Raw genomic sequence first — 72089 nt, forward strand, 5'->3', positions numbered from 1 at the left:
GTTCACGGTAAATGATGACAGCCAAAACAGTTGCAGGATAAGATTTATTAAAATTCTTGACCACGGTTGCGGTTTGTATAAATATACAGTCATCAGAAGTAAAATACCTAAAATTACATCCAGCAATGGAGATTAATAAAACAATTGTGCCAAAGGCGTCGTCAGTAGTTAAAACATCATCTCCATTTATAAACATGATTATGGACAGAGGGTCGATGCGAACACAGCTTAGCATTTGGCACAATTGTTTTATTAATCTCCATTGCAGGATGTTATTTTAGTTATTTTAGTTATTTTACTTCTGATGAAGGTATATTTATACTTACCGAAACCGTGGTCAAGAATTTTAATAAATCTTTATCGTGCAACTGTTTTGGATGTCATCATTTACCGTGAAGAATTTCAAAAGTTGCTGTTTCAGCCATGTTTAAAATCTTGATCCATCTTTTGTCTTCATCTCCTTGTTCTTCTAGGCATAGCATTCTAATTACAAAACATAAATATGTACAACATTTACAAAGGTATAAAATCTGCACATTTCCAAAACAGATAACATTGTTGTTGTTGTTGTGGTCTTCCGGCCTGAGACTGGTTTGATGCAGCTCTCCATGCTACTCTATCCTGTGCAAGCTTCTTCATCTCCCAGTACTTACTGCAACCTATGTCCTTCTGAATTTGCTTAGTGTATTCATCTCTTGGTCTCCCTCTATTATTTTTACCCTCCACACTGACCTCCAATGCTAAATTTGTGATCCCTTGATGCCTCCAATGCTAAATTTGTGATCCCTTGATGCCTCAGAACATGTCCTACCAACCGATCCCTTCTTCTGGTTAAGTTGTGCCACAAACTCCTCTTCTCCCCAATTCTATTCAATACCTTCTCATCAGTTATGTGATCTACCCATCTAATCATCAGCATTCTTCTGTAGCACCACATTTCGAAAACTTCTATTCTCTTCTTGCCCAAACTATTTATTGTCCATGTTTCACTTCCATACATGGCTGCACTCCATACAAATACTTTCAGAAACGACTTCCTGACACTTAAATCTATACTCGATGTTAACAAATTTTTCTTCTTCAGAAACGCATTCCTTGCCATAGCCAGTCTACATTTTATATCCTCTCTACTTCGACCATCATCAGTTATTTTGCTCCCCAAATAGCAAAACTCATTTACTATTTTAGGCGACTCATTTCCTAATCTAATTCCCTCAGCATCACCCGACTTAATTCGACTACATTCCATTATCCTCGTTTTGCTTTTGTTGATGTTCATCTTATATCCTCCTTTCAAAACACTGTCCATTCCGTTCAACTGCTCTTCCAAGTCCTTTGCTGTCTCTGACAGAATTACAATGTCATCTGCAAACCTCAAAGTTTTTATTTCTTCTCCATGGATTTTATACCTACTACGAACTTTTCTTCTCTTTCCTTTGCTGCTTGCTTAATATAGAGATTTATTAGCATCGGGCAGAGGCTACAACCCTGTCCGTGATCTATAGGGTGTTTCAAAAATGACTGGTATATTTGAAACGGCAATAAAAACTAAACGAGTAGCGATAGAAATACACAGTTTGTTGCAATATGCTTGGGACAACAATACATTTTCAGGCGGACAAACTTTCGAAAGTACAGTAGTTACAATTTTCAACAACAGATGGCGCGGCAAGTGATGTGAAAAATATAGAAGACAACGCAGTCTGTGGGTGCGCCATTCTGTACGTCGTCTTTCTGCTGTAAGCGTGTGCTGTTCACAACGTACAACTGTGCTGTGGACAACATGGTTTATTCCTTAGAACAGAGGATTTTTCTGGTGTTGGAATTCCACCGCCTAGAACACAGTGTTGTTGCAACAAGACGAAGTTTTCGACGGAGGTTTAATGTAACCAAAGGACCGAAAAGCGATACAATAAAGGATCTGTTTGAAAAATTTCAACGGACTGGGAACGTGACGGATGAACGTGCTGGAAAGGTAGGGCGACCGCGTACGGCAACCACAGAGGGCAACGCGCAGCTAGTGCAGCAGGTGATCCAACAGCGGCCTCGGGTTTCCGTTGCAGCTGCGGTCCAAATGACGCCAAAGTCCACGTATCGTCTCATGCGCCAGAGTTTACACCTCTATCCATACAAAATTCAAACGCGGCAACCCCTCAGCGCCGCTACCATTGCTGCACGAGAGACATTCGTTAACGATATAGTGTACAGGATTGATGACGGCGATATGCATGTGGGCAGCATTTGGTTTACTGACGAAGCTTATTTTTACCTGGACGGCTTCGTCAATAAACAGAACTGGCGCATATGGGGAACCGAAAAACCCCATGTTGCAGTCCCATCGTTCCTGCATCCTCAAAAAGTACTGGTCTGGGCCGCCATTTCTTCCAAAGGAATCATTGGCCCATTTTTCAGATCGGAAACGATTACTTCATCACGCTATCTGGACATTCTTCGTGAATTTGTGGCGGTACAAACTGCCTTAGGCGACACTGCGAACACCTCGTGGTTTATGCAAGATGGTGCCCGGCCACATCGCACGGCCGACGTCTTTAATTTCCTGAATGGATATTTCGATGATCGTGTGATTGCTTTGGGCTATCCGAAACATACCGGAGGCGGCGTGGATTGGCCTCCCTATTCGCCAGACATGAACCCCTGTGACTTCTTTCTGTGGGGACACTTGAAAGACCTGGTGTACCGCCAGAATCCAGAAACAATTGAACTGCTGAACGTTGTCAAAAGTTTCGGGTAATTTCATTCAGAGACTACGCCATATTATTGCTACGCATAGTGGATATGTGGAAAATATCCTACTATAGAGTGTCCCAGACCGCAGCGCCATCTGTTGTTGACAATTGTAACTACTGTAATTTCGAATGTTTGTCTGCCTGAAAATGTACTGTTGTCCCAAGCATATTGCAACAAACGGTGTATTACTATCGCTGCTCGTTTAGTTTGTATTGCCGTTTCAAATATATCGGTCATTTTTGAAACACCCTGTATCTTCTAAGATACGTCGTAAGGTCAGTATTGCCTCACGTGTTCCAACATTACTACGGAATCCAAACTGATAACATTAATTAAAGAAAAAAAAATTAACCGGGAAAAATTTCCTCTCGAGATCCTCCAGACGCATTGCGAACGTGAACCAGAACTTCAGGAACAATGGCATCGATACTCTGTTATTTCCTTTCCCTCTAAAGAACGATTGATATTACTCCACTCCAGGGTAGATTTCCGTAAATTACGCCAGGCGGACGCCGTGTTGACTCACTCAATGCAGTCATATCTGATTATCTCCAAGCTCTATAGCTGAATTAGTGCTCCGTCTCGAATGATTTCGATTCCGACGGAAAATTTAATTCCTACCTATCTATCTCGCTTGCTTCTGCAGGGGCGTCATGCGCATCCACAGAGGTGTTCCGTGCCTGCGAGGTCTTTTAGAGGAAGGAAATAAAAAATTGTCCCAATCGTTTGTGAGTCCCCGGTGCTGCCTCCTGTTTCATTTTATCGCCCACGGCGGCTTTAAGGCTGGCCGTTGCAAACTCGTTCTTCATTAGCGAGTACGCCTTCTTCTTTTTCCCCCTCCTCGACGCTGCATAATGAAGCGCTATCGTGAGAAATGAAATCTGCTGCAAACGCTGATGAAACCGAGGCTAATGTATGCATTACTTAAATTAAACAGGGATTTTTTAATTGTGCTAACAGCGCAACTCTTGGAGATATCTGAGAATGCAGAATACTCTAATGTTTTCATTTTCGTTGTCGGGGAAGGCGCTGATTAAATAGACTTTTTTTTGTGGAAATATGCAGCAGCTGTGTTTCCACCGAGTGCAGTGGCTAATCTCCTAGAAAATGAGACGAGTAGAAGAGTGCGAGCTAGATGCGTATCTTCAACAATTTATTGTTCTTAACTGTCGTATCCATCTCACTAAGAGAAATAGCACTTCGATTGGTTCGCAGTTGACGGTACAACAGTGCTAAACCTGACTTTGTAGCACATTGAAAAATTTTAATAATAATCTCCCAATCGACAAGTGTAGATGACCTGAAAATTGCTCTCAAAACCAATCACCATCGCACATCTGCTACTATTGCTACTAACTCACAATCCCGGCATTGCCCGGATATTGTTTCTGTCAGTTTTCTATTAACAACGACAACAACAATAAATGAACTGTGTTTGTAGTGAGGTAGGCATTGCCCGGGTATTCTTTCTGGCAGTTTCCTATTAACAACGACAACAACAATAAATGAACTGTGTTTGCAGTGAAGTAGGCGAGCCGAAAGAAAATCATTTTCATGTAAACGTAGTTGAAATTATGAAACAATTGTACAACGAAATATGTATGCATGTACAAGTACGATATCGAAATTAAAAAAATACATGATCCTGAACATTCTTTACGGTGTGTGCAGCTGCGGTGCGTCTCTACAATGCGATTTTGTAAGCGTCTCTATGACAACGCCTCTTCATAGCTCTATAGAAGGCTATCATTTCCGCCGACTGTCATTTGCGCTTGGCGGTTGAAAGCTGTTAAAAGCGCTTCCAGTTGTCTGGAATTTCCTTAACTTGACTCGCCTCTAGGAGTGTCTTAAATGTATTGAAATTTCATCCATGACGAGGCATTTTTTTTCACTTACCTAGGTGTTTACGGCGTCCCATCTCTTGAGTTATGAGTCGTCCAGCTTTGTATTTGCGTAGGTACATTCAGGGACATTCGCGGATACTGTCAGCGTAATATGTTGCGAATATAGTTCGCAGGAAAGAAGCAATAAATTTAAAAGTCATAAACAACGCAGTTGTTTTTCACGCATCTCATTGTCTAAGACGTCTCATCTCTTGAACTACTATGATAGGCATGTGGCTCTTAGCCCCACATCGATTGTTGCCTGACAGTACGTGATATGTGCACCAAGTTTGGTTGGAATTGGTGCAGTGATGTAGAAGGAGATGTGGAACTCTCTCTCTCTCTCTCTCTCTCTCTCTCTCTCTCTCTCTCTCTCTGTCACACACACACACACACACACACACACACACCCCAAACATACATACATTTTTGTAATGTACATAGACTGCTGTCGGCCATTCAGTGTTCTCTGTCGAAAAGTTCTTCCCACATTTTGCCGGAAATAGTAAATATAAATTTTCATGTGTTCTGCCTACAGATGAAGAATTTAAATCAGACTAAAACCATTTTACTCTATATCCTGCTGTATGAAACAGATGTTAGAAGAAGTCTTTCAGGACTTGTTTTTAACTCACAAATTGAACAGCTGTTCTTGGTAACTACTTCGCATAAAGTTAACTACTCACTGAATATAAAGTTTATGTCTTAAAATTATTCATTCCTCTTAAAATATCGACGAAAATCATTCATTTAGTATTGTATTATTTGGCCAGAAGAATATTTCACTTGCTACGCTGATTCCTGTGGGTGGCACATGAATACGACGCAGGTGTTTATAGTCTGTAGGCCACATTAAACCTACAAAAAGTCGAAGTTCTGAACACCACATTTGCTGTAAAAATTCACTATCCGATTGTTCCTTCATTTAACGAAATGTCAGGACCGCACTTCGTGGGTTCACGCAGAAGAAATTAAGCGCAACAAAGACACAGTAGAAAAGTCTCACGTTACTAAATAGACCACTGATCTGAGACATCGAGAGATAAATGTTCTGACTGCAGCTCACATCTCTAGCTCTATGAGTGCGACGACTGCTTGATGAAAAAGTTTCAGTGCAGAAGCATAACCAACGTCCGAACTCTTACGAGAACCATAAATCTGTTGAGTAGGGGGGTTAGTGGGTGAGGACGGGGCGGTGCGGCTAGCGGGAAGTTGGGATGTTTGGTCTGATGGAAAGCGTGTCCGGATGGCCGAGGCGGTGCCGCCTTGGTTGCTTACCAAACTGTTCCAATGGCTCTGAGCATTATGGGACTTAACAGCTGAGGTCAACAGTCCCCTAGAACTTAGAACTACTTAAACCTAACTAACCTAAGGACATCACACACATCCATGCCCGAGCCAGGATTCGAACCTGCGACCGCAGCGGTCACGCGGTTCGAGACTTCGCGCCTGGAACCGCTCGGCCACAACGGCCGGCGTCGCTTAGCGTGTTCGGTCATAGAGCTGACTGCTCGCTGTAAAAAAAAAAAGAACTGAACCAAAGGATTAACGATGAACTTCAATGGCTGTCATGTGACGTCCAGCACGACAAAAAAAAGAGGAAAAGGAAGTCGGGACAATCCTTCTAGAGAAGTGGATCATCTGGATTCCAATCTCAGTCTGGCACAAATTTTCAACTTTCGCTCTTGCGTTCCTGCACTTCCTTGTGCGTCTGAGAGTCATTATTTACTTCCTATCTCTTTCGAATTCCGTTTCCTTTCCATTCCTTTAACTCCAAGTATTCGTGTACATGTGGCAGCTACTTCACCGCGAGTAGTGTCTGTCGGATAACACACGACTCATACCTTAGCTTTACACGGTAATCTATCCTTAGTAAGCTTCTTCATCTCTGAGTACCTATTGTATACTCCATCCATTTGTACCCGCTTGCTGTTGTCAAGACTTAACCCCTCTCAACAATTTTTATTGTTCACACTATCGTCCTTTCCCAAACTGATATTAGCATGATGCCATTTTTTAGTTAAGTTGTGGCAAAATTTTTTTGTATCAGTTCGATTCAGTTCCCGTTTCTTAGTTATCCAAACAAGCCATATAGCCTTCCGCATTCTCCTATAGCACCACATTTTAAAACTTTTTATTCGCTGCTTGTCTGAACTGTTTATCGCTCACGTTCCACTTCTGTGCAAGACAGACAAAACTCCTCAGAAAAAGACTTTCTAACGCTTAAATTTAAATTAAACGATAAGAAATATCTCTTTTACTACTTTTAGTGTTTCATTGCCTAATCTAATTCCGTCACCATCGCCTGTCTTAATTCGACTTAATTCAATTACCCTTGTTTTTCTTTTATTGATAATCAGCTTATAATCTATTTTTCAGGATGCTGCCCATTTCTTGCAACTGATCTTTCAAGTCCTTTACTGACTCTGAAGGAATTACAGTGGCATCGGCAAATTTCAAAGCATATTGTCCATGAACTTACTCTTATTCGTAACAATTAAAGCAAATGGAAAAGTTGTGACGGATAATTCACAATTTGCAAATACTTTAAACAACCACATTCCAAACGTAACACTACATATAGGAGTAAATAGTTCAGATCAAGAAGCAATAGAATGTATTGAAAACGTCATTCCATAAAACTTTAAGCAACTAGACGTTTCACCAACATCTTGCACGGAAATTAATACAACTATATAAAAATTCTAAAAAGCAGGAGTTCGTGTGACGTTCATGGCATTTCAGACAGAATACAGGAAAGATGTTCCAACTTAATAACTAATGTCCTTAACAATGTAGCAATATATCACTGGCACTGGGACTTATTCCAGACTGGTCAAAATAAAAAATTGTTAAACCAGTTCGTAAGCAAGATGGCAGGACAGAATAAATAATTATCGTTCAGTTTCGTTACTTTCTACAAAATATTAGAGAAAGTAATGTACTCGTGAATAGTCACACACTCAAGTGGAAACAATTCACTTATCAATCACATTTTGGATTTCAGATGGGTTACTCGACTTGGAATGCTATTGATGCATTCACTTATCAAATAGTACAAGGCTTAGATAATAACAAAGTTTATCGCCAACTGGTAACTTTTGTGATCTCCCCAAGGCGTTTGATTGGCCAGATGATGTTACTCTCTTAGAAAAACTAAACTTTTATGGAAGTGATGGCTTTACACAATGGAGACCTGAATCGTACTTAACAAACAATACAAAAGATTGTGCTGAGTACAGCAGACAATGTCGGAAAGGCAGAAAATTTTAGTGAGTGGAAAAAAAATCCCAAAGGGTGTCCCAAATGGTTCAATGGATGTAGCACATGAACAGGAATTAGTAAATAGGACAGAATGTACCAACTTTTTGGGTTATATACTGATGAAAACTTGAAGTAGAAAAAGCATATTACTGAGCTTCCCAAACAGTTAAGTTCCGGTACTTTTGCTATTCGTATAATTGCTAATCCTGAAAACTAACTTATCAACCTCCTGACATATTTTATATAGTTCCACATAATTATGTCTTACGGAACAGTTTTCCCGGGTAACTCATAATTTAGACAGGAACTGTTGATTGTACAAAAGCGAACAGTAAGAAAGTATTTGGCGTTTACTCGTGGGCGTCATGTATGTACCTCTTCAAGGAGCTAGGCATTTTACCTGCGCCGTCGCAGCACATATATTTGCTAATGAAATTCATCATCAGGATTTGAGAAGAACAGTTGCCCATATCTACAACACTTCAGGGAATAGCAACACTTATTACCCATTTTGAAGCTGTCAGTGGCCTGAAAGGAGTTCAACATACAGCAACAAAATTTTTTTTATTATTTGCCCAATAACGTGGACCACTCATTCTATTCTACTGACTAATTTATAAAAATATGACTAAAAATAATAATGTGTTCATTAATGTTAACACATATCATGTACATATATTCTCTAAACTGACTTGTTCCACATCATCGTTCAAATGATTAATGAAACACGTAACTAACTAAGTAACGAAAAGGAACCACCCTAATAATACTTTTACTACAAATGACGTTATTCATATAAAAAGGTATTTATAAAAAGAATTCGTCTCTTAAAGTGAAGTAGAATATGACAAAAAAGGATATTCGAAGTTGTCGAAGTCTGATGTGTTTCTAATGAAATGAGTGTAAGTCATCCAGATTGTAAACTTAGAAGAATTAAAAACATAAAATTTAGACTGTTCCCAGAATTCATTGGGTAATGCACTCAACAGGACGGAATCAATTGCTTTTATTTCCAAAAGGAGGTATTTTGGTGCTACAGTGACTCTGGAATATTATAGTATGACGAGTTCTGAAACGCAAACAATGGCTAGTCGACATACACCTGAAACGTTTAAAGTTTTCAAGCGGTCTAAACGCTTCTCCCATGAAACTTCACATCTTCTTTACTGATTAGTCGTTGCCAACTTGGCCTAAGGCGGACACGACACGACGTGCGTATTTTGTTAGCAAATTGCATACAACAATTCTTTATTCGACAAGCAGTTTTGATAAATGTGTCAAGAAAGGAGTAACACTCACAAGCACCACATAGACACATTTATAAATAGTAAAAGATGAAGGAAAGGTAAATTGATAAATACTGCACCGGTGCACATGAATGTATAGCACAAGCTAATACTACAAGAATGAAAACAACGTAAAAAGGGTATTCGCAAGTACATATTTTGCTATTGAGAAGTATTTAACAAAGGAATTAATTTTAGTTTACCATTTTTAAGTTACTGAAAGTATGACTTAAAGTGCCTAGGTTTCATATTACGTCAGACAGGTAGCAATAACCGTTTTTATAGTGATGAAGTAGAAAGTGCTTGATTTACAGTCTCTTCGTTGAGCGGGGTGCTATGTAGATCAAATATCAAGGATGTTTCTCCAAAACAAAACAAAAGAAAAAAAGCTGTTCGAACATTGTAGTTTTTATATTTCTTTCTCAGATATCTATCCAGTCCGTTGATGTTCAAAACAGCTATTAACGTAACAAAATTTCGCAATTTTTTCTACATCTTTTTGGGGTGCTGAATCGGAATTTAAATTTTCCTGCCTTGCAGAAGGTCAGCTTCACAACAGAGAACGCAAAAAGCCTACAAATTTCCGCACTTCTTTCAGTTTCTTGTTTATACCTCGAAAACTATGCTTTTTATAAGGTAACGATTCGATACAAAATAAAAGTAGACAAAATTTCCCACGAAAATTACTAGCCAGGTTTGATTTTCTGACGAGCGGTTCCAGAGATAGAGCGCGCGGCAAAGCGGTGACTTTTTGGCCCTTCTGCGAAAACATCAAAAACGTCCATTACCACACCTGCCAACTCGAAAAATATACATGTTATCTACAAAAAGCCTATACCATGTGAAAGGACATTAAATTTCCTACAAGGGACATCTGTAAAATTGAATTTTCGCTTAAGGAAAAGATAGCAAAACGGAAATGACGAAAACTACCTTCTGCGCCGTAGAACCAAACGACCCCTCCCATTTGTCTGTCTCTCATTGGCGCTATACGTTCGCTATGTTACGCTCAGAAGAGGGTGTTTTGAGTGAACTGATGGGAAAACATGTTTGATAAAAACATTACCAGTTTATATTTACAGTATATTTGGTAAATAATACTGAATGGGACGATGAATTTGATGTCAATTAATAGCAATGTAAATTAGCCATGAAAAGAGTGAATGACTGGCCCATCGCTTTGAGGATTTTCTCCATCTGGTAAAGAAAGTATTTAGTCATAGAATACGGATGCAAATGACGGATAACTTGTATAGAAACCCACCAATGTACGAAGATATTCCTGTAGTAGTATCGTGCGCACATTTTTTACTCGTTTCCGTTGGGCTGTTGGTGCCATAGCGTAGGTGCACGCTCGTAGGTAACTGTCTAGTTACCAACCGTGCACAGGCACGGTGACGACTCCAGTGAGCGAACCAAATGGTTTAATTTGCCCTGAAGATGACCCCATCGCGGTTTGAAACCGGATGGCGGCGAAATAAATAATGCGATAGTGACTGTCATTTTGAATAACTGATTATAAGTAAACCAATCGCTGTTAGCTCCACACAACTCTGTTGTCTAAACATTTATGCTTCTCTTTTAGCTCAGTTGGGTTATGTTGGAAAAGTGGACCGTTTGCCCCCGCAGTACAAAACTTTACTCCCTCATCAGCATCGAAATTTGTCCGTCGGCGAGTAGTAGTTCTGGGAGCGGTGCCGAGTAGTCGAGTGGAGTTGGGAGCTTTTGTGCGAGTCGTTAGGGGCGGGAACAACCGAAAACAAACGCGTGAGGCAGTCGTAACGTGGCCACTCGTCGCGTCCGGGCGGACGCCGAGCTGATGGCATTCGTAGGGCGCAATAATGAGCCGGAAACATCCGACGCGCGAGCCCATAATTCGGCGCGAAATTATCCTTTGTAGGCGTTAATCACCCGCCGGCCGGCCCACAGCTGACTAATTGTAGGCAGTCGCAGCCCGTGGATCACCTCACCTCACCTCGCGCGTCGCGTCCAGCCAGTAATTCCCGCCCAACCAAACCACGCGCCGTGCGTACCTTTGCTGCCGGCATCACCTTAACGTTAACCACCGCCCTGCGTTCGAGAAGCTCGCTCTGACTCTTCAGCATTGCACTCACGCACGCAAGCACACGCACACGCACACACACACACACACACACACACACACACACACACACACACACACACATACGTGTCATCACCTGCATGCGGCAGGAGTTAGTTGCGACAGAAGTTACACTGTACATACGTATCACGTCTCTCTTCGTGAAGTGTGACAGACACCCAGGACAAAGAAAAAGAGAGGTATCATTACGGTGCTGACATTTCAATACAAATACAATTCGTCGCAACTCATCATTAAAGCACCCAGCGAAGTGACACAGTGGTTAGCAAAGTGGACTCGCATTCCCGAGTATGGCGGCTCAGACCCGCTCCTGACCACTCGGATTTACACTACTGGCCATTAAAATTGCTACACCAAGAACATGACGTGCTACAGACGCGAAATTCAACCGACAGAAAGAAGATGCTGTGATATGAAAATGATCAGCTTTTCAGAGCATTCACACAAGGTTGGCGCCGGTGGCCACACCCACAACGTGCTGACATGAGGAAAGTTTCCAACCGATTTCTCATACACAAACACCAGTTGACCGGCGTTGCCTGGTGAAACGTTGTTGTGATGCCTCGTGTAAGGAGGAGAAAAGCGTACCATCACGTTTCCGACTTTCATAGTGGTCGGTTTGTAGCCTATCGCGATTGCGGTTTATCGAATCGCGACATTTCTGCTCGCGTTGGTCGAGATCCAATGACAGAATATGGAATCGGTGGGTTCAGGAGAGTAATACGGAACGCAGTGTAGGATCTCAACGGCCTCGTATCACTAGCAGTCGAGATGACAGGCATCTTATCCGCATGGCTGTAACGGATCGTGCAGCCACGTCTCGATCCCTAAGTCAATAGAAGGGGACGTTTGCAAGACAACAACCATCTGCACGAACAGTTCGACGACTTTTGCAGCAGAATGGACTGACGCTGCATTACAGACAGGACCTCCTGCGATGGTGTACTCAACGACGAACCTGGGTGCACGAATGCAAAACGTCACGTTTTCGGATGAATCCAGGTTTTGTTTACAGCATCATGATGGTCGCATCCGTGTTTGGCGACATGGCGGTGAACGCACATAGGAAGCGTGTATTCGTCATCACCCAGCGTGATGGTATGGGGTGCTATTGGTTACGCGTCTCGGTCGCCTCTTGTTTTCATTGACGGCACTTTGAACAGTGGACGTTACATTTCAGATGTGTTATGACCCGTGGCTGTACCCTTCATTCGATCCTTGCGAAACCCTACATTTCATCAGGATAATGCACGACCGCAAGTTGCAGGTCCTGTACGGGCCTTTCTGGATGCAGAAAATGTTCTACTGTTGCCATGGCCAACACATTCTCCAGCTCTCTCACCAATTAAAAACGTCTGGTTAATGGTGGCAGAGCAACTGGCTCGTCACAATACGCCATGCACTACTCTTGATGAACTGTGGTATCGTTTTGAAGCTGCTTGGGCAGCTGTACCTGCAGACGCCATCCAAGCTCTGTTTGACTCAATGCCCAGGCGTATCAAAGCCTTTATTACGCCAGAGGTGGTTGTTCTTGGTACTGATTTCTCAGGATCTATCCACCCAAATTATGTGAAAATATAATCACATGTCAGTTTTAGTATAATATGTTTGTCCAATGAATACCCGTTTATCATCTGCATTTGTTCTTGGTGTAGCAATTTTAGTGGCCAGTAGTGTAGGTTTTCCATGATTTCCCTAAACCGCTTAAAGGAAGTGCAGGAAAGATTCTTTCGGGCTTGTACTCTGCCCGTAACGACCCCGTTGTCGACAACACGTTAAACTCCAATACTCGTTTTGTATTAAAGTAGTTGCACTGGTATTGTGCACCGTTACTAGTGACTCAGTTATACAAGTCATTCTGCAGTAACACATATACTAATATGTTTTCACACTGTTCTCTTATATGAGGAGAGAAAGAATCAAATTTTTTACTACAGATGTTTCCAGTACCATTTGTACTGTGTTGTGATTATCGGTTTCGGCTTTAGGCATCTTAACACACGTTAGATCAGATATAAACTCTCAGATACATCTCGCGAAAAGACCAGACAGAAAAATCTGGGGAATTTGAGCTTATACAGAGGTTTATTGAAAGTCACTGTTCCCATCCAATTTTCCCAAATGAAAGGGGGTTGCAAGAAAATTGACAATAATACTGGAAGTTCCCTCGATTACATCTCGTAAACTAGCTTACAGAGTTTAAATGTGGACATACTGGTTGATCTAAAAGTCTGAACATTTGAAAGCACACTAATTGACCGGATAATGTAGGCAGTGAGCTAAAAAGTGACGGAATGCCTGAAATGACACGGGTTTTCATTGAAACCAAAAACGAGTGCTCAAATTGGCCAACAGATGGGGCTGGAGACAAACATGTCAGTGACGTTGCGTGAGAATATTGCACAAAATGAGCTGTAATTGGAGAGGGAGTGTCATCTTACCTGGACCCCCACATCTCCACTCTGTCCAATCCAAAGCCTAGAACTGCCTCCATTTCCTTAAACTCGTCTCTGGCCAGACATGGGGGTCTAACAAAACCCTCCACACTTACAAATCCTTGACCTGTACCCTCCTGCCGGCCGGTGTGGCCGTGCGGTTCTACGCGCTTCAGTCTGGAACCGTGTGACCGCTACAGTCGCAGGTTCGAATCCTGCCTCGGGCATGGATGTGTGTGATGTCCTTAGGTTGGTTAGGTTCTAAGTTCTAGGGAACTGATGACCACAGATGTTAAGTCCCATACTGCTCAGAGCCATTTTTTGTCCCCTCCTCTCCTATGCCCCTCCCACCTGGATCTCCACCCCCCTCCCCCAAATTCTATAAGTCCCTCCAAATCCTCGAGTGCCATGCACTCCGCATCACCTTCTGAATACGCCTCCTGCCCCCCATTTTAACTTCCACAACTTTCCACCATCTGGTAGTTTAAAAAGTCACAGTCTTTATCGCGTGTTTATATTCCTTATTTTCTTCTTATTCTGTTTTTACGTATTCTGTAGGCTAAAGAGTGGCATACTAAGCTGCTGTTATTTCGTCCCCCTCTTGGGGGATTCTAAACTCAGAACCCAGTAAAGGGGAAAAAAAGAGAGGGAATCAGGTCATGTCTAGCTGGGGTGATTAACACCTGATGAAAGGCACGATGTTTCTGCAGGATGGCGCTCCACGCCTTATTGCTACACGTGTGAAAGATTTCTTGCACACGTAGTTTCTTGAGTCTCGCGTGCTGAACAGATTCCGTCAATGCTTGACCTCCCAGGTCCCCAGACCTCAATCCCTGTGATTGGTGTCTGGTTGACTACGTGAAGTGGCAAGTCTACCGCGATCGTCAGAACTCGTTAGGGATTCTGAAGTCAACATCCGAGCATATATACTGCTATGCTGTACAGTGTTGTTCACGAGGCCATCTGTCGACTACTGGTATTGTTGATGAATGTCGGCCGACATACTGAAAATTTGTTATAAAATCACTGTCTTTGTTAAAAAATCAATTCTTATGCTAAGTGTTGCTTTTGTATCACATGAAGTACCATACTTTGGTCGTTTTGTGTATTTTCTTTGGTTTCAGTGAAAGCCAATGTTATTTTAAATATGTGTGTCGTGTTTTACCTCTCCACCTACCTTTTTTCTCGTGAAGTACGGAATTTTCAAATGTTAACCTCTTTTGGGTCACTGTAGATTTACGAGATTGTTTCCTTCTGTGCGCGAAACCTGACTGAAAGATAGTTAACACAGGGGTGGTAAGAGGTAGGCACTGAAGAACTTACAGGTCTCCGTACTAACATCTTTGTCCTCATAGTCTCAACCTCCCACGTCATATGTACTCCCTTGGATTTTACACATAAAATAATCACGTGAGCGCTAGCGCAGGTTAATAGTAACAAACTAATACAGTTAAAGATTAGTTGCAACTTAACCTGTGAATCACCAACTATTTTCTTACACCAGATAATACCCTGCTCACCTCCCTGTACTGTTGCTGCTTTCTTGTATATGGATGGCTAATAGCTTTCACAAGATTAATAATGCAAGACATAAACACCCTCCTCCCCTTATCGTCTTCCACCTCGTTTGCAAGAGGTAGCAAGCACTGTTCTGCGTGTTTATAAAAGTTTATATTAGCATCACGTTTAGTCTGTCTGTGAAACTCAGGCTAAGTGAGATGAATACAGTCTCATAGCTGTGAAAGCCACATTAGTTGCAGAGGAAACTTCATTAAGCTGGAAGAGCCTTACCTGCTTTACACTAATTGTATAAAAGCGTTGCTCTCGCGTAACCTCAGAGGAGAACGCAAGTGCCAAAAACTTTCGCCACGCGCAACGCAACGCTTCCACGTCTAGGTTTATTCGTTGGTTCTTCACTTCTGAAACGTTGTCTGCAGTCGGACCAGGTCACGAGTAATCGTTTTTTTACGAACCTAAGCTATGCTACATGTGTTATTACATACCATTTCACTTTTATGACGATAGATATTCCTGAATTCCAATCAAGAACAACTGCCAAGATGAGAAACATAGAAGTAGATATTTTCGGAGTATCGAAGCAGCTTAAATCACGTAATAAAGGCAAGGCCTCCGGTCCAGATTGTATACCAGTCAGGTTCCTCTCAGAGAATGCTGATAAAATAGCACCATGTTTAGCAGTTATATACAACCACTTGCTCACAGAAAGATCCGTAACTAAAGACTGGAAAATTGCTCAAGTCACACCAATACCCAAAAAGGGAAGTAGGAGTAATTCGCTGAATTAAGGCATATATTACTAACGTCGATTTGCAGTAGGGATCTGAAATATACACTGTATTCGAACATTATGAAGTACCTCGAAGAAAACAATTTACTGACACGTAGTCAGCACAGTTTCAGAAAATATCGTTCTTGTGAAACACAACTAGCTCTTTATACTCATGAAGTAATAAGTGCTATCGACAGGGGATGTCAAATTGATTCCATATTTTTAGATTTCCAGAAGGCTTTCGACATCGTTCCTCATAAGCGTCTTTTAACCAAACTGCGTGCCTACGGAATATCGCCTGAGTTGTGCGACTGGATTCGTGATTTCCTGTCAGAAAGGTCACAGTTCGTAGTAATAGATGGAAAGTCATCTCCAAGGATGTGTTATAGGCCCTCTATTGTTCCTGATCTATATTAACGGCATAGGAGACAATCTGAGTAGCCGTCTTTGAGTGTTTGCAGATGATGCTGTCATTTACCGTCTTGTAAAGTCATCAGATGATCAAAACGACTTGCAAAATGATTTAGATGAGATATCTTTATGGTGTGAAAAGTGCACTTGACCCTGAATAAGGAAAAGTCTGTTCACCTGAATACTAAAAGACATCAGCTAAATTTCGATTGCGCGATAAGTCACACAAATCTGAAAGCTCTAATGTCAACTAAATACTTAGAGATTACAATTACAAATAACCTAAATTGGAACGATCACATAGGTAACATTGTGAGTAGAGCAAATCAAAGACTGCGATTCATTCGCAGAACACTTAGAAGGTGCAACAGGTCTACCAAAGAGACTGCTTACAACACACTTGTCCGACCTATTCTGGAGTACTTCTGTGAGGTGTGGAATCCGTATCGGGTGGGACTCAGGGATGAGATCGAAAAATTACAAAGAAGTGCGGCTCGTTTTGTATTATCGCGATAGTGTCACAGACATGATACATGAATTTGAGTAGCAATCATTAAAACAAAGGCGTTTTTCGTTGCGACGGGATCTTCTCATGAAATTTTCTCCCTCCATTGAGAAAACATTCTGTTGGCACCCACCTACATAGGGAGAAATGATCATCACAATAAAATAAGAGAAATCAGGGCTCGCACAGAAAAATTTTAAATGCTTATTTTTCCCGCTTGCCGTTAGAGAGTGGAGCGGTAGAGAGACAGCTTAAGGTGGTTCAATGAACCCTCTGCCAGGCACTTTATTTTGAATTGCAGAGTAATGACATAGATCTAGACTAGATGCAGATGTTGCAAAACGGTAGAAAGATTAGATTTTAATTTGCCGTCGACATCGAGGTCATTACAGACGGGGCACATGCTCGGAATATTTCATAGGTGGGGAATGGAATCGGTCGTATCTCCTCAGAGGAGGCATCCCGGCATCTGCCTGGAGCGGTTTAGGGAAGTCACGGAAAAGCTAAGCCAGAATAGTCAGGCGCGGATCTGAAAAGCCGTTCTCTCGAATGCGAGACGTCACTTCGGGATACCACAGTGTACTTTTACGGCTCTGGCGGAAACCAAAGCGGTGTGGACGTGTCTTGTTGTAAAACACTTCAACGATTCGACCACAGTTGCAGCAGTTCGTTACAACGACGCCTTGATGTATGGTATCTACAATTTCGTTCAACTTTTGTTGTTTGCTACAGAGCACACAACTTTAACACTACTACAGACTGTTTCCCAACGAAAACAGTAATGTCTGTTAATAACCAACGATGCACTACATAGTCTTTCAAATACATGGGCTGTGTTTTCCCCAAATCAGTTTACGTAAATGCCAGGACGGTTCCGTAAATACAAAATGCGTCGTTCCTTCCGAAACCTATTCGACGTTTTGCCCCTTCTTTCTGGTCATGGCCGCTAATGGGATCTTAAAATCTCGGTTCCCATTCCCTATTTCTGTTGATGTAGCGGTAGAGCGAGCCCCTGGAAACCAAACGGCGCGGCCTGCAGTCCCGGTCGTATTTTCAGTCTGCGTTTTAACCTCTCCTTCTCCTCTCAATTAAGTGACGAGTTACCAGACGACACGCAATTCGAACTCCACACAACACTTAATTTAACATCGCTATACGCCTTACGATGTTTCCTACATCTACGTGACTACTCTGCAATTCACACTGAAGAGGATTCATCGAAACACCTTCGCACTAGTTCTTTATCGTTCTGCTCTGTAACAGCTCACCGGAAAAACGAACTGTTAAATCTTTTAGTGCAATCTCTGACTTCTCTTATTTATATTATAATGATCATTTCCCGTATGTAGAGGGGCTACAACAAAATATTTTCGTTTTTTAAAAATGCACAGTTACAACCTCGAGAAACTGCTTTTCTTTTCAATAGGCGGTTACCGGTTTCGGTCTGTTTAAGGCCATCTTCAGACCTACCACAATTATGGTAGACTGTGGCTGTTCTCCAATACAAATGAAATGTTCTCAAAAATTACTAAAATATTTTCACACTCTCACGTTGGAGACTGAAATTTCGTGAATAGTTCTCGTCACTGTGAAAAAGCATTTGTTTTAATGATTGTCTCCCCGACGCGCTCATCACATATTACGTCCGCGACACTCTTCTCCCTTTTAGCGATAATACAAAACGAGCTGCACTCCTCTGAACTTTTGCGATGTCCTCCGTCAGTCCTAAGTTACTTTATTCTATAAAGATCTTCTTCCTATATCGTCAGAGAAAATGAAGATTTCCTGGATGTGTGTAAACTGATGTACAATACAGAAAATATTCGTCAACTTACCTTCTGAGCGAGCACTTCAATTTATTTTTCCTTTTTCTAATTTAATGTTTGTTCATGCTTTTTTCTGTACAGAACTAGACGTTTTTAGTTCCGAACTTAATTAAATAAATACGTTGTATTATTTCAGTATGTCAGATAATATAATCTGTTGATAATTTCCATTATTTTTGCCACTGAAAGAGAAAATTATATATTTTTGATATCCAACGATATTCCACAGTGTACTTTTACAGGCTATGCAACATTCTTACACGGAAAGATACAGAAAAATTGAGTATCTTTCTAAATGCTGTAAAATTTGGTAAATAAATTTTCCTGTTCTGTAATACATACTGTATCAGTTAATTGTACATTATAAAAAGTATAAATACGTGGCACCAAAGGAAAACAGTTATTTTTACTTCTTGAAAAATTATGGAATTGTGATATACAATCTTCAGGAGGTCTTCAAATGTCCAGTTAAAATAAGGATTATATTTCGGGACAGAAACTTGTAGCTCTGTTTTCGCTGTTACTTTCGGACGGAAAAGCCTCTGTAATAAGAAGAGTGTTGAGGACACCTAGACACGTTGAGGAAGGGGGGAAGGAAGGAAGGAAGGTAGATGTGTTTAACATCTCGTCGACTTAGAGACGAGGCACAAGCTGAGATTGTGTCAAGGTTGGTGCAGTGAATCAGCCTTGCCCTTTCAAAAGAACCATCCTCCACTTTTAAAACTTCAAGGGTGGAAAAGGTTTCTATCATCGTTCCCCAAAACCGATATTTTAACAAACTTTGGCTGCAGCTATTTATGGAAGTCACGGAAAACCTAAACCTGGATTTCCGGATGCGGGTTTAAACCGCCGTCCTCCGGAATGCGAGCCCAGTGTGTAACCACTGCGCCCCCTGGCTCAATGACAGGCTGAGGTTACTTCAAAATTTCACGTTCGTTTTTATTTGAGTAGTGTTTTTTTCAATTTTTATTTCTCTTGCTTTATCCGTAGCAGCCAATCTAATGACTTTCTAATTTAAGGACATTGTTAAATATGAGTCCGTTTCTTGTGCGTACATTGCATCACCATCAACAGCAGCTGCTGCAGCATCAGTAACGATTTCACGTCCACCGTTTTTGTGTGTCATATAACCACCCTCCGTTTGGTTATTGTATGGGTTCCTTATTTTGAAATCCAACAAAAGTATTTCCTTCGTCCATCGGCCATTCGCTTTCCTGGCTTTTATCTACAGTCATAATTGCATCTTCCGCTCTTGTCCCCTGAGTCGCTTTTTCATTTTTTTTTGCTTCACGTTGCGATTGCTATCATGCATGATTCCATTGATCGCTGAGCAGGACTCAGTTTTTTAATGGTTTTATCTTAAGTACTCCACACACCTCACCGATGTGGTAAGGTTTAAAATGTGCCTTGTTGTCTTCTCCAGTTACCTGAGTTGCACAATCGAGCGTGGTCTCACTGTGCTTCCCCCCCCTCAGGTGAAAGAGGCAGGCGCCTACAGATCTCATTACGGATAATTACTGGCAGACGCGGCCGCAACGGGGTATCGAGTTAAGTTAGACAGTCGCGCCCTTGGCCGGGGCAGGTTTCTCTCTCTCTCCGCTCCTAGCGAGCTCCGTGTCAGCACTGGGATCTGTTAAACGGCGACCCGTCACAGCTGGAGCAGCCAAGTGCTGTTTCCGGCTCGAACCCCTCTGCTTCTGCCCCTCAAAGGTACTGGGCTGAAACTTAGTTGGTATCTCCAGGCTTCCCGAAACACTGTTGATACAACGGCGTCGAATTTGTACATAGGCTTGGCTCTCAACTCTCTACGGTTTAAATCTCTCTTTTTTTAAATTTGATCTTCAGAAAGATAGTAGTTTGACTGTACACAGGGTAAATTCAGATGTTCCTACCGATCCGTTTTATGCAATAAGTGCTACGTTTGATTTAGGAACGGTATCGAGACAGGCGTAACTTTTATGAGTTCCCTCTCAAAACATTAAAAAATGCAAGTCAGGACAGGTTATCAGCAACATTGTTACGTTTGGACTGAGGTATACCTTACTTCTGCCCTATTTGTCCAAGTGCCTCTACTCGTTTTTCATTTTATTACTGCTGTAGTCATACAGGCTTTGGTTGCCTCAGTAAGCTTATTCCATTTACATCACTTAAATTTTTCGTAAAATGGGTCAAAAATATTGCCTTATAATAATGTGTGTCACCAGCGGAAACAATGAAATTAACAGGCGACATCAAAATGGAAAGCGTGCAAGTAACAACGTTCCGGTATATAACCTTAAGGAAAAATTATTCTATGACTCGCACCGTTAATGTGATGAAGTGGTTTCATAAGCAAGATTTGTACAATAGATCTAAGATGTCTTTCTACTCTTTACCAGTTATTCTACTACATTTTGACAATGTGCTTCATCTTTTCAGAGCGAATTGGTCAACAAAATAGTGTCATGTGACGTTGCATCAGAGGACATTGTTAGTGGCAGCTGTATCACCCAGTATACTAAATTTTTCATTGGATTATATGCCAGCAACTTGATACTTCAACGCTTCCTATGGTAATATCTCCTGTTAATTTCGTTGTTTCCAATGGTGAAACACATTTTAAAAGGCAATAGTTTTGAATTATTTACGAAAGGTTTATTACTATAAAAGGATAAAACAGACATCCAAAACCAGTAAAACTACAGCGAAAATTACACAAAGAAAGACAGCAGACAGGAGGATAAGTGTTGCAGAAGTAAAGTATATCTTACTCCAAAAAATAATCTGTGACTCATGGTCAGTCACTCATGGCCGCCCGCATCTCGTGGTCGTGCGGTAGCGTTCTCGCTTCCCACGCCCGGGTTCCCGGGTTCGATTCCCGGCGGGGTCAGTGATTTTCTCTGCCTCGTCATGGCTGGGTGTTGTGTGATGTCCTTAGATTAGTTACGTTTAAGTAGTTCTAAGTTCTAGGCGACTAATGACCGTAAATGTTAAATCCCATAGTGCTCAGAGCCATTTGAACCACTCATGGCCAATCCTCACTTGTATTTTTTACAATACTATTCCGTTTGCTTACAGTCACCTCAAGCTCTGAGAGAGAACTTACATCGATGACGTGACTGTCGCATGTCTGGATACCGATCCTAATCAGACGTAGTGCGGGTTGCATACAATGGATGAGTAGGAGCAGTGAAGTCACAATGTCTAAAATATGCATCATAAGCAAGGCCTTGCTTCCACACTATCAAGAGGGATTCTTGTCTTACTTTTACAGCATTCCTACTTACTGGAATAACATTACGGAGACGTTGGTTATGGCAAAATTAGCAGGGAAAAGTGATAGATATTAAAATCTGCACACGCAATTGAGTTAATCCGAATGCATTATGAGAAATAATACCACTATACATTATAAGGGCAATCAAAAGCTTATATCATGAAACAAAAACGGTAATAGTTACTAGAGAGTAAAAGAGAGATGTGACAGGAGACAATCAAGGAATAAGACAGGTGTGCCATGTTTCACCCAGTCATTACTGCTGCATGGAAGCAAGTGTTTGATGAATAAAAAGAAAGATGACACTAAAATCTGAACACGAGAGATGGGATTCTTGAGGAGGATTAAAATCTGTAAGAAGATATTTAATAAAAATTGAAAAAATTTGGAATGAGTTGGAAGAACACTCCAATTATGAGGAAATAGCTGAATGTAGAGGTATGGGAAAAAAAAACATGGGAATAGAACGAGATGAGAGAATATCCCAGAAAAGCCTGAACTGCAACCTGAAAAAATCCCCCAATAGAGCGCGATTCAGCTGCCACTACCAATGGGTTTTATGCAATGTGCAGTGCCTTCGAATACCCCATGCAGGATTTTCATTCTCTCCCACTTGTTACATATAAGCTACTAAGCCTAAAGAAAAAATTAATATAGTTAAATTTCCCACGAAAAAAGTTAATTTTTTCTGTAGGACTAATAGTTCGGGCATAGCGAGCGAGGAAATATGAAAATCTCAAGTGTGGTTTTTGAAGGTCTTGTGGGTTGCATATAACGCACTGGTAGGGGCAGCAAATCAATTTGTAGAAGAACACGACGATGACGACCCAGCATTTCGAATTCGCAGTGTGTTCAGTGTCAATTATAGCCACAGTTCAGAGTCTCTTCGGTGACTTGCGCGTCCCAAGCCTACCCCAGTAATCCTACCATGGGGGGGGGGGGGGGGGGGGGGAGCGCAACACTTGCCGTTCCTGGGGAATTTTCCCGTCGTCGGGATATAGGACTAGATTAAAGAGAGATGGAAATATTTCGTGGTCCGAAGAGGATTCGATATCGCTACCTTTCGGTTTCCAGGCAAGCGCTGCACCGCTAGACCACTGGTCCCGACTTCAGTTTCAGTATTTGCAAAGATCTGCAATGTGTGTATTATATAAGTGGGTCATTTGTACATTGAAAGACTGAGTTACAGTTTTCCATTTGTTTGTGTTACAAAACTGAGAAGTAACATTAGAGTCCACTACAGATCGCACATTTAATTTGTTGCCGTGAGAACACAATTATCAAATAAAATGCAACTTCCTGGCAGATTAAAACTGTGTGCCGGACCGAGACTCGAACAAAAAATACATACAACAAAGAATTCCTTTCATGGGGGTCCAAAATTACACATTACAAGAAAATGAGTAAGCCAGAAGCACGGTATGCAGCAAAAGCACTAAACAAGAATTTCAAAGGCCAAATGGAGAAACTTGAGTTAAAGGAAAGAAAAATTTTAAGAAAATTCATAGGACCAAAATTTCAAGACAGTAAGATTATATACATAAAAAAGGAAACACACTACAAGAAAATTGACAACTTTCAGATACCATTCGAAAAAGGAGGATACATTTTTATGGTCACCTTCTCAGAATTAATTCAAATAGATTAACCAAACAAATCTTTGACTTTTTCCGTTCAAAAAGAAACCCAACTGGTTTAATGAAACTGAAGAAGACCAAGTACAATTAAAGATATCAGAAAATTTACTTATCGATCGAACAGCTAAATTAATTACTAAAGATACAAACATAAGGTTCCAAGAGAAATCTACACAAAAGTCCAAACCCTTCATCTCGGAAGAAGAGAGGAAAAGATCAGAAAGAATGAAGAAATAATGGGCCCTAAGAAAAGAACAACGCACCAAAACGCACAAAGAAATGATTGATCCAGCGTACCCCAAAGAGAATGAAACGAAAGAAGGCACTGCAGAAGCAGCACAACGTCTCAAGGTGACCAGTCTTTATGTGTTTCTAGCTCCACTCGTTAGTCACACTCACTTAATCACAACTCTAGAATCCACTCCACGGTAAGTCATTCGATATTAGAAATTCTAGTTCTGGGAAGTCGGTATTAAACATTACTATACTCTCCGGAACAATTACAGCTCATTACTTCCGGAAGCGTATATTTTCTCCTAAAGTTAGTCCGAAAGCTTTGGTGACTATCGCGATAATGTTTCTGCAACAACTAAATCAGCAATGCTACATAGTGAAAATTCGTCGAATTTTCGCCCCTATTACCTATTTCTTTCCGACTAACTTACGCCGCTTCAGTCCACCGGACGGCAACTCTCGATCTACACGACAAAACAGTAAACTCCCCGCCTCAGAGTTCACTAAGTCATATCGAAAACGCACTTATACAGAACGGACTAAGTTTCCGCTAGCAGTGTGGTGCATTTAAACAGTGTTGAGCTACTTTTAAAAATCTTAGTTGTGTGTGTGTGTGTGTGTGTGTGTGTGTGTGTGTGTGTGAAGTACTTCTGTGCCATTGCGAGCTATTCGTTTTCGGGATAACAGGACATGCTTTCTACAAGTGATAAACTACAGAAGAGTAAAGCGTCAAGAACAGTTTCCAATTACAGACAGAGGCTCTGTTCATTTCGCTGAATGTCGTATAGAAAATTGCTCAGCATCTTCTAGAAGTATTCGTCCCTGTATTCACCTGAAGAGATCCAAACCAAGCGGAAAAATAATCAGATTGGATTGGCGGACATTTAAACAAGGTATTCGTGTCTCTGCACCATATTTCTCGATGGCACAGTGTGCAATGTGTTTCACGTATTAATTCGATGTAGTGTATCAGAATATCATTAGACGAGGCTTAGTGATTTGTTATCCATGTTTCATGCACAGGGATCACTCATTTGAAGATATTAGTAAATGAGTCTAAAATTAAACCAACCATCTATGGTTACCTATATTTTTTCGGTGTTACTGTCATACGAACAGTGAAAATAAATTGCGACGTATCAAGTTCAAATTTAAGGAACATTCTAAAGCTTACAGTTCCTTGGTGCTATCAAAAAATGAACCTTCTAAGTCGATGCAGTCACAGATGCAGCCGTTTATGTCACATATTTTGATATCCCCCCCCATGAACCATGGACCTTGCCGTTGGTGGAGAGGCTTGCGTGCCTCAGCGATACAGATAGCCGTACCGTAGGTACAACCACAACGGAGGGGTATCTGTTGAGAGGCCAGACAAGCGTGTGGTTCCTGAAGAGGGGCAGCAGCCTTTTCAGTAGATGCAAGGGCAACAGTCTGGATGATTGACTGATCTGGCCTTGTAACATTAACCAAAACGGCCTTGCTTGTGCTGGGGACACTACGGCCGTAATTTTTCCCGAGGGCATGCATCTTTACTGTATGATTAAATGATGATGGCGTCCTATTGGGTAAAACATTCCGGAGGTAAAATAGTCCTCCATTCGAATCTCCGGGCGGGGACTGCTCGAAAGGATGTCGTTATCAGGAGAAAGAAAACTGGCGTTCTACGGAACGGAGCGTGGAATGTCAGATCCCTTAATCGGGCAGGTAGGTTAGAAAATTTAAAATTTAAAAAGATAAATGGACAGGTTAAAGTTAGATATAGTGGGAATTAGTGAAGTTCGGAGGCAGGAGGAACAAGACCTCTGGTCAAGTGACTACAGGGTTATAAACACAAAATCAAATAGGGGTACTGCAGGAGTAGGTTTAATAATGAATAGGAAAATAGGAATGCGGGTAAGCTACTACAAGCAGCATAGTGAACGCATTATTGTGGCCAAGATAGATACGAAGCCCACACCTACTACAGTAGAACAAGTTTATATGCCAACTAGCTCTGCAGATGACGAAGAAATTGAAGAAATGTATGATCAAATAAAAGAAATTATTCAGATAGTGAAGGGAGATGAAAATGTAATAGTCATGGGTGACTGGAATTCGAGGGTAGGAAAAGGGAGAGAAGGAAACATAGTAGGTGGATATGGATTGGGGCTAAGAAATGGATGAGGAAGCCGCCTGGTAGAATTTTGCACAGAGCACAACTTAGTCATAGGTAACACTTGGTTTAAAAACCATGAAAGAAAGTTGTATACATGGAAGAACCCTGGAGATACTAAAAGGTATAAGATAGATTATATAATGGTAAGACAGAGATTTAGGAACCAGGTTTTAAATTGTAAGACATTTCCAGGGGCAAATGTGGACTCTGACCACAATCTATTGGTTATGACCTGTAGATTAAAACTGAAGAAACTGCAAAAAGGTGGGAATTTAAGGAGATGGAACTTGGATGAACTGAAAGAACCAGACATTGTACAGAGTTTCAGGGAGAGCATAAGGGAACAATTTTCAGGAATGGGGGAAAGAAATACAGTACAAGAAGAATGGGTAGCTTTGAGGGATCAAGTAGTTAAGGCAGCAGAGGATCAAGTAGGCAAAAAGACGAGAGCTAGTAAAAATCCTTGGGTAACAGAAGAAATATTGAATTTAATTGATGAAAGGAGAAAATATAAAAATGCAATAAATGAAACAGGCAAAAAGGAATACAAACGTCTCAAAAATGAGATCTACAGGAAGTGCAAAATGGCTAAGCAGGGATGGCTAGAGGACAAATGTAAGGATGTAGAGGATTATCTCACTAGGGGTAATATAGATACTGCCTACAGGAAAATTAAAGAGACATTTGGAAATAAGAGAACCACTTGTATGAACATCAAGAGCTCAGATGGAAACCCAGTTCTAAACAAAGAACGGAAAGCAGAAAGGTGGAAGGAGTATATAGAGGGTCTACACAAGGGCGATGTACTTGAGGACAATATTATGGAAATGGAAGAGGATGTAGATGAAGATGAAATGGGAGATACGATACTGCGTGAAGAGTTTGACAGAGCACTGAAAAACCTGAGTCGAAACAAGGCCCCGGAGTTGACAACATTCCATTGGAATTACTGACGGCCTTGGGAGAGCCAGTCCTGACAAAAACTCTACCATCTGGTGAGCAAGATGTATGAAACAGGCGAAATACCCTCAGACTTCAAGAAGAATATAATTATTCCAATCCCAAAGAAAGCAGGTGTTGACAGATGTGAAAATTACCGAACATTCAGTTTAATAAGCCATAGCTGCAAAATACTAACACGAATGCTTTACAGACGAATGGAAAAACTAGTAGAAGCCGACCTCGGGGAAGATCAGTTGGGATTCCGTAGAAATACTGGAACACGTGGGGCACACATTAAGGAAAGACAAACCTACGTTTCTAGCATTTGTAGACTTAGAGAAAGCTTTTGACAATGTTGACTGGAATACTCTCTTTCAAATTCTAAAGGTGGCAGGGGTAAAATACACGGAGCGAAAGGCTATTTACAATTTGTACAGAAAGCAGATGGCAGTTATAAGAGTCGAGGGGCATGAAAGGGAAGCAGTGGTTGGGAAGGGAGTGAGACAGGGTTGTAGCCTCTCCCCGATGTTATTCAATATGTGTATTGAGTAAGCAGTAAAGGAAAAATTCGGAGTAGGTATTAAAATCTATGGAGAAGAAATAAAAACTTTGTGGTTCGCCGATGACATTGTAATTCTGTCACAGACAGCAAGGGACTTGGAAGAGCAGTTGAATGGAATGGACAGTGTCTTGAAAGGAGGATATAAGATGAACATCAACAAAAGCAAAACGAGGATAATGGAATGTAGTCGAATTAAGTCGGGTGATGCTGAGGGAATTAGATTAGGAAATGAGACACTTAACATAGTACAGGAGTTTTGCTATTTGGGGAGCAAAATAACTGATGATGGTCGAAGTAGAGAGGATATAAAATGTAGACAGGCAATGGCAAGGAAAGCGTTTCTGAAGAGGAAAAATTTGTTAACATCAAGTATAGATTTAAGTGTCAGGAAGTCTTTTCTGAAAGTATTTGTATGGAGTGTAGCCATGTATGGAAGTTAAACATGGACGATAAATAGTTTACACAAGAAGAGAATAGAAGCTTTCGAAATGTGGTACTACAGAAGAATGCTGAAGGTTAGATGGGTAGATCACATGGCTAATGAGGAAATATTTAATAGGATTGGGGAGAAGAGAAGTTTGTGGCACAACTTGACCAGAAGAAGGGATCGGTTGGTAGGACATGTTCTGAGGCATCAAGGGATCACCAATTTAGTATTGGAGGGCAGCTTGGAGGGTAAAAATCGTAGAGGGAGACCAAGGGATGAATACACCAAGCAGATTCAGAAGGATGTAGGCTGCAGTAGGTACTGGGAGATGAAGAAGCTTGCACAGGATAGAGTAGCATGGAGAGCTGCAACAAACCAGTCTCGGGACTGAAGACAACAACAACAGCAACAACATTTTAATATTCGCAAACTCACGTACCAAAACCTGTAGGGTACTTCCTGATGACCTAGAATCCTGAAATTTGGCAAGAAGCAAGGTTTCATAGTACAAGCTAAGGAAAAAATTCGAAATTGTTAATTTATAATTATATCACGCGAAAAAATATTTTTTTTTGTTATTTGACTTTCGGTTGTGTATCCTGTTAGACTCCTATCTATGAGAAACTGGTAGACGTATATCATTCCTGTAGCCATATCGGTAACAGGCAAAATGGTCGAGATTCTCTATTCCTGTGATCGATGAAAGATCTGTGTACGTAATTAGATGTGTACGGACCCCTCGGTGGGGGATCATACTCGCACATATTAGGTATTTTTGGTCTACATACCCACGTCATTTCTCAGCTAGTACTTTAGTTAATACAAATTGTTCAGAGACATCTAAGCCTCTGAGCATGGAATCGCTGGCAGAAACACTCGGTGTAAACGGTATTACCAAAAACTGTACATTTTCATACGTGTCGTATTTGAAGAGTAAGTGCGTCTTCTCTCGATCAGAGAGAAATAATCAGCAGTCGCCGAACTTAGTTCATTTAGTGCGTTTAGATTATCTGCTTTGTTACGTACGTATACAGGAAATAGAATATTGAGAGTTCCTTCTTTTTGTTGTGTACAGTGGTTGCACGTCTTATCGTGGTAATGGACAGTATGTCATCCCCTTTAGCTCCAGTTACTGTATATGACACAGCCTTAGATCTATATAATTATTCCACGACTTAGTTTTACAGTGAGGTGACAAAAGTTATGGACCGCGATACGCAGATTTAGTGATGGTGATAGTACAGTGCACGCAAGGTTAAAAGGGCAGTGCACCGGCGAAGCTGTCAGTTCTACTCAGGGATTTATTCCAAAAAGGTCCCAACGTGATCATGGCAGCACTATGGGAATTAACGAACTTAGAACGCGGGATGTTAGTTGTAGCTAGATGCAAGGGGCATTTCATTCCGGAAATCATTAGGGAATTCAATATTCCGATATGCAGAGTGTGCCATTAATACCAATTTTCAGGCATTACCTGTCGCCAAGGACAACGCAGCGACCGACTGTCATCTCTTAACGACCGAGGCCAGCGAGTTTTGCATAGAGTTGTCAGTGCTGACAGACAGGCAACAGTGTTTGAAATAACTGCAGAAGCCTATGTAAGACGTACGACTAACATATCTATTAGGACAATGAGGCGAAATTTCGAGTTAATAGCCTACTTCAGCACACGAACGACGCGAGTACCTTTGCACAGCACAACATCACCTTGCAGCACCTCTTCTGGAGGCGTGACCATATTGGTAGGAAAACTGGAAAACTGTGGCCTATTCAGATGAGTCCCAATTTCAGTTGGTTTGAGCTGATGGTAGGGATAGTGTGTGGTGCACACTGCACGCGACTATGGACACAAGTTATCAACAAACAGCCTGAAAGTTGGTGGTGGCTTCGTTATTTACATGGACTGGACTGGATCCTCTGGTCCAACTGAACCGATCATTGACTGGGAATGGTTATATTCGTCTACTTGGAGACCATTTGCAGCCATTCAACGATGTAATTTTTATGGATGACAATGGGCCTTGTCAGTGGCCCACAGCTGTTGGGCGAGTGGTTGAATATTTTGGACAACTGGAGGGAATAATTTGGTCATCCAGATCGCCAGATGTGAATCCCATCCAACATTTGCGGTACATCGTCATGAGGTCAGTTCGTGCACAAAATCCTGCATAGTCATTACTTTCGCACTTATGGACGGCTACAAAGGAAGCACGGCACAATTTTTGCAGGTGACGTCAAACGATTTGTCGAATTGCTGCACTTCGCCAAGCAAAAGAGGGTCCGACACGATCTTACGAAGTATTGCCTGCCCTTTGTCTCTCAGAGGAAATATTGAAGAAGATAACTATTAAATATAGTATTCTTGAGAGTCACTCAAACTCTTTCGTGTGTGTCTGAATCGTCCGCGTTTGCAATTTCTCTGCTTCCTGGGACTAACAGTTCTACAGCGCAGCCTTTATGAAGGTGGCAGGGGTAAAATACAGGGAGCGAAAGGCTATTTACAGTTTGTACAGAAACCAGTGGCAGTTATAAGAGTCGAGGGACATGAAAGGGAAGCAGTGGTTGGGAAGGGAGTGAGACAGGGTTGTAGCCTCTCCCCGATGTAATTCAATCTGTATATTGAGCAAGCAGTAAAGGAAACAAAAGAAAAATTCGGAGTAGGTACTAAAATCCATGAAGAAGAAATAAAAAACTTTGAGGTTTGTCGATGACATTGTAGTTCTGTGAGAGACAGCAGAGAACTTGGAACAGCAGTTGAACGGAGGATATAACACGAACATAAACAAAATCAAAACGAGGATAATGGAATGTAGTCGAATTAAGTCGGGTGATGTTGAGGGAATTAGATTAGGGAATGAGACGCTTAAAGTAGTAAAGGAGTTTTGCTATTTGGGGAGCAAAATGACTGATGATGGTTTAAGTAGAGAGGATATAAAATGTAGACTGGCAATGGCAAGGAAAGCGTTTGTGAAGAAGAGAAATTTGTTAACATCGAGTATAAATTTAAGTGTCAGAAATTCGTTTCTGAAAGTATTTGAATGGAGTGTAGCCACGTATGGAAGTGAAGCGTGGACAAGAAGAGAACAGAAGCTTTCGAAATGTGGTGCTACAGAAGAATGCTGAAGATTAAATGGGTAGATCATATAACTAATGAGGAGGTATTAAATAGGATGGGGGAGAAGAGGAGTTTGTGGCACATCTTGACTAGAAGAAGGGATCGGTTGGTAGGACATGCTCTGAGGCCTCAAGGGATCACGAATTTGGCATTGGAGGGCAGTGTGGAGGGTAAAAATCGTAGAGGGAGACCAAGAGATGAATACACTAAACAGATTCAGAAGGATGTAGGTTGCAGTAGGTACTGGGAGATGAAGCAGCTTGCACAGGATAGAGCAGCACGGAGAGCTGCATCAAACCAGTCTCAGGACTGAAGACCACAACAACAGCAACGTTTAAATATTGTATTGTTGAGAGTCAAGCTAACTCTTTCGTGTGTCTCTGAATCGTTTGTGTTCGCAATTTCTCTGCTCCCTGGGACTAACGGTTCTACAGTGCAACCTTTCTTCGCCGTGCGCATGTGCCGTAAGACGCAACACTTCTCGCCGTGCGATGATTAGGAGGAGCGCCTCGCAGGAGGGTGGCGTGTTTGCAGAACGCGGCTCCAGAACGTCTCTATAGGTTGTGGCGGGCTCAGCCAAATGACGCATTCGTAGGCAATCGGCCGGCGGCCCGCACGCTTTACGCGCGGCTTCGGCGGCGGCGGCGGCGGCAGCAGCGAACGGTATAGCGGAAGGTGCGCAGCCCAATCCGGCAGAGTGCCTCGATTTCAGCACCCTGAGACGCGGAGGCGAATTATGTTTCACTGCCGGGCGCGCTCGGTAATTTCTGTGCCGGCTTCCTTTCTCCCCCACGTAGGCTTTGGTGCAGAGTGGAAAAGGGGCTGCAGCTTTAGATACCGCTTAGCCTGCAGAATAGCCTTTCTCTTCAGGGCCCTATTTCGTCAGTACTAACGTGGGAAAGGAACAAAATATACTTGACTACATAAGACAAACATTATGCCGTAGCAATGTTGATGGAAGCCGTTCGCGCCTTGGTCTGTACGAAGTTAAGTATACGATCTTCGTTGAGGTTGTTCTCTGCTGCTGCAGAGCACAACACCAGCCATCTGGGGTCTACAGCGTCAGTTGAGAGAGTGGCAAGCAGTGCGTCGTCTAGACGCAGAACCGTTCAGAACATGTGAGAAGCCAAGCGGACGATTCTGCAGTAGCAGAGCTCTGCCTCGATTACGGTCATGTGTTTGACTTTGGATAGAGCAATGTGCTGTGCAGGGCGAACAGGTTTTGGGACTCGATCATCAAAGAGGCAGTGGAGATGTGGTTCCATGATCATCTTGGCGGATGGGATAGCAGTTTCCAGTTAAGTTCTGGAAGGCATGTGGTGGTTGCGGGAATATGCCAAGAGCGTTGTGATGTCAAGGCGACGAAGGCAGCAGACGGAACAGACAGGCAGCCTCACAGTGCGACGTCTGGAACCTCCAGCACGCCCCCCCTCCGCCCTCCTCTCCCCCGACCCGGCCACGTCACGTCTTCTGGAGAGCGGTTGCAGACGAAACAGAAGATTTTTGGGCAACATGGTTGGGGAGATGAAGCAGCGATTACTATGATTAATCAATTACTCAAAAACAGTCTTAATCGCATTTATTGTTTTATACCGCCAACCGGTTTCAACTAGTTTCTTGCCGTTATGTAGACAGGACTGACACCACCAGCTGTAAACGCCCAGAAGATGATCCCTACGTCGGGTTGAAACCGGTTGGCCGTATAATAATAATAAATGCGATTAAGACTGTTTTTGAATAATCGAGACCGAAGATCCTGTGGTCCAGCGGCTATAAAGACATGTATCCGACACTTCACCTGAAGATGGTGGGTAGGAAAACTGTCTAAACGTTATCTCAGAACAACTCTTGGATTCGACTGATAACTGTAGAAGACTTCATTAATTAAGAGGCAGATGGCAGAGTAAGTGGAGTAGTAGCGTTTGCTGCGGCCTGCTAGTGGAGGTATCTGTGAACTCCAGACCACAATTCGAGAATGAGACCACGCAGTTTCTCATGTGTGTGAGTGTCTGGTGCAAAAAGAACAAACTCACGATTGCAGTAAATAAAACTGTGTACTTATTACTAAAATGTGTACTCAACAGGAGTCCCATCATCAAACATGGCCACGCGGAGAGGCCGCGCGGTTAGAGGCGCCATGTCACGAATTGTGCGGCCCCTCTCGCCGGAGGTTCGAGTCCTCCCTCGGGCATGGGTGTGTGTGATGTCCTTAGGGTCGACATCTACATCTAAATCTACATGGCTACTCTGTAATTCATACTTAAGTGTCTGCCAGAGGGTTCATCGAACCATTTTCATACTACTTCTCTACCATTCCACTCTCGAATGGCGCGTGGGAAAAAGGAACACCTACATCTTTCCGTTCGAGCTCTGATTTCTCTTATTTTATTATGACCATTTCTCCCTACATTGGTGGGTGTCAACAAAATATTTTTTCATTCGGAAGAGAAAATTGGTGATTGAAATTTCGTAAATAGATCTCGCCGCGAAGAAAAACTTTGTTTCAGCGACTGCCACCCCAACTCGCGTATAATATCACTGACACTCTCACCCATATTGCGCGATAACATGAAACGAGTTGCCCTTCTTTGAACTTTTCCGATGTCCTCCGTCAATCCTACCTGGTAAGAACCCCATACCGCGCAAGAATATTCCAGCAGAGGACGGACAAGTGTAATGAAGGCTGTCTCTCTAGAGGGTTTGTCGCATCTTCTAAGTGTTCCGCCAAAGCGAAGTCTTTGTTTCGCCTTCCCCACAATAATATCTATGTGGTCTTCTCACTTTACGTTGTTCATAATTGTAATTCTAGATATGGATGACCTCGCACTTTTCTTTGTTTAGTGCCAATTGCCACTTTTCGCACCATGCAGAAATTCTCTCTAGATCATTTTGTAATTGGAATTGAACGTCTGATGATTTTACTGGATGGTAAATTACAGCTTCATCTACAAACAATCTAAGGGGGCTGCTCAGATTTTCACCTAGATCATTTACGTAAATCAAGAACAGCAGAGGGCCTATGACACTACCTTGCGGAAAGCCATATATCGCTTCTGTTCTATTCGATGATTTACCGGCTGTCACTACGAACTGAGAGGAAATCACTAATCCAGTCACACAACTGAGACAATACTTCATATGCATGCAATTTGATTAATAGCCGCTTGTGAGGAACGGTATCAAAACCCATCTCTAAATCTAGGAATATGGAATCGATTTGAGATCCCTTGTCGACAGCACTCATTATTTCATGGGAATAAAGAGCTTGCAGTGTTTCACAAGAACGATATTTTCTGAATCCGTGTTGGTTATGTATCAATAAGTCATTTTCTTCAAGGTGATGAGTACAGTAAAGGCTTCAAAATACTACTGCAAATTGATGTCAGTGATATGGGTCTGTGATGCAATGGGATACTCCTGTTTCCTTTCTTAAATGTTAGTGTGACCTGTGCTACTTTCCAGTCTTTAGGAACGGACCTTTCGTCAAGTGAGCGATTGTAAATGATTGCTAAGAAAGGCGCTATTGTGTCTGCATACTGGGAAAGGAACCTGATTGGTATACCATCTGGACCTGAAGAAGTGATTTGAGCTGTTTCACCAATGACCTCAGCAGTTTGGTCCCTTAGGAATTCACACACATGTGAACTTGTCATTAAACATGACATCGACATACGATGAAAAGTATTGGACAAGATGCCTGGGTATAGACGTTGACGAATAATTGATATTTAACGAGGACACAGGAATTACGATTGACAGGACAACGAAATTAATGCATAAATTGGCAAGAGTCAATTCTATGCAACACACACTACCTCTGAAGACTATACTCACACATTACAGTGCCCTAAGTTAATTGTATGTATCACGGTGAGCGCGTGGTCGCATCTACAGTTCCTTGTGACCTGTAGTGGGGAATGGATAAAGAAGCATGCTGCCCTAGGATGTCGGGGTCTTTGGCACCATGTCGGTGGAGGTGCTGGGTGTGTTCCCCACCGACATCACTGTCAAGGAGTGCCAGCGTACTGGCTCAGGAGAGACTGACGCAGTAAGGTACTGGAAATAACAGGAGAAGGGATCACAGAAAAGCACCAATTACGCAGTTGGCGGATTGGCACACTGCCAAAAGAATGGGATACAATTGATAATGGATGTTGCGCGTCCACTGCTTATTCCCAAGTAGCTGGGAAGGAATGGTTCAAATGGCTCTGAGCACTATGGGACTTAACTTCTGAGGTCATCAGTCTCCTAGAACTTAGAACTACTTAAACCTAATTAACCTAAGGACGTCACACACATCCATGCCCGAGGCAGGATTCGAACCTGCGACCGTGGCGGTAGCGCGGTTCCGGACTGTAGCGCCTAGAACCACTCGGCCATCCCGGCCGGCAGGGAAGGAATGAAGATAAATCATGTCGATCCATCGCGCGGCATGGTTCTTTTCCTCATGGGCCATGGCTCGTACCCAGCACACCTATACCGTGTTAGTCTAAGCAAACAGACACATGCACATGTGGAGAACACTGATTCCCTGAAGGCATGTGGCATTATGTCGCAACGTATCTACACACAGAAGACGAAGGACAGAGTAGGACTTCAGTGGACAAATAACATTACAACAGGACACTTGGAGTGTACTGACCAATATGTCTGACGAAGAGACATGAACTTTATACGAGGTGTACAGGCAGGACCGACCATACACAAGAATCAGAGTGGACACACAAGAAACAGGACAATATAACTCATGGAATGACACAGGCACAAACACGGACACAGATGCATATGCCAAATCAGACGCAGACAGTGATATACCCATTAAGATCTAGACGTATGACAATATTAAGAGTTATAGATTTATAATAATCATTGTTGTATCTGTGTAGCAACCACTTGTATAACACTTGTATAGTGTACAACAAAAAAGCTACAATCAGTTTTGTTAAACATACAACACAAACAACACACACAATATATAGGGTTAAGTGTAGTTGTAGCACCACTAACAGTACTATGGCTGCATGCTACATAAAGCACTCAAAACTTATAACAGGTAGTAATAATAATAAAAATAGAAATATAGAAATAGTAGAATACACACCTAAGCATACATTATTTGACGATAGTAAACATAAAAGAAACCTAATTTAGATGTAGATTCACGCCATCTGAGGGCGAGAGGTTCGAAGCATTGCTGAGGTCTAGTTTTCTTGTTACAACTATTAACACTGCTTCGTTGCAGTTTATCATCTTTTGTGCCACTTTCATTACCTATGCATATTTCCTGCACCTGGTATCTTCTACAGTACGCTAATCTTCGTCATCCCCCACAATGTTTCCCATCTATTGGTCGCTCCACCTGCCGGTTAGATAATTACAGAATCCTCGGCATTGGTGTACCAACTTGTCTCTTCTTCTGGAAAAGATTTCTCACAGATTTCGTATGTCATCTATTACACTGGCACCCTTTTTCCGCTTAATTTTTGAGATAGTTCTGAAGATCACTCTTCAAAGGTACCTAATATCTATTTTCCAATACTTCTATTGTCAACATTTTACATCTATCTTCTTCCTAAAACCTTGGATGAAACGCAGGCTAACAAGAAGTAAACAACTCACACGACGTCTTGTTGTTCTTCCATTTATGTGACGTTGTTTGACAGTGCCAGACATATTCCCATTTAAGGGAAATTCTCAAGACAGCAACGGCAGTAATGTGTAGCTTTTGAATGCGTGCACTCAGACGGAGAAACACTGATAACTTAACCAGTTTGTTATTACAGTGTCTGAGAAATTTCTTTTGATGGTGGCATGGGATGAGGAACAGGAGGAAATTGCCGTGTTCTGTCGTGTCTCAGGTTCTGCAAAAATAAGAGAAGGAGAAATGAGAGGACGTGAGGAAACTCATCTGAAACTGCAAAGCAAGTTTAAACGTTTGCAGAGTCCATATCTGCAATAATTAAACAGCAGTAGCTTTAAAGATATATGTCCTCATTGCTCGTACAAAGGTGAAAGCTGAGAGAGGAAAGGAAGCGAAAAGTGGAAGGATGTAATTTCTTTTGTGCGTCGTGAAAGGTATTCTCAGGCCTCGGTCTCCTTTCACGATAGTAGCAAGCTAGCCAGTCTACCGAGAAGTAAACATACACACAGTAAACTTTATACACTTCACGACCAGAAAAAATTATCGTAACTTGCAGCAGGCTTTTCCTCCAAAGCGGTGCCTCCGAAAATAATAAACAAGTATCGTAAATTTCTAAATGCGAAAATTGTGAGATGACAATTCCTAATTTTCGAAGGTTCATTAGTCATCATAATCCACCCAACACACTGTTAGAGATAGTAGCATCCTCTGGATTTTTCCGAACATCTCCATATGCGCTGCCTATCAGAAAAGTGAAGCACCCATAAAGGAGGACGAAACGAAACTTTACGAGTTTAGAGAGTCTGGGATGTTCTTTCGATGATTATAGTACTGAGTTGAATTTGTGAAGGACTTGGCGGTACGGAGCCATTTATCATTACGACGTTACACTCCCCCCCCCCCCCCCCCTCCCCCGGCCTGGATGCATGCAGTGGTTCGGTTGGGAGGAATGTCGTACAGCCATTGTATACTCTTCTGAGACAAGCTGACCCGTATAGTATTGTAATTGGGGTGGAATGGACGTTCCATACATGATCTGTCAGGAATAAAAAAACTTTATGTTCTTCCTTACTGCAGGTCTTGTCTTGGGGGAAGCCTCGTCAGAGAGGTCCACCGCTTGAGCGTCTAGGGAAGTGATTCCAGTGATGGTTTCCCCTTGCCTTCCACTGATGATGATGGCATGATAATGAGGACAACACAACACCCAGTTCCTGAGCGGAGAAAATCTCGGACCTAGCCGGGAATTGAAAACTGGCCCTTTGGCATGACAGACAGACGCGCTGACAACTAAACTATCGGGGTGGACTATCAGGAATAGAGCTGGGGACCTTGTGGGCCACCAGAGTACCTCATAATCACATAGACGGCTCATAGAGGCACTTTCCATGTCTAGACGAGTATTGTCCTGTTGAAAACTGGCGCCATAGTATTGTCGTACATGAGGACGCAGGACGCGCATGACGTACCGTTGTGCTGTCGTGCCGTTGTGCAATCGTGGCCTGAAATCATACCCGATGGTTCAAAATGGTTCAAATGGCTTTGAGCACTATGGGACTAAACATCTGAGGTCATCAGTCCCCTAGAACTTAGAACTACTTAAACCTAACCTAACCTAAGGACATCACACACATCCATGCCCGAGGCAGGATTCGAACCTGCGACCGTAACAGCATCGCGGTTCCGGACTGAACCGCCTAGAACCGCTTTGCCATAGCGGCCGGCAGCATTAGATACAATAGATTCATGGAACCATTAGTGGTTTAGCCGCGCCCTTCGAATCAGTCGCTGTCTCCGTTCCAGAAAATGTATACAGCGGGAATGTTGTTTGCGTATTCCGCGTATTCCTAAAAATAGTTGTATGTTATGTTCCGGATGAGGTACTTTATCACGATATAGCAGCAGAGAGAGAGAGAGAGAGAGAGAGAGAGAGAGAGAGAGAGAGAGAGAGAGAGAGAGAGAGAGAGAGAGAGAGAGAGAAGGTACTAAAGAAAAGAAGGGAGAATATAATGAGATACAAGACGAACAGTAATAGGGAAGATGAAAAGAACAATTCGGTTTGTTGGGAGAATCTTGGGAAAGTGTGATTCATCTGTAAGGGAGGCTACATATAGAACACTAGTGCGGCCAATTCCTGAGTACTGCTCGAGTGTTTGGCGTCCCCACCACGTCGGATTAAAAAAGGCAATCGAAGCAATTCAGAGGCGCGCTGTCACGTTTGTTGCTGGCAGATTCAATTGGTGATGAGCCTTTAGCCCCGGCGGCAATACATAATATGTATTCGCAGTTGCGAATACCATCAGCCGTTCAGCTGTACAAGGTAATGACGACAGTGAAAATTTATGCCGCACCGGGACTCGAACACAGGTCTGCAACACGTTGGTCCACCTCAAGGACCTTATGCAAGCAGCTGTTCGGCTTAGCATTGTTGGATATCCTCCAATTGGCGCGTTGGATCATCAAAATCCCGAGCTCGTTGAAGGTTTCTGCCCATAACGCTCCAAATGTTCCCAGTTGGGGAGAGATTCGGCGACATTTCTGGTCAAGGCAGGAGTTGGAAAGCACGAAGACGAGCAGAAGAATCTGTCTCCGTTTGTGGGTGAGCGTTATCTTACAGAATGGCTTGTCATGAAAAGCAACAAAACGGGACGTAGAATATCGTCGACTTCCCGCTGTGCTGTAAGTTTACCGCGAATGGGTTCTGCTACGGAGTGAAGTGGCACCCCAGTACGTCACTCCCAGTTTCCGAGCCGCGTGGCGGGCGACGGGCGTGTTGATATCCCGGCGCTGTCCGGGACTTCTCCAGACACGTCTTCGGCCTGGAATATCATTGACAGGGGTAGAGTTGTCTTCACTGATGAGTCCAGCTTCTAACTGAACGGCAGTGCCGAGAGAAGACGTGTCTGAAGACACCCCGGACGGTGGTGGGATATATCAACCTGACTGTCGTCCCCCATACGTCCCGACACAAGGGGTGATAGTCTAGGGAGCCACTTCATTTCATAGTAGGATCCCTGTACAGAACCCAGGTGGCAGTTATAAGAGTTGAGTGTCACAAAATGGAAGCAGGATTGTAGCCTATCCTCGATGTTATTCAATCTGTATATTGAGCAAGCAGTAAAGGAAACAAAAGAAATATTCGGAGCAGGAATTAAAATCCATGGAGAAAAAATAAAAACTTTGGGGTTCGCCGATGACATTGCAATTTTGTCAGCGACAGCAAAAAACCTAGAAGAGCAGTTGAACGGAATGGACAGTGTCTTGAAAGGAGAACATAAGATGAACATCAACAAAAGCAAAACGAGGATAATGGAATGAAGTCGAATTAAATCGGGTGATGCTGAGGGAACTAGCTTAGGAAACGAGGCACTTAAAGTACTAAATGAGTTTTGCTATTTACGGAGCAAAATCAAGAATGGTTGTGGAAGTAGAGAGGATATAAAATGTAGACTGGCAATGGCAAGGAAAGCGTTTCAGAAGAAGAGAAATTTGTTAACATCCAGTATAGATTTAAGTGTCACGAAGTCGTTTCTGAAAGTATTTGTATGGAGTGTAGCCTTGTATGGAAGTGAAACATGGACGATAAATAGTTCAGACAAGAATACAAGCATCCGAAATGTGATGCTGTAGAAGAATGCTGAAGATTAGGTGGGCAGACCACATAACTGATGAGGAGGTATTGAATAGAACTGGGGAGAAGGGAAATTTGTGGCACAACTTGACTAGAAGAAGAAGTCGGTTGGCAGGACGTGTTCTGAGGCATCAAGCGATCACAAATTTTAGTACTGGATCACAAAGTACACTCCTGGAAATGGAAAAAAGAACACATTGACACCGGTGTGTCAGATCCACCATACTTGCTCCGGACACTGCGAGAGGGCTGTACAAGCAATGATCACACGCACGGCACAGCGGACACCAGGAACCGCGGTGTTGGCCGTCGAATGGCGCTAGCTGCGCACCATTTGTGCACCGCCGCCGTCAGTGTCAGCCAGTTTGCCGTGGCATACGGAGCTCCATCGCAGTCTTTAACACTGGTAGCATGCCGCGACAGCGTGGACGTGAACCGTATGTGCAGTTGACGGACTTTGAGCGAGGGCGTATAGTGGGCATGCGGGAGGCCTGGTGGACGTACCACCGAATTGCTCAACACGTGGGGCGTGAGGTCTCCACAGTACATCGATGTTGTCGCCAGTGGTCGGCGGAAGGTGCACGTGCCCGTCGACCTGGGACCGGACCGCAGCGACGCACGGATGCACGCCAAGACCGTAGGATCCTACGCAGTGCCGTAGGGGACCGCACCGCCACTTCCCAGCAAGTTAGGGACACTGTTGCTCCTGGGGTATCGGCGAGGACCATTCGCAACCGTCTCCGTGAAGCTGGGCTACGGTCCCGCACACCGTTAGGCCGTCTTCCGCTCACGCCCCAACATCGTGCAGCCCGCCTCCAGTGGTGTCGCGACAGGCGTGAATGGAGGGACGAATGGAGACGTGTCGTCTTCAGCGATGAGAGTCGCTTCTGCCTTGGTGCCAATGATGGTCGTATGCGTGTTTGGCGCCGTGCAGGTGAGCGCCACAATCAGGACTGCATACGACCGAGGCACACAGGGCCAACACCCGGCACCATGGTGTGGGGAGCGATCTCCTACACTGGCCGTACACCTCTGGTGATCGTCGAGGGGACACTGAATAGTGCACGGTACATCCAAATCGTCATCGAACCCATCGTTCTATCATTCCTAGACCGGCAAGGAAACTTGCTGTTCCAACAGGACAATGCACGTCCACATGTATCCCGTGCCACCCAACGTGCTCTAGAAGGTGTAAGTCAACTACCCTGGCCAGCAAGATCTCCGGATCTGTCCCCAATTGAGCATGTTTGGGACTGGATGAAGCGTCGTCTCACGCGGTCTGTACGTCCAGCACGAACGCTGGTCCAACCGAGGCGCCAGGTGGAAATGGCATGGCAAGCCGTTCCACAGGACTACATCCAGCATCTCTACGATCGTCTCCATGGGAGAATAGCAGCCTGCATTGCTGCGAAAGGTGGATATACACTGTACTAGTGCCGACATTGTGCATGCTCTGTTGCCTGTGTGTATGTGCCTGTGGTTCTGTCAGTGTGATCATGTGATGTATCGGACCCCAGGAATGTGTCAATAAAGTTTCCCCTTCCTGGGACAATGAATTCACGGTGTTCTTATTTCAATTTCCAGGAGTGTATTTAGTATTGGTCACAAAGCGATTACAATTTTGTATTGGAGGGCAGCGTCGAGGGTGAAAATCGTAGAGGGAGACGAAGAGATGAATACACTAAGAAGACGCTTGCACAAGATAGAGTAGCATGAAAAGCTGCATCAAACCAGTCTCTGGACTGAAGACCACAACAACAACAACAGTAAGGTTCTTTGGTTGTCGTCCCCGGCATCCTTATTGCACAGTGGTACATTGAGGATATTCTGCGCCCCGTTTTTTTTTTTTTTTTTTTTTTGTCCTTGATGGCAACCTGCGTTCAGTAAGATGGCACAATCTCTCCCCAATCTGTGAATATGGCACTATATCCCTCAGGAGGACATGCAACAACTATATCAATCGACATAACAGCAAATAGCTGCTTGCGTAAGGCCCAGAGATGGACCAATGGCCGGCCGCTCTGGCCGATCGGTTATAGGCGTTCCAGTCCGGAAACGCGCTGCTGCTACGGTCGCAGGTTCTAACTCTAGTGGACTGATGACCTCAGATGTTAAGCCCCAAAGTGCTCAGAGCCCCTTGAACCATTTTTGAATGGATCAATGCGTTATTGACGTGTTCAGTTTATGAAGCTCTTTTTCTTAAATAAATCATCAATTTTTTTCTGAAATGTACATCTGCCGATTTTCGTCCCGTTGGGATAATTCTTTCGTGGTGCGTCGTCATCTTCTTATTCTTCTTGCCTTTTTTTTCTTAGGGTGTATTTTGCAATAAAGACATTTACAAGGTGGTCACTGTGTTTCTCGCAGGCAGCGTGCCGGGCCTGGGACAGTCCATTGTACTTCAGAAGACTCGCCGCACCCATGCAGCTTTTCGCACTGCGGCACTGCCTGTTTTCGCGTGGCGAGATGGCACGGCACTCAGCCCATCGCAGCGGAGCCCCTCAGCCCGCTTCGCATGCATTCGCATTCCCGTGGACCATCCCACAAAGCCCGGCAGTATGAAAGGAAAATTCTGCGCCCCCGCCTAATAAATGTAAACACGACCATTGTCGGAGATAGGGATCGGCTTAGCTTACAATGGGAGGCGCCGCTGTACAAACAGAGATAGCAGCCGCAAAGTGGATTAAGAGGGCGACACACGCGGAAAGCGGGCCCGTGCGACTGCCACTCTGGTGCTTGCGGACTTCAAAATGCGGCTTCCCTGCTTCACTCCTGGCACACGATGAATGCATCTGTTGTCTGAAATACCTACAAAACGAATAAAATTTAATTTTTTTGGATAACTTCAGGCAGCATACAAAAGATTGTGCCGAATAATACTGTGTGGCTGGGGAAACTCACAAAGAGGATCCTACAGGATCCAATTTTGTATCCATTCCTATTCCTTATATATGTGAATGGCCTTCCATTTAACATTCAACAAACAAAACTGATACTTTTTGCAGACGATACTAGTGTTATAAGAAATCCTGTCAGAGGGAAATCAACATAAGAGTTGGTAATGATTTTTTTTCAAAGTACTATTGTTTCTCTGAAAATGGTCTCTCGCTACATTTTGAAAATAACACTGCAACACATAGTCATACAAGCAATTTACGTATCACTTGAGCATGAGTCAGTAATAATGATAGAATGCTCCAACTTGTTGAATGCTCATACTGATGAAAACATGCACTGGAAGAAGCATAATACTTATCTTCGCAAACATGTCTAGTTATATTTGCTCTTCGTGTAACTGCTGACACACTCTGCCTATTTCCGCTCAATTATGTCTTACAGAATAATTTTTCTGTGTTAACTTATCACTTAGGAAGAAAATACTGATTAAGCAAAGCAAGCAGTAAGAATAATACGTCGTGGATGTCATGTAGGTACCTTTTGAAGGAGCTAGGCATTTTAACTGCGCCGCCACGATTCACAATCCCACAGGAATAATCCCTCATAATTTGAGGACAGTGGTGGCCATACCTACAACACTAAAGGGAAAAAGAACTTTGTTGCCCATTGTTAAAGAACTGTCAGTGGCCGAGGATGGTCTTAGCTATGCATCAACAAAATTTTTTGTTCGTTTTCCCAATAATATAAAATTTCTGGACACCTAGCGAAGCGAGTTTTGAATCTAATTTAAAATTATTTCACCTGGACAACTCCTTCTATTGCACTGAGGTAATTCTACTTAAAAACAGGTACCCACTAGAATTGCATGAATAGGACGAAAACTAATAATGTGCTTCCTGGTGGCCGAGCGGTTCTAGGCGCTATAGTCTGGAACGGCGCGACCGCTACGGCCGCAGGTTCGAATCCTGCCTCGGGCACGGATGTGTGTGATGTCCTTAGGTTAGTTAGGTTTAATTAGTTCTAAGTTCTAGGCGACTGATGACCTCAGAAGTTAAGTCTCGTAGTGCTCGGGTAATCCCGCGCGGCTCATTGGCAGAAAATGACTCTTGAAATACCGTATGCAATTATTTGATTCAGGCACTTGAGCATAGTGACAAGTCATCTTACATGAATCTTCATCCAGTCATAGAACTGACTGTGATCACAGCACGATAAACGACAGAAATATTTCTGATACTCTGTATTTCGATAAATGCCCCACCTTTGTTGGATGACCCTGCTATCTGTGAGCTTCAACACAGATTGTGTGAGGCAAGTACGGCCGCGCAGGGCTATCTCATATGAAATCTGGATTGAGGCGCCGACAGGTATGTTCCGTAAACCTCTGTTTCTTCTGTCCGTAACCACTCTAGCCGAGGTTTCTAAATAAATTGAGCGGCACACTCCACATTTTGCTGGAAATAAAGAAACTCTCTCGAATTAAAATTTTTCGGAGACCGTAATTTTCATTGATTCCTTGGTGAGATTACATCAGAAATTCGACGTCCTCAGCTTATGTCATAGAAGTTACATTTCTGTTACTTCGCCAGTTTTCTCGAGGATCACTCCGTCAAAGAGAAGCTCTATGAAAACATGTGCAAAAATGAAGAAAGAAGATCCTGTCTTACATGTTTTATCGACATGAAGGTCATTAGAGAGGGAGGGCTAGGTCGTACGGACAAATCACAAGCAGTAAATCGGCCGTTCTGATACTGAGGGAATCATCCAAGAACTGACGTGGAATGGTTTACAGAAACCTCGGAGAACCTAAGTCAGCATTCTTAGCATCTGAAGAGGGCAACTGAACGCAAATGTTTGAAGCTACGTTGTTCTCAAATTCGCATCAGACTACTGTGTGATTTGGCCGTGAAGACAGTGCGAAGCTAGAACGAGAGTTTCACTCTGCAGCGGAGTGTTCGCTGATATGAAACTTGCTGGCAGATTGTGTGCCGGACCGAGACTTGAACTCGGGACCAACTGAGCTACCCAATAACGAATCACGATCCGCCCTCACAGCTTCAATCCTGCCAGTACCTCGTCCCCTACCCTCCAAACTTCACAGGAAGCTCTTCCACAACATCCTTTCTTCCAGGAGTGCTAGTTCTACAAGATTCGCACAAGAGCTTCCGTGAAGTTCTGAAGGTAGAGGACGAGGTACTGGCAAGATTGAAGCTGTGAGGGCAGTTCGTGAGTCGTGCTTGGGTAGCTCAGTTGGTTGACCATTTGCCTGCGAAAGGCAAAGGTCCCAAGTTCGAGTCTCGGTCCAGCACACAGTTTTAATCTGCCAGGAAGTGTCCGTGCGAAGCTGTTCAGCAAACACACTTGTCGCTGCTGGACACGATGCTTATTCTTCGTGGCCAACAGATATCCTTAAAGTGCAGATGGCGCCAAAACAATCTGAGGTTGTTACATACGTCGGGCATTTAAAATACAGTTTGGTCAACTGTAACGGCTTGTTTTAAACCCTTTCCACTATCAATCTGGAGGGTGGAGTTGAGGGGGGGGGGGGGGGGGCATCGAATCCTCCCTCTCTAAATTACGAGGCAGTGACACTAGTGTAGGGGTCGTGAGCATGATGGCTACGATAGCGGCTTGCATGCCAGGACGTAGTGCAGTTTCTCCCTCAGCATGTGTGTGCAGTGGTAATGGTGGTGGCAGGTGTCGGATGGTGGCCTGTCAGATAAGCATTCCTGTCTGAGAAAGTCTTTTATTCATATCAGTACAGAGATGGAGAGACAGTCGTTGACCTCCGAGACATAAGCGACAACGTGTGCAGAAGCGTGCCAGAATCCGCAATTGTCCGACAAGGGGGCAGTGTGTGGTACAACGACGGCCGGCAGGGTCGCGTTGCGATCGACTCAGCAGCAGAGCGGCGGTGCAAGGTAGCGGCACCTACTGGCATCGGGCAACAGGAAGCAGCCTCTGCTGCTGAGGTGCTTTCGTAACTCAGCCAAAAACACACCAGAGTAAGCAGGGTCAAACTGCGGCCTCCGGCATGGCTGATGACGATGGCGTGTACTCGCTCTGAACAATGAAAAGCAACGACGTATTCACAGGTTGGAGTTGCTTGGGCAACTAGGAGGCCTAGACATGAACCCACCACCCTCCGGGAAGCCAGCCGTCAGCAGATGGTAGCCACCTGGCAGCTGACTTGATGGTGTTAAAGTGCCAAGTACACTGCATTAAGATTCAGCTCAGGTAGGGACCAGCAGCTGCTGGCGGTAAAGTCTGACGGCGGCAGTTGGTTGCTTCATCTCAGACTGCAGTCTGACTTCTCATGACTAGCGGCTGGTGTCTACTGAATAACTGTGCACAGTTGAACACACTGAGACTGAGCGTCTAAATTAGGTGGTATATTTATGAGCCAGGATGGCTAGCGTTTCTCAAACAATGGCAATGCAGACCTGTTAGCCATGACACGTCGGGGTAGCCAGACGTAATCGTTTTCAAACTATGATTTCATTTTCCCTGGTTTTCCTGTCTGATCAATTCCTCCACAAGCTCTGGCGAAGCTGTATCACAACTTACACTTTCAGAGACAACACCCTGCTCCTCCTGCATTTTCAGCGTACTGAATAAATGTTCGTACGTACAGAATATGTCCTCTTGTGCCATGGCACCTAGCGATCAAGGTAACATGTGCTTCCTTCGGCCTGCCGCGGTGGCCGAGCGGTTCTAGGCGCTTCAGTCCGGAACCGTGCGACTGCTACGGTCGCAGGTTCGAATCCTGCCTCGGGCATGGATGTGTGTGATGTCCTTAGGTCAGTTAGGTTTAAGTAGCGCTAAGTTCTAGAGGACTGATGACCTCAGATGTGAAGTCCCATAGTGCTCAGAGCCATTTGAACCATTTTTTTGCTTCCTTCCTCCTAACGTCCTACTGAATCGAAGCAGGAGCAGTTAGTTGCACTGGACGAAGGACTATATCTACCTGTACACTGAGGAGGACAAAATATCAGATTTTTAAATAGTTTACGGAAAAAAGAACCATTTCAAGAATAATGTAAACCCGATGTAGAGAAGCTAATATTTTGTGTGGGTCAATGACCGACTGTAAATCTTTCGACTTGACGCCTCTTCGACGATCTGTGTGTCGCTTATCTACCTGAATTATCAAACCAGGGAAAGTGGATATACAGTGTAGCGTGTAAGACGGACCACATGTCGTTCCTGGTGACTCAGTAAAGGCTAGATTAAAAGAAGACTCAGTTTTCTTGGTCCAACTAGGATTCGATCCCGCGACTTCTCGATTTCCAGGTACACGCTATAATGAAACTTCCTGGCAGATTAAAACCGTGTGCCGGACAGAGACTCGAACTCGGGTCCTTTGCCCTTCGCGGGCAAGTGCTCTACCATCTGAGCTACACAAGAGCGACTCACGTCCCGTCCTCACAGCTGTACTTCTGCCAGTATCTCGTCTCCTAACTTCCAAACTTCACAGAAGCTCTCCTGCAAACCTTACAGAACTAGCACTCCTGGAAGAAAGGATATTACGGAGACATGTCTTAGTCACAGCCTGGGGGATGTTTCCAGAATCAGATTTTCACTCTGCAGCGGAGCGTTCGCAGATATCAAGGCAGGAGACGAAATGTGGCAGAAATAAAGCTGTGAGGACGGGGCGTGAGTCGTGCTTGGGTAGCTCAGTTGGTAGAGCACTTGCCCGGGAAAGGCAAAGGTCCCGATTTCGAGTCTCGGTCCGGCACACAGTTTCAATCTGCCAGGGAGTTTCATATCAGCGCACACTCCGCTGCAGAGTGAAAATCTCATTCTACACGGTATAATGCAAGAGCGCCGGGCCCGAGGAGGGAAGTCGTGGAACTCATCTGGCTGGTTACTGGGAACCGACATGCGTCTGCCCACAGGTTTTTTTGCAGCTCTACAGAGGAAGCGTGTGAAGGCTGTGCGCCCCGGCAGTAGACAGACGGCAGGGAGGGGACCAGGACACTGGCTGCCGGGATCGGAGTGGCATCCCGCAGCCGCCCAGTCAGCAGGGCGGCGAGCGCTCTTCAGCTGTTGACTCAGGCGGCAGCGCCGCATATTAGATCGAGTCTGCCGGCCCCTCGTGGCCGCCCAACTCCACCCACCTGCTCCCCCGCCGGAGTCGCTCGCTCTGCCCTCTGCAGACCGCTGGCAGAAACCGGCGCTACTGGCTATTACTGGCATTTTGCATTCACTCAGACACCGTGCACATTCGGTTAATATTACCATAATTATTTGCCCCTGGCCTTCATAACGTCTGTTTCTGTCTAATATGTACGTGTATAAAGCCACACTGGTAGCTAATTAAAGGTGACGGCCAGGAACGATACCAAACAACCACATTGCAAATTTCTCGACCTCCGCAATCGGGTGGAGAAATGTAGGGTCCCCCTGAATTGGTCAGGCGTGCACTACACGCAGGAAGCGGCTACAAGGGTAGCACAGTACGTGTGGAGTGCACATGTGGGTTTTTTTAGGTTAGAGAATTTCCTCCTTAGGCCCGACAAGACGCCTCCTGAGACGCGGCAAGGTAGGAGCAGGCAAAATGCAACAGGGAATAACAACAATAATGTGCTAATAGTAAACTGCAGGAGCGTCTATAGAAAGGTCCCAAAACTGCTCTCATTAATAAACGGCCACAATGCCCACATAGTACTAGGGACAGAAAGTTGACTGAAACCAGATGTAAACAGTAATGAAATCCTAAACTCAGATTGGAATGTATACCACAGAGTGGACAGTGAAGGGGGAGGCGTGTTTATAGCGATAAGAAGTGCAATAGTATCGAAGGAAATTGACGGAGATCCGAAATGTGAAATAATTTGGGTGAAGCCCACGGTTAAAGCAGGCTCAGACATGGTAATTGGATGTCTCTATAGGCCCCCGGGCTCAGCCGCTGTTGTGACTGAGCACCTGAAGGATAATTTGGAAAATATCTCAAGTAGATTTCCCGACCATGTTATAGTTCTGGGTGGAGATTTTAATTTGCCGGATATAGACTGTGAGACTCAAACGTTTATAACGGCTGGCAGGGACAAAGAATCCAGTGAAATTTTTTTAAGTGCATTATCTGAAAACTACCTTGAGCAGTTAAATAGAGAACCGACTCGTGGCGATAACATATCGTGACAAACAAACCCGAACTATTTGAAACAGTCAACGCAGAACAGGAAATTCAGCGATCATAAAGCGGTTACTGCATCGATGATTTCTGCCGTAAATACAAATATTAAAAAAGGTAGTAAGATTTTTCTGCTCAGCAAAAGTGACAAAAAGCAGATTTCAGAGTACTTGACGGCTGAATACAAAAGTTTTGTCTCAAGTACACAAAACCATCGTACAATATGCATTAGATGAGTAAGTGGCAAGCAAGATCGTAAGAGATGGGAAAGAGCCACCGTGGTACTACAATCGAGTTAGAAAGCTGCTGCGGAAGCAAACGGTTCACAGCAAACATAAACGTAGCCAAAGCCTTGCAGACAAACAAAAATTACGCGAAGCGAAATGTAGTGTGAGGAGGGCTATGCGAGAGGCGTTCAATGAATACGAAAGTAAAGTTCTATGTACTGACTTGGCAGAAAGTCCTAAGAAATTTTAGTCTTATGTCAAAGCGGTAAGTGGATCAAAACAGGATCTTCTGACACTCTGTGACCAAAATGGTACTGCTACAGAGGATACAGTCTGAAGGCCGAAATACTAAATGTCTTTTTCCAAAGCTGTTTCACAGAGGAAGACTGCACTGTAGTTCCTTCTCTAGATTTTCGCACAGATGACAAAATGGTAGATACCGAAATAGACGACACAGGGATAGAGAAACGATTAAAATTGCTCAAAAGAGGAAAGGCCGCTGGACCTGATGGGATTCCAGTTCGTTTTTACTCAGAGTACGAGAAGGAACTTGCCCCCCTTCTTGCAGCGGTGTACCGTAGGTCTCTAGAAGAGCGTAGCGTTCCAAAGGATTGGAAAAGGGCACAGTTTATCCCCGTTTTCAAGAAGGGACGTCGAACAGATGTGCAGAACTATAGACCTATATCTGTAACGTCGAACAGCTGTAGAATTTTGGAACACGTATTATGTTCGAGTATAATGACTTTTCTGGAGACTAGAAATCTATTCTGTAGGAATCAGCATGTGTTTCGAAAATGACGATCGTGTGAAACCCAGCTCGCGCTATTCGGCCACGAGACTCAGAGGGCCATAAACGCGGGTTCCCAGGTACGTGTCGTGTTTCTTGACTTCCGCAAGGCGTTTCTTGACTGATACAAATGTGAAAATGCAATGAAATTAGGTGATATTGAAGAAATGACTTGATGTAACTCGTCAATATAAAAATCTCAAAAGCATTTCTCTTCTTTCTTCTGTCGGTTTGCTCGCAATACTGTCACACATTTGTTGCATATCGGAACATCTTCGTCATTCCACTGTTTTGCTACTGATTTACCATAGTTTTTAAAATAACATATTTATTCCTGAACTGTTTATTATATGATATCACATTTTCTCATCGGATGATGCCATAGTAAAATGCTGTAAATATACAGACTACGTCTATTTTAATACTTGAGACTTCAGTAGTAATACCTTCCATTATCAGCACCTGCGCTACTCCGACGGGTTTACAACACACCCGTCTTTTTTTTAGGTTTTTTCCACTCGAAGGGTGTTTGTACTATCGTACACTTGGCGAAGCTGGTGCTACACTGAACAAGTTTCAGGCACTGCCTGCCCTCGCTGAGGGAGTAACTCGTGACAGACAGTCCATCATACAGCTCGTTCTTGTCCCTGTTACTAATTATAGGTTAACGAATGGGAACGCAGTGTTATATTGCCCTCTGTTAAGCCTGTTCTATTTTCTAAAAAAATCTCCATTCCAATAAAATGTATACCTACCCAAACATTAAAATGAGAACGACGGCAACAGACGCTTCTCACTACATGTGGAATGTTACGTGGCCAAAATGTGTCTGCTTTTTCCGTCCTAATGGTGTAATAGTTCAGTTACTTATTAATCTTTTAAATACTATAAAAGGATGGTAATACATATTCAGTTACCTGTCGATTTTATTTCAAAGAGAAGATATGTTGATACAAATTAGTTTAATCTTCAGCAGTTGCGCCCCTCTGCGTCTCGCCCTGACAGTGGTAGGACGCTTTTTCACTGTCACTAGCATCATAACGATCTGATAAGAGCAACCCGCTTAGAGAAACTGAGGCACACTCTTCCCATGTTCCATTCAAAACGATTTGATTCTGTATGTATGTCATATCCACACTATATCGCAAAGAAAAAATATAAAATTCCGAGGCTTGCTACGAGGTAAAAAACAAGGACACAAATACAGTAAAGTCTAAGGTGATCTCCTGACCCCTCTCAGTGGTACCATAACCATCAACATCGATAATATTATGCATAGGAATACTTAACACCAGCGCTCTGGCTTCCCTTTAAGATTAAGAACGTACGTCTCAATGAAATTGTAGTATAGTTTACTTCTAAGGGCACCAATAATGTATAAGAATCTAAGGGAATGTGTAGAGAGCTTCATTAGGCACACTATCTAGTGTCATAGAGCAGGATAAGGAACAGTTATGAGGTGTTAAGCAGAGGGTCACAAAGAAAACTTTTACTGGGGAAAATAGCCTTGAAAAGGAAATGATACAAGTATTTTGGTCCATTTTTCCCCTACAAATATTTGAATGGTGATGTGGTTCCGTTACACTACAGATACCCATTTCCGTCAATTTTCATTAAGCTATGCGCCTTTTCCGACAAGGTCGTATAATTGTAAATTACCTTTCTTCTTTCCTAAATAATTTTGCTTCACTTCTAATCGAGCATTAAAGCAGAATCATTTTTGAGGCTACATTTTCATTCACGAAGATCTTCCTGATTCCCTCTTTCCCTCGCCTCTAGAGTATAAGAATCTCTTTAACGGCATTTGAACCTGTTTCGGAGCGAGGCATTCATATTTTCTGGTAATCTTGCATATTTACTTCAACTTGCGTCGGAGAATGCCTCGTTTAAAACAGTTGCGTCCGGCAGTTATGAGCGACGCTAATTACGTCGCCGACTTAGTATGCAAACGGCCTCGCCGTTGACGGCATGCCAAATTAATGGGCCGTCCAAAGTTGCGTCGCAGGCGTTGCAGCGCGCTCAAGATGTTCCGGCGGGGATATTGGCAGTGCGGTAGGCGGAATGCTGATGGCCGGATACTCGGCTGTCATTCGCTTGTCATAAACCGCCTCCTCTCGCCGAGGAGACGGCCGTTCGTGACGCCCCTACCTCCTCAGGCGCGTATATCCTCCACGGCTGGAGCAGCTGCGTTCGCCATCTGTCTGCCAACGCACTGAAGCGAACGTGGAAACATTTCTCCAAACTCAAAAGTAAGGCGATAGGCAGTGGCAGTAAAGAACAACTGAAGAGGTTATTGCCTTCGAAAGGCGCAAGTGTCTGTTGGCCAGAGTACATCGTACAGTAAGTTCAATTCATCTTCCAGAAAGAACTATTGGTAACCAGAAGCCGACTGTACTGGAATATCGATCCAGTGCTGTGTTCAGTCCTCTCTCCCCCTCGTCGACTAATACACTTCGACGCCTATATTCAAATTTATATAGGATAAGCCACCGCTTAAGCCTAATGGAACTTAGTAAAAAAACTTTATTCTTTCGTACTTCATTCGAGATAGTACGCGAGAAAAACGAGTGTCGGTTCGCCTCCATATAAGACAAAAGTATGGTGAAATGAAAGATCCAGTGACGTGTTTCCTGACTTATCTTGAAACATCTGTTCTTCGCCTCATCACACCGTGATGCAAACATTCTTGTCATGCAGCTTCTCTTGCTAGTCTATGTTGAGCTTTTCTTTGACGCTCTGGTGCTCTCTAGCTTAACTGTTCTCAGTGCCACGACACCTCTTTTGTTGATCCTACTACCGAGGGGCGCCCTAGGCTAATCAACAACATCGATTCGCTCACACACACACACACACACACACACACACACACACACAGTAATGTGGAGTACCCTCATACCACACACAAGTGCAATACCTCCAGTATAACTTTATCTACATCTCCAACTACATCTACACTCGGAAAGCCACTGGGAAGTGCATGATAGACGGTACATCGTATAGTACCACTTCCCGTTCCATTCATGATCTGAGCACGTCAAATTGTTGTGGTCTTCAGTCCTGAGACTGGTTTGATGCAGCTCTCCATGCTACTCTATCCTAAGCAAGCTTCTTCATCTCCCGGTACCTACTGCAGCCTACATCCTTCTGAATCTGCTTAGTGTGAACATCTCTTGGTCCCCCTCTACAATTTTTACCCTCCACGCTGCCTTCCAATACTAAACTGGTGATCCCCCGACGTCTCAGAACATGTCCTACTGACCGATCCCTTCTTCTAGTCAAGTTGTGCCACAAACTCCTCTTCTCCCCAATCCTATTCAGTACCTCCTCATTAGTTACGTGATCTACCCATCTAATCTTCAGCATTCTTCTGTAGCACCACATTTCGAAAGCTTCTATTATCTTCTTGTCCAAACTATTTATCGTCCAAGTTTCATTTCCATACATGCCTACACTCCATACAAATACTTTCAGAAACGACTTCCTGACATTTGAATCTATACTCGATGTTAACAAATTTTTCTTCTTCAGAAACTCTTTCCTTGCCATTGCCAGTCTCCATTTTATATCCTCTCTACTTCGACCATCATCAGTTATTTTCCTCCCCAAATAGCAGAACTCCTTTACTACTTTAAGTGCCTCATTTCCTAATCTAATTCCCTAAGCATCACCCGACTTAATTCGACTACGTTCGATTATCCTCGTTTTGCTTTTGTTGATGTTCATCTTATACCCTGTAAGTAGGCTGTTTAGATTTTCTTATTGGTAACGCCACGTAGCGCTCTGAATGAAAATCACAGGCTGTGCTGTGTGCAGTCTGTGGCTAGTTTGCATTGTTGTCTGCCATTGTACTGTTGGGCAGCTGGACGTTAACAGCGCGTAGCGTTGCGCAGTTGGAGGTGAGCCGCCAGCAGTGGTGGATGTGGAGAGAAAAATGGCGGAGTTTTGAAATTTGTAAGACTGGATGTCATGAACTGCTACATATATTATGACTTTTGATGACTATTAAGGTAAATACATTGTTTGTTCGGTATTAAAATCTTTCATTTGCTAACTATGCATATCAGTAGGTAGTGCCTTCCGTAGTTTGAATCTTTTATTTAGCTGGCAGTAGTGGCGCTCGCTGTATTACAGAAGTTCGAGTAACCAAGATTTTTGTGAGGTAAGTGATTTGTAAAACGTATAGGTTAATGTTAGTCAGGGCCATTCTTTTGTAGGGATTATTGAAAGTCAGATTGCGTTGCGCTAAAAAATATTGTGTGTCAGTTTAAGCACAGTCATGCATAATTTTTCTAAGGGGACGTTTCATATGTCGACTCTTAGCCGAGGATACCTCACTGGAATCTTCTGATTTTTTCTTGTAGTTTGTGTAATTTTTGTAGCTTTTGCTTATTGCTAGCGCGTAATCATAGAGAGAATTTCCTTTGTAGTTGCAATCTTTCGTTGTTGTACAGTAAAACGGTTGTGGCATGCATGTAGTTTTGCACGAAGTATTTCGCAGCTGCCCTTGCAATTAACTAGCTATTATTTTCAGTGCTATGTTAATGTGTTTTCTTATATTGCCTTCAAATTGTGGTTTTCTGTGTTATCTTGTGAAATATTGTGACAATAATGGCGTGTGAAAAACGTAATACTAGGCTCCAAAGTAAACTGAGAAGTGACAGTGAAGATGAAAGCAGTTTGTTAGTGCCGCCGAGTAATGAATTAACTAATGTTGAAAGTAGTAATTTGGTAATTGTGCATAGGGAAATGGAGCGGGCGGCAAATAATGGCGTAGACGGTGAAACAAATAGTGAACAGGGAAGCATGATCGATCGGTCGGTCGGCAACAGCTCGCCTCAGAAATCCGAAATGACAGGGCACAATTTTGCAAATACTGTATATTCAGGTTTTGCGTCCTCACCGTTTTCTCAAATAAGTCAAGACACATTTTCTGCTTTTCAAAATGCGAATATTACCGGTTCAAATGCATTGCCGAATAGCACTGAGGAACATGTTTCAGACACCAGTGCATTGTTATTACAATTAATGCAACAAATGGGACAAAAGCTTCAAAAGTTAGATACAATGGAACAAAATCTTCAAAAGTTAGACACAATGGAACAACACCAGACAAACACAGCAAAAGCTTCAAAAGTTAGACACAATGGAACAACACCAGAGACAAACACACCAAAAGCTTCAAAAGTTAGACACAATGGAACAAAATCTTCGGAAGTTAGACACAATACTTGAACAAACATGTGAAGATTTAAGTAATGAGTTGCATAACATTGAACAGAAATGTCAAAAAGACTGTAATGACGTAAAAACACAAATTCGTGAGCATTTTCAACCTATTTTTTCGCAGCATGTAAATGCATTACAGAATCACGAAGCAGTCATAAAAGATCTGCAAACTATTGTTCATGAAAATCATGAGGCCTTGCAAGCTAAAATTGACTCAGTTGGATCTTCCGATTCGGTTACGCAACTTGCAAAAACTCAAGCGAACATAAAGGACACAGTAGATATGATTTCAACACAAATGGGCACTCTGAAACTTGGTTCAGAAAAACACACTGAGGAAATAAGTTCACTATCGGAGAAAGTAGCCGAACTTTCGGATCAGTTCACTAACTTATCTACAAAGGTGGATGATGATCTGAATGACCCAAGACCTGTAGCCTTCACTGACACTGAAGAGTGTGAACAAATTAGAAAATTCAAACAGAATCAAAATCAAATCAATACACATGGCAACGAGAAATCCGGGAAGTGCAAGATCAGTTGGCATAAGTAATACGAGAATTACATACACTCCTGAAAATTGAAATAAGAACACAGTGAATTCATTGTCCCAGGAAGGGGAAACTTTATTGACACATTCCTGGGGTCAGATACATCACATGATCACACTGACAGAACCACAGGCACATAGACACAGGCAACAGAGCATGCACAATGTCGGCACTAGTACAGTGTATATCCACCTTTCGCAGCAATGCAGGCTGCTATTCTCCCATGGAGACGATCGTAGAGATGCTGGATGTAGCCCTGTGGAACATCTTGCCATGCCATTTCCACCTGGCGCCTCAGTTGGACCAGCGTTCGTGCTGGACGTGCAGACCGCGTGAGACGACGCTTCATCCAGTCCCAAACATGCTCAATGGGGGACAGATCCGGATCTTGCTGGCCAGGGTAGTTGACTTACACCTTCTAGAGCACGTTGGGTGGCACGGGATACATGCGGACGTGCAATGTCCTGTTGGAACAGCAAGTTCCCTTGCCGGTCTAGGAATGGTAGAACGATGGGTTCGATGACGGTTTGGATGTATCGTGCACTATTCAGTGTCCCCTCGACGATCCTACAACCAGTGTAGGAGATCGCTCCCCACACCATGATGCCGGGTGTTGGCCCTGTGTGCCTCGGTCGTATGCAGTCCTGATTGTGGCGCTCACCTGCACGGCGCCAAACAAGCATACGGCCATCATTGGCACCAAGGCAGAAGCGACTCTCATCGCTGAAGACGACACGTCTCCATTCGTCCCTCCATTCACGCCTGTCGCGACGCCACTGGAGGCGGGCTGCACGATGTTGGGGCGTGAGCGGAAGACGGCCTAACGGTGTGCGGGACAGTAGCCCAGCTTCATGGAGACGGTTGCGAATGGTCCTCGCCGATACCCCAGGAGCAACAGTGTCCCTAATTTGCTGGGAAATGGTGGTGCGGTCCCCTACGGCACTGCGTAGGATCCTACGGTCTTGGCGTGCATCCGTGCGTCGCTGCGGTCCGGTCCCAGGTCGACGGGCACGTGCACCTTCCGCCGACCACTGGCGACAACATCGATGTACTGTGGAGACCTCACGCCCCACGTGTTGAGCAATTCGGCGGTACGTCCACCCGGCCTCCCGCATGCCCACTATACGCCCTCGCTCAAAGTCCGTCAACTGCACCTACGGTTCACGTCCACGCTGTCGCGGCATGCTACCAGTGTTAAAGACTACGATGGAGCTCCGTATGGCACGGCAAACTGGCTGCCACTGACGGCGGCGGTGCACAAATGCTGCGCAGCTAGCGCCATTCGACGGCCAACACCGCGGTTCCTGGTGTGTCCGCTGTGCCGTGCGTGTGATCATTGCTTGTACAGCCCTCTCGCAGTGTCCGGAGCAAGTATGGTGGGTCTGACACACCGGTGTCAATGTGTTCTTTTTTTCCATTTCCAGGAGTGTACTATAGCTGCTTCTAAAATATAATCTGATTTTGAAGAGTGAAACGCCGTTGAGTTCCTCTCGTTTAGAACTCCCACACTGGCAACGGTAAGTTCTGTAGTTCTGGTTGAAAAAATGAATTTCGTACCAATAACTCTGTAATTAATACACCTATGAAAAGAGATTGTAAGTCATTTGGTTGTGACGTTTTCACAGTTCGTCTGGTTGATAACAGAATTACGATATCTTAAACGGTTCAGGAAATATTTGAGCAGATTACCTCAATCACCATGTAAGACAATTTCCAAATTTCACAGCTAACTTTCAGAGAGTAAAGTTGTGTAGGAGCTAAGAGTATCGATAATGTCAAGGTATTATGTAAATTACAAGGTATACTTAACACATGATGCTTTTCAGTTGCTTAGGTGAGGGCCTGGATAAGTGGATGGAATTACGATGCGACCAGTAACATTCTACCTAGGTAAAGGTGCACATTCTCAAGCAGACGTTACCTGTTATCAACGACAAATCCGACACGGTTCGTAAGTCCACAGGCTGAACCGCCAAACAACAGAAAATTAGTCAAGGGAAGACGAAAAGAAAAGACCCTCTACTAAGAAAAAAACAACTAAATCACTGGCTTCTCGAAAGCTGATGGAAACGACTGAAAGAAACGTAATCCCACCTTTTGCAAGCTTACACATCCATACTCTCAGACCTGTTTTCGCAATCTTACTGCTAAGTCATTACTAGTAATAGTGACTGCACACTTCATTTCTGTATTAAAATCGTAGAAGTTTGTTACTATTATAGTTCTTAAATTAACTCGTAACACATATTCTTCTCCAATTTTCGGATTATTTTTTATTTGCTCGTGTGGCTCACATGCAGTTTAAAAACAAAGGTTTACAAAATTACTATATGTAAACAACAAGAATACAGAAAGACAAAACTAGATATAAAACTAACTAAATGTCTGTATCCAAGTTTCTAATCCATATAAAAGCTGTATCATCAGCTTTCATGAGATCGCTCCAACTCTCCTGGTAGGAACGCAAGGGACATTCATTTCTCATGTGCTTGATTGTCTGATTCGGAGCCCCACAGTCACAAACCGGAGACTCTGTAGCACCCCATTTGTAAAGAGAGTCTGCGCATCGTCCATGACCAGTGCGAGCTCTGTTCAATTTGACCCACAGTTTCCTGCCGAGTTCTGTGTCAGCAGTATCACAGTTATGCTTTCGGAATCACTCACGCTCTTCAATATTTTCAATAAGCTGACAGTTCTGATCTCACAAGTCTATCGCCCCGATATTATTGGCATCTATGCTGTCCGTTTGCTATAATGGTGGGTTTCTTGAACGGTATCTATTACGTCGCAGACTAGGTATGTCTTCCTGGATGAGTAATTCCAGATTTTCCTGTAGCTTGCGGTATTCCCTAAGTACGGTCTCGCTTCTACGAATTGAAGGGTGAAGAGACGTTGCGCAGCAGAGGAAGCCAATAAATGGGCGTTGGTCGGATTGTCCTAGCTATAAACAGCATAGCGTGGTTCGACGGGATGTCAATTGAGTTCGTGTGGCAACTGTTTAACCACTCCCGGGGGCAATACTCGACTGTAAGAAGACCAACACAATGGATGATGTTCGCATGGTATCTGCTGAAGCTCCCCATGTCATTCGACACAATTTTTGAATAATGTTGTTACGAGTTTTTATCTTGGCAGCGGAATTTTCAAGATCTATTCTAAAGGGTGACATCAAGGGTGACACCAAAGTTCTTTGGGTACTTGTTATTGCAAAGAGTGTTTCCGCCAAGTTTTAGTCTGAGCATCATTCAGATGGAATATTCATGCTTCTGTTTTACTTGTACTTGGTTTAAGTTGCTACTTTCTAAAATAGGAGCTCAAAGCGGCTAGATCTTCTATGAGAATTGTCTCCGCTTGTCCGAGATCTTTGGTTCTACAAGCAAGAGCGATATCGTCCTCGTAGCACAATTTTGTAGACTTGATGTTGGGGAGATCTGAGATAAATAGGTTGGCTAACAGAGGACCTAAAACGGAGCCCTGTGGTAGACCATTACTTGATTTACTCTCCTTGCTCACATTTACTCCGAAGTAAACGCGGGAATATCTATTGTTTATCATGGTCTTGATGAGGAATATCTACTGTTTATCATGATCTTGATGAGAGTTAAGATTTATTGGCATCGGATTGTTTGTAGTAATTTGTGTATCATCCCTTCTCTCCAGACTGTGTCGTATGCTGCGATTAGGTTCACAAACGCAACAGATGTCATCCCGTTTTCTTAGGAACCAGCCTCTACGAAAGTCGTTAGTGCCAGTAATTGGTTGCAGAATTGTATCTGTGGCCGAAAACCTGCTTGCTCAGCTGGGATATGTTCCAGAACGAAGCCGCTAAATCTAATGTAAATAAGCCTCTCCTAGAATTCACAAATACAGCTCAAAAGAGAAAATTGGTCTTAAACTATGAGGGTAGTCAGCTGGTTTTCCTGGTTTCGAAATTTCCACTATTGTCTTTCTATTTAGCTCTTTGGGTAATGATCTATTATCTATAATGTTGGAGAACAAGCCAACCAGCAATTTTTTCCACCATTACCCATGTTTATCAGAAATTCAGGGTATATATTATCCAGCCCAGGTATTTTACCATGTTTAGTATATTTACAAGGCCTCATTCAATTCAGTCGGTGTAAATGATCATTGTGAATGGTGAAAAGAAATCGGATTCGTTTGGGCAGTGAGCTTTTGCAGAGGTTAGTTCTCGTTTTATTTTGGGAGTATGCCACGGGACGATTTGGACGATTTAGATGTTTGAACTATACGATCAGCGATTTGGTTACCTGAATACCAGGCTCCTGAACTGGTTTACTGGAGGCTGCGTCAAGGTTACGCAAAAGTGTCTAAGCCTTTCTACCTAAGTGTCTGAAGTTTACATTTTCTACCATCTCTCACCATCGTATTCTTCTAGTAGCGTAAAGACTTTGGCCGTGTGCAATTTCGCTGTCGCCAGTTCCACTACACTGTTCATAAAGTTATTTGCAATGTTCATTTTACACTGGCATATATTCCTTTCTGTATTGAAGAGGGATAAAATTCTTAGCAGTAGTGAGGTAGTCATCTAGATGGTCGGCAAAACTCCGCCAATCAACCATAGGGAAATTACATCTGGTTCGCGGTACAGACCCCGCTATTGACACAGATAGCCACGCATGGAGGATTACTGGCTTGTGTTGGCTGTTTGGGAAATTAGGTATGACTTCACCGGATACAGGCACTGGGTGCTCTCTGCAGTCCCGGGACACAAAGCAGATATCCGGGTCGTAATCTCTTCGCCGAGCGGCGGATCTGAAAGCTCACACATCCTTGGAGTCATAAACCAGATATAGATTTTCATTTTCAGCCCAGTCGCTGAGGGCATTACCACATTCATTGTCACGTCCGCAGTTTCAGTGACGGTGCTGACTATTAAAATCTACAGCATGAATCGATAGGTGGGCAGTAATCGGCAGAACATCCAGTGGTCACGGCACATTTGCTGGCTTGTAATGTTATTTAAAATGGTCTCCTCCGTTTTTATTTAGACGTAATGCATCTCATTTTCTGTATTTGTCGAAATGAGGCGTGTATACTCGGTATTGCTCCTTACATAGGTGGGTAACATCGTACGCACGGTGATATGAAGCACCCAAAAGATTGTAGCCGTGGGTCCTACCTCTTTAACGCACATCATCCACAGTTGGAGCGTGTTTTCCTGGTTAGAACTACGGCAATATCATTATCTGCAAGGAGTTTGGTAGGTACTCGCTTTTAGCTCGACTAATGCCTTCCGTATTCAAATGGCACACTCGGACTGGTAAGACCAAGTCTTTTAATCAATTGTTCCTGAAAAGCTTTATTTCTAAGGCTTTTTGATTTTGATTTGTCTGCTTGTTTGTAGCCAAGAAATCCAGTATTTGGTCTAACTGCTGATTCTTTCTAGCTTATTTAGCGTTACCCGGAGTGCACGTGTAGTATTCGACTACGGACGCGAGCTATTTCACACTCCAATTTACGGCTAAATGCCGTGTGTTGGATGTTATGTTAAAGCGATATATTAAGAACTGACATGAACAAATTTTTGTTATTACTATAATGTAATCTCTCATATATTTTATTGTAATTATTATTAAAATCATAGGCATCTGTGGCACGTTAGTGACGTTTGTGACTGCGTGTAATATTTGCTGGTGTGGGGGTTGGAGGGAGGAGACATAAACTGTGAGACCACGAGAACCAAACCCTGTATCCACCAGTTCGACGCACTACCGGAAAACTACACTCCTGGAAATTGAAATAAGAACACCGTGAATTCATTGTCCCAGGAAGGGGAAACTTTATTGACACATTCCTGGGGTCAGATACATCACATGATCACACTGACAGAACCACAGGCACATAGACACAGGCAACAGAGCATGCACAATGTCGGCACTAGTACAGTGTATATCCACCTTTCGCAGCAATGCAGGCTGCTATTCTCCCATGGAGACGATCGTAGAGATGCTGGATGTAGCCCTGTGGAACGGCTTGCCATGCCATTTCCACCTGGCGCCTCAGTTGGACCAGCGTTCGTACTGGACGTGGAGACCGCGTGAGACGACGCTTCATCCAGTCCCAAACATGCTCAATGGGGGACAGATCCGGATCTTGCTGGCCAGGGTAGTTGACTTACACCTTCTAGAGCACGTTGGGTGGCACGGGATACATGCGGACGTGCATTGTCCTGTTGGAACAGCAAGTTCCCTTGCCGGTCTAGGAATGGTAGAACGATGGGTTCGATGACGGTTTGGATGTATCGTGCACTATTCAGTGTCCCCTCGACGATCACCAGAGGTGTACAACCAGTGTAGGAGATCGCTCCCCACACCATGATGCCGGGTGTTGGCCCTGTGTGCCTCGGTCGTATGCAGTCCTGATTGTGGCGCTCACCTGCACGGCGCCAAACAAGCATACGGCCATCATTGGCACCAAGGCAGAAGCGACTCACATCGCTGAAGACGACACGTCTCCATTCGTCCCTCCATTCACGCCTGTCGCGACGCCACTGGAGGCGGGCTGCACGATGTTGGGGCGTGAGCGGAAGACGGCCTAACGGTGAGCGGGACCGTAGCGCAGCTTCATGGAGACGGTTGCGAATGGTCCTCGCCGATACCCCAGGAGCAACAGTGTCCCTAATTTTCTGGGAAGTGGCGGTGCGGTCCCCTACGGCACTGCGTAGGATCCTACGGTCTTGGCGTGCATCCGTGAGTCGCTGCGGTCCGGTCCCAGGTCGACGGGCACGTGCACCTTCCGCCGACCACTGGCGACAACATTGATGTACTGTGGAGACCTCACGCCCCACGTGTTGAGCAATTCGGCGGTACGTCCACCCGGCCTCCCGCATGCCCACTATACGCCCTCGCTCAAAGTCCGTCAACTGCACCTACGGTTCACGTCCACGCTGTCGCGGCATGCTACCAGTGTTAAAGACTACGATGGAGCTCCGTATGGCACGGCAAACTGGCTGCCACTGACGGCGGCGGTGCACAAATGCTGCGCAGCTAGCGCCATTCGACGGCCAACACCGCGGTTCCTGGTGTGTCTGCTGTGCCGAGCGTGTGATCATTGCTTGTACAGCCCTCTCGCAGTGTCCGGAGCAAGTATGGTGGGTCTGACACACCGGTGTCAATGTGTTCTTTTTTCCATTCCCAGGAGTGTATTTCAGGCGACCTGTGCATGTATCACCATTTATTTACAGACATCATCAATATCCAACCCAAGATTCTGGAAAGAGATCTGAATTTCATTCGTACTAAACAGAAGCCGAGTGTCACAGTCACTGTGCCACTTCGATCCATAGGGATGGAACAGCTACCGTAGTTAACACGTTAGGAGCGGCTGCAGCCCTCTAAGTCACTGAGACAGCATCATGTCGTAAGTGAGATAGACGCGTAATTTCGTATCGTGATAGTTCTCGTACCAGACGCACGGTTCCGTAATTAAATTGTCTAATTATCCGCCTAATGTGGGCAGTATTGTTCGCACTAAATCAGCAAGGGTTCACATAATTTTTCTGAGCAGTGTAACTGTTGAACTACGTTAATGATTTTCAGAATTAACTTTTCGTCCTGCAGTGGAGTTTAAGCTGTTTTGAAACTTTTTGGAAGACTGATACTGTGAAGCAGACCGAGTGTCGAAGCAGGAACTTTGCCTCTGGCGGACAATGATCTACGCTCACAGCCTTGCCTCCGCCATTAGCTCTCCTGTATATCAAACTCCTCAGAAGTTCTCATACTTACCGTGCTGGACTATCATACATTCAAGAAAGATTTATCGAAGAAATGGCCTGGCCATAGATTCAATCTTCCACTCTTCATAAATCTTCTCTTCCAGGAGCGCTAGTGGCGCGTGATATGGGAACACATCTCCGGATTCTGGAAAGCAGGATATGAGGTACTGGAGAAACAGGACCTGTGAGGGCGGGTCCTGAGTGTCCCTGGATAGCTCAGTTGGTAATAATATTGTCGGTAAAAGGCAATATTTCGTGTTCCAGTCCCAAGACGGATTCAACGTTTATGATTGTGCTGAGAACTGTTAGCGGCCGAGAAAGTTTGAAGAATAATTTCCTCTTTTATTCGCTTCATTATCACGATACGAAGTCTGCACACTAGAACAGAACGAGGCGGTAGAGTAAGGCAGTGAACTGGCGTTTTGGAGGAGCGGGATTCAGATCTCTCTTCGAACTTTAAGATTCAGATATATTGTGGTATCTTTGAATCACGTAAAGTGAATCATGCATCCAGCTACACAATCTGATGATGTCTCAAGAGGGTGACATTAAATAATTTCGCAACCGGGATTATTTTTGTCCTAAAACACTTAACGGTGATTTTGTTCGGGTTCCCTTTGAAAGGAACACTGCCGATATTCTTCCTCGAACAAGTATCCGAGCTGTGTTGTGTTTCTTTTCGGTGTGAAGATAAACCAAAACTTCAGAATGAATTTTCACTCTGGAACGAGGTACGCGCTGATTTAAAACTTCCTAGCTGAATGAAGCTGTGTGCTGAACCGGGAGTCGAACCTGGGACCTTTGCCATTAGTGTGCAAGTGCTATACCAGTTGAGCTATCCAAGGACGACTAAGGAACCGCTCTCACAGCTTTACTTCCGCCAGTAGCACTATTCTGCCCTCCAGATATAAGAGATGTCATGCGTACATTATGGGACCAGCACTCCTGGGATAAAGGATGCTGCAGAGAAATTACATGGCCGCGGGGTATGGGATTGTTTCCAGAACGATGTTTCAAATGGTTCGGATGGTTCTGAGCACTATGAGACTTAAGTTCTGAGGTCTTCAGTTCCCTAGAACTTAGAACTACTTAAACCTAACTTACCTAGAGACATCACACACATCCATGCCCGAGGCAAGATTCGAACCTGCGAACGTAGCGGTCTCGCGGTTCCAGACTGAAGCGCCTAGAACCGCTCGGCCACTCCGCCCGGCAATGATATTTCACTATGCAGCGGAGTGTACATTCATTCGAAACTTTTTTCCAAATTAAAATTTGTGTTGAGTTGGGGTTCGAGTCTGGGACGTTTGGTTTGCTTCATTGTTCCGTACATCATTGTCACTTGGTCATCTGGATTTGTCGTTGTATTGTGGCCAGGAGCAATTCCTGACACCACATGGTATTTAAGGTGATTCAGCTGCCCCTATGGAACCCGAAATGCCTTCTAAAATCTTGAGCAAGATTTTGTTATTCTTTCGCTCACAGCACACAAACAGAAAAATATGAGTAGGAAATTATTCTAGGAAATTTAATATAGTTCAATTTTAACTTGGATACTTTTTCGCTGGACGACACTATTTCTGAGTTATTTGAGAAAGACGCACTTGAAGGTCACTTTTGTCCGTTTTTCTTGAATAATTCGAGATCTGTCACCTGTAGTGAAAAATTACTGCAGTACAAAATTTAACTACATCATATTTCCTACTAAAAGGTCCTCTTCATTTTATCTGTAAGACTGTTTTTGCGCGTATAGAGCGACAGAATATGAAAATAGGGGAATGGTATTTGAAAGCGTTGTGGGTTGCGTAAAGCCCGTAGGGAGGGGGTAACTGAATCACTCGGTTTGGGTAGGACGTAATAGGAATAATAAGTAAATGGTTCTACACATTACGTATTGAACGTATTGTGTTTCAAATGTTTGATCCGGTAAGGGAGCCAAATCGATATTTGCCTGTAGAGATGCAGAACCAACCGTACGACAACTGCAGCGTGACTTAAAGACAATCAGCTGCGCCGATCGAGGTGGCCGATCGGTTCTAGGCGCTAGAGTCTGGAACTGAGCGACCGCTAAGGTCGCATGTTCGAAACCTGCTCCGGGCATGGATGTGTGTGATGTCCTTAGGTTAGTTAGGTTTAAGTAGTTCTAATTTCTAGGGGACTGATGACTTCAGAAGTTGAGTCCCATAGTATTCAGAGCCATTTGAACCATTTGAACACTCAGCTGCCGAGTCTACCATATCGACGTGTTCGTCAAGGCAATGCTAACCCAGTAGCTACGCCGCTGTAGAAGCAGAGACCTTCTGAACTGCTCGACAGCACGGGATGGCCTGAGGAAGCCGCTCCACCAAGCGCTGTGTCCGCTGCCGAAGCCGCCGCCGTTTTTCGGAGGCACCGCTGCGTCCGGCCTCCTCGCTTGAGCGACTGCGTGACGGACGCGGCGGGGCTGCCCTTCTTTCTGCTCGCCTCGCCGCCACCAAAAACGTCTCAATAACGCCCGGGAGCGCCGCCGCCGTGGCTGCCCACAGTAGCCGAGGAGCAAAGCACCGCCGCGACTTCATGCAGCGGCTCCGACACAAAACTCCCTAGCGTTACTGACCTCCTCACGGTGTTCGGCTGGTTCTGGAACCTCGTACACTCCCTGAGATGTATATGTCCAGAAACAAACATTACCACGGGATAGAGAAGCAGCTCAAGTCGCTCAACAAAGGAAAGGCCAGAATGAGATTTTCACTCTGCAGCGGAGTGTGCGTTGATATGAAACTTCCTGGCAGATTAAAACTGTGTGCCTGTCCGAGACTCGAATTCGGGACCTTTGCCTTTCGCGAGCAAGTGCTGTACCAACTGAGCTACCGAAGCACGACTCACGCCCCGTCCTCACAGCTTTACTTCTGCCAGTACCTCGTCTTCTGCCATCCAAACTTTACAGTTCTGCAGGTTCGCAGGAGAGCTTCTGTAAAGTTTGGAAGGTAGGAGACTCGGTACTGGCAGAAGAAAAAGCTGTGAGGACGGGGCGTGAGTCGTGCTTAGGTAGCTCAGTCGGTAGAGCACTTACCCGCGAAAGGCAAAGGTCCCGAGTTCGAGTCTCGGTCCGGCACACAGTTTTAATCTGCCGTGAAGTTTCAGAGGAAAGGCCCCTTGACCTGACGGGATACCAATACGAATCTACAATCTCTGACAATAAAGTTCGGTGAATGAAGTCAGAACGGTCGATTGGGCAACACTGGCGACTCACAACGCTGCACCTGCGTAGCGGCCGGAGTTGACAACCTGCCTGCACCGTAATTCAGTTGAACATCGTGTGTGTTCCGTATTACACCTGTTGGACGAAGTGCTTGTTTAGTGCGTTGGCTCTGAAATAATTTAGATACGAAATGGATTTCGAATGTTGTAGTTTAGTAATAAATATCACTATGGCTGCCAGGTATATCTCCCACCTGACCATTCTTCTCTCAGTTTGAGTTTATATGAGAACCAGCACATAAGAAATGCTGTTAAGAATTGCAGAAGTGGAGATGAGCGATGAAAGTCAATGAAACGACTTAGTATATAGAGACGCTATAGTGTGTCTGAGGCAAAGAAACGCGCTCCTTTGGTGAATTACTGGGAATGTCATTAATGTCTGAGATGTACAATGGAGCACTTTCGAGACAGGTCAATACCTTTCATCTTAAAAAAGTAAATAATTTTAATCCACTACAATCACCGAGAGAGTACTGTCTGTACTGTTCATAACTTCAGATGGGGACACTGTGAAAGACGGGAAGAAGGGCCGCACTGTTGGCGTGGAGTGCCCGAAGGCTGGGTTCAACTGAGTAATCGGAAAACATTTTTTTCTTTCGCTCACAGCGGCCCATTTTCCAGCCTTGCATGATAGTTCTCTCTTGGTTGTATTTGTTTGAGTCCAGTTGATTGTGGTGGTGCGTCTATACTGCGGTGTAACATTTATGCTGTGTGACGGATGATTGTGGGTGAAACCCGGTATCGGCACGTAGCGTAAAAATCAAGGTCAGCGCTGAGTTTAATAATCTGATTTGCATCAACAGTTTCACATGCCCTCATTCCTTTAGACACTTAGAAATATTTGGAATTTATCGAGGACACGGGCGCCAACTTTGTCGGTCAGGAACCTTTCACCACCATTTCATCTTACCCCTAGCAGCAGAAATACTGCGGTGAAACGCACGACAATTCGTAGCGGCTGTCTCCGAGTAGAGTGCCACCGCTCACATGCGCTCCACGTATGTCCCGCCTGATTGTGTGGGACAGCCATTTTCGGCAAATTTCCTTCGTTGTCCTTCGTACATAACAACGTGGTAACAATTTTTCTGCAATCTAGACTCGCCACCCATCTCTGTTCCGTTGTACATGTGACGACCCCAGTGTTTGCTTCCAGTACGTTCAAATGGCTCGCCGGCCAGAGTGGCCGAGCGGTTCTAGGCGCATAAAAGAGACGCTACTGCCTCGTGTTAAAAGGTTCGTCATCACTCGTTTAGCCCTGTCTTTTCTTACTGTCTCCGGAGTGGCCGAGCGGTTCTAGGCGCTACAGTCTGGAACCGCGGGACCGCTACGGTCACAGGTTCGTATCCTGCCTCTGGCATGGATGTGTGTGATGTCCTTAGGTAAGTTAGGTTTAAGTAGTTCTAAGTGCTAGGGGACTGATGACCTCAGAAGTTAAGTCCCATAGCGCTCAGAGCCATTTGAACTTTTTTTTTTCAGATGGCTCTGAGCACTATCGGACATAACTTCTGAGGTCATCAGTCCCTTAGAACGTAGAACTACTTAAACCTAACTAACCAAAGGACATCACACACATCCATGCCCGAGGTAGGATTCGAACCAGCAACCGTAGCGGTCGCGTGGTTCCAGACTCTAGCGCCTAGAACCGCTCGGCCACTCCGGAGACAGTAAGTAAAGACAGGGCTAAACGAGTGATGACGAACCTTCTAACACGAGACAGCAGCGTCTCTAATATGCCGTGGTCAAACTACACTGTTTGTCCACCTCGGTAGCTGCGCGATCAGTGCGACAGATTGCTGACTGCAGGGATCTGGGTTCGATTGGTGGCGGTGTCGGAGATTTACTCCCTTCGGGGCTGGATTTTGTGTATTACTTCGTATCGTCGTATCTGGCAAGAAAATCGTCCACGATACTGTAATTTCCATCGCTGAGGTGGCACGACCTGAAAGCCAATAAATTGAAATTTAAAAAAAAAAGCACTGCTGGCCTGCAAAATTGCAATACCATGTAGTGGTGATACGACCGCTATGGAGGACTGGAAAGCCGTTCCTCTGGTCTGTGATGATGGCGGGGTTGCTTTCCCACCCAGGGCTAACAAGGCAAACATTAGGTATGAGGATGTATGTATGTATTAAACTGGGGACCTAGAAACGACGGAGAGGCTTCGTCCTGCCATAACCCACACTTGTTCACAACCCCACAACAGGCTACAGCAGTCCACTCACCCCACCACCTCCCCTCATTGAACCCAGGGTTATTGTGCGGTTCGGCCCCCATTGGACACCCAGGGATCGTCTCATACCAGACGAGTGTAACCCCAAATGAAACAAGTTTGGAAGGTAGGAGACGAGGTACTGGCAAAAGTAAAGCTGTGAGGACGAGGCGTGAGTCGTGCTTGGGTAGCTCAGTTGGTAGAGCACTTGCCCGCGAAAGGCAAAGGTCCCGAGTTCGAGTCTCGGTTCGGCACACAGTTTTAATCTGCCACGAAGTTTCATATCAGCGCACACTCCGCTGCAGAGTGAAAATCTCATTCTGTAACCCCAAATGACTGCATTGTAGAATAATCATTGTATACGCGTACGTGGAAACGATGCTTGCGCAGCAATCGCCTACACAGTGTAACAGAGGCGGAATAAGGAGAAGCAGTCTGCATTCACCGAGGCAGATGGAAAACCGCCTTAAAAACCATCCACAGGTTGGCCGGCACACCGGAACTCGCCACTAATCCGCCGGGCGGATTCGTGCAGGGGACCGGCACGTCTTCCCGCCTGGAAAGCAGCGCGTTAAACCGCGCGGGCAGCCTGGCGGGCCAAGTATGAGGATGGTCACTGTGAGATCATCGTAGCTCATGAAAAGTCTTTGTTTTCGATCAAAGTAGAGCAGTATGCGGCCTTGGCTGGTGGGCTCAGGGGCTGTCTTCCCTCAAGGTGATACACGCTGCCGGGCGAGAGCGAGTCAACTAGGCTCTGAGTGGTGACTGTGGCGGTAGCGACCGCAGCGAGCTGAACCTAACACGGCTTTCCTGCAAGCTTGGGAGGCTACACTTAGCCAGTTGTGGGTCGACGAAGGCATCACTGGATTCCATGCGTCGAACCGGGGACCCCGAGGACTCCGGTCAGTGGGTGCCTGTAGGAAGCTGTCTGACCAAACACGCAAGTTTGCTATTCTCAGTCACACACCTCTTTGCTGACCCCTTCACTGACACTTCACCGAAGCTCCCTGACCATGGCATACGACTCGCGGGGTGACGGTGGCGACGGTTTGGGCTGTCCAGCGGATGCTGCGTGGGTGGGGGATAAAGGGGTGGTGGCGGGACGGCTCGGACATATCTGGTGGCTCGATGGGCGCGTATGACCACTTGTTTGCCTGGTGACGGCATGTATCGGTGATTGTCAAAATGCTGTATCGATAAGTCTTTGCCAGAGTCATGGCACACGTTGACGTAACGTAAGGGCCGGTTTGCAGGTAGCTGTGTCGTGAGCCATGTGCCTTCGACATGGTAAGTGGATCGCTGTGTCGTGAAATACCTCGTGTGATACTCTGTCCACACCGCAACAAATAGTGCCGGCCGGAATGGCCGAGCGAATCTAGGCGCTTCAGTCTGAAACCGTGCGACCGCTACGGTCGCGGGTTCGAATCCTTCCTCGGGCATGGATATGTGTGAGGTCCTTAGGTTAGGTAGGTTTAAGTAGTTCTAAGTTCTAGGGAACTGATGACCTCAGATGTTAAGTCCCATAGTGCTCAGGGCCACTTGAGTCGCAACAAACAGATTGGCCGTAAATATTAATCTGTAAAACTTAAATATCTGACACTGTAAGCTGAACAGTAATGAATTAATTCAGTGTAAAGAAAGCTTCTGGTGTCAAGCTTTTTGTTTTTATTGGCTTGACTGGATTACTAGTTTCGACAGGACTAAGCTGCCATCTTCAGGTGGCAGCTTATTCGTGGCGAAACTAGTTATCCAACTTAATACATGCAGGGAAGGCAATAAAAAAACTTAATATCAGAAGCTTTCTTTACATTAAACCGTATGGTTCTGGGGACTGAAAACAGGGAAAATAACTTTAATTTTTATGAAAGACGTCATATTTGCGGCAGTGACTGTAACACTGTCTTTATTTCACGGTTGCAATTTCGGCCTTAGGCCATTATCAAGTGCAGATTTTTGTTTCTTTAAGCCATGTCAACAGAAAATGAGCTGACACATTTATATGTCGTTACTATTAAAAACAATGGTGACGCTGTTAAATCTTGCGAGCACACATAGCCATATGTCATGGCTTAAAGCCACAAAAATCTGCACTCGATAATGGACTAAGGCCGAAATTGCAATCATGAAATAAAGAAAGTGTTACAGTCACTGCCGTAAATATGAGGTCTGTTGTAAAGTTCTACATGCCTGTGAATCACAGGTATAAAAAGTTGCTTGATTTTGATGTTTAATCACAGAACAAAAATTGATCTTCAACATTTAGAAGATCTATGTCGACCTTTCCTAAAAGTTCTCCGTCTTTCCGGTTTCTTGCACCCAGTGAACTTCCACATCTCTTAGATCTAATGAAGTAGTTGATTTTTAACGTTTTAATGACGACGAAGAAGTGTAAGTAGGCTGTTAAGGTTTTTATATTGGTAGCGCCACTTAGCGTTCTGTATGAAAATCACTGGCTGTGCTGTGTGCAGTCTGTGGCTGGTTTGCATTGTTGTTGGCTATTGTAGTGTTGGGCAGTTGGCTGTTAACAGCGCGTAGCGTTACGCAGTTGGAGGTGAGCCGCCAGCAGTGGTGGTTGTGGGGAGTGAGATGGCGGAGTTTTGAGAGCGGATGATCTGGACAGAGACAGTAAATTTGTAAGAGTGGATGTCACGAACTGATATATATATATATATATATATATATATATATATATATATATATATATATATAT

The sequence above is a fragment of the Schistocerca gregaria genome, chromosome 5 (genome assembly GCF_023897955.1).
Source record: "Schistocerca gregaria isolate iqSchGreg1 chromosome 5, iqSchGreg1.2, whole genome shotgun sequence".
Lineage (NCBI taxonomy): Eukaryota > Metazoa > Arthropoda > Insecta > Orthoptera > Acrididae > Schistocerca > Schistocerca gregaria.